This window comes from Oncorhynchus masou, chromosome 12 (assembly GCF_036934945.1).
Source record: "Oncorhynchus masou masou isolate Uvic2021 chromosome 12, UVic_Omas_1.1, whole genome shotgun sequence".
Taxonomy (NCBI): Eukaryota; Metazoa; Chordata; class Actinopteri; order Salmoniformes; family Salmonidae; genus Oncorhynchus; species Oncorhynchus masou.
Window position 1 is genome coordinate 64,811,001 of NC_088223.1, and position 72,089 is coordinate 64,883,089.

General features: G+C 42.9%; 1 protein-coding gene and 1 long non-coding RNA gene across 3 annotated transcripts; one reads left to right on the forward strand and one right to left on the reverse strand.

The window, feature by feature from the left end:
* Positions 1–3,468: 3,468 nt before the first annotated feature.
* On the forward strand, positions 3,469–37,371 carry LOC135550662 (uncharacterized). 2 transcript variants are annotated; one of them, XR_010457130.1, is made up of 3 exons: positions 3,469–3,927; positions 4,684–4,737; positions 36,689–37,371. It is a non-coding gene; the product is annotated as an uncharacterized LOC135550662 (long non-coding RNA). The 2 variants fall into 2 exon arrangements; XR_010457131.1 differs by lacking the exon at positions 36,689–37,371 and adding an exon at positions 15,606–15,948.
* A 15,571-nt stretch (positions 37,372–52,942) lies between these two features.
* Positions 52,943–61,827, reverse strand: LOC135550663 (sialate:O-sulfotransferase 1-like). Its single transcript, XM_064981679.1, has 9 exons — positions 61,495–61,827; positions 59,265–59,981; positions 58,917–59,031; positions 57,396–57,589; positions 56,915–57,036; positions 55,969–56,155; positions 55,597–55,761; positions 55,117–55,317; positions 52,943–54,834 (listed from the first exon to the last, which is right to left on the reverse strand). The coding sequence occupies exons 2-9, from the start codon at positions 59,671–59,673 to the stop codon at positions 54,479–54,481; spliced, it is 1,749 nt and encodes a 582-aa protein (XP_064837751.1). The 5' UTR covers positions 59,674–59,981; positions 61,495–61,827; the 3' UTR covers positions 52,943–54,478.
* Positions 61,828–72,089: the final 10,262 nt, after the last annotated feature.

Genomic DNA, 72,089 nt, shown 5'->3' on the forward strand with positions numbered 1-72,089 from the left:
CTCGGAGATCCCGGCATGAAAGGTGCCATAGAAATCCAATCCATTTTAATTGTCTTTTGAATTCATTTGAAATGGCTCGGGTCAATTAAGACAATGCATTTATCCAGCTTTGTGTAATGCCATATCCATCGATCCATAGAGATTACTTTATACATTCATTCATGTGTAAGATATGTTTATGTTTTCCAAACTCCTGCCGTTTGGAATTCATTAGGTATTGATCCTTTTTAGCGACGCCGGTATAAAAGCTATGGTCTGATAGCGGTCTTATCTGAAGACTCACCCAGCCCAGACCAGGTAATCAATTCAGTGCTATTCAGAGATTGATGCCCTTTCATTTTGTTATTGTTTGGCTGACTTCAACATTTGCTAGCTTTGCAAAAGCATCCACTGTCTTTACATCTGTGTAATGACTTTAACTCAAAGCTACTACTGTATCTTAATTAGAGACGGACCCTTCTCCAAAGACTGTGTTTCAGTTCATTGTCTTTTTAGAGGGACTATCCATGGACATTTACCACTGGAGAGAGACCCTGTGGCTCCGTACCAATTTATTGTTTGACAGCCTGCCCTGAATTATCAGTTTTTCACTTGAAAAAGACTTGATGGCAGGAAACAAAGTGATTTTGTCCAGATTCAATGTTGTTCCTGTGGTGTGATATTTCCTTGTTTTGAGGCAGTACCTGATTTGGTTGGTTGGGTTTTTGGTGTGTCTGTTCTCTGTTCTCTGCTCAACTCTCTTCTTAGCCACACCGCTTAGAACCCTGGTCTGCGTACTTTATCCTTCCCCTCCCTGCTGATTGGCCCCAGAGAGGGCAGCTGCAGCCAATGAGGTTTGCCAAAAGTATTAGTGTTTAGTCTGGCGCTAGGCAGCAGAATCGACTGACAAGCGGGTCAGGCAAAGTCATCGTCTTGGCTGGCTGCCTGTCAAACCTCTGGTACCATTTAAGAAGAGGGGCCAGAACAAGGCAAGGAAAGGCCTCTGCAGGGGAAGCAACCTCAATCCCCTTTCTCTGTCCCTCTCGCTCTCTCTCACTCTTCCTGAAAAGCTCACTCTCTGAAAAGGCTGAAGAGAAAGGCTGAAGATTTGTTTTTCAGTTCTTAAACTGGTTTGATTGCTTAGTTTTTTAACTTGTAACCTCCCTTGCTTCAAAGGCAAGGGAGCACAAAACAGCCCTGTTGCCTGATCTGTAGCCTATGTTAATCACACGTAAACAAACGTGGATCTCTACAGCAGATGCAGATGCGGTACAGTCCTCTTATTAACCTGACCCAGTCAGAGGACAGGACAGTGTGAACCTTCATCTGGATTAACCTGTGGGCTGTATATTTCCTGTCATGGCTGGAGGCAACATCAAATGAGTGGTGATAAGGGTGGACTCTTGGTTTGAGACATAAATAACACTGTCCCGTGTGAGCCTTTGGAGAATAAAACGGCTGATATTATCTTCCACCAAAGTTTAGGCTGCCTGTAGCGCAGGCTTGTTGTGAAGATTAACAAACCGTGTAAAAAAAATTAAAAAAAATAAATTCACTCACAGCAAATGGCATGCCTCAGAAATTTGTGAAAACTGCTGATAAGTATGCTCATGTTATGGGTAAATCAGTCTTTCACCAGAGAGGCATTTTGTAATGACTATCTCACTCACATCATGCATTAGGTTCTATCAACATAGTCATCTTTAAACCGTCTTGGGATATTGTTTTTGTGGTTCAGATCAGATTAATTACATTTAGATAAATGCATTAAATGTCCAAGTCTAATGGTTTCCTATCCCCTACGTTTCACCCATTTTTCCCTCACTGATTCTCAACTATTTCAAATTACTGTGTGACTGTCAGATTTTTCACCCCTGTCTGGTCTATGATGGTATATTCCATCCCAGGGGAAACTATTTTTTCTTCCCTGGTCTCATTTGAACTTTGACCCTGGCCTCCTGCCTCTCAGGATATGAGATGACCCCTTAGTAGGGGTGAGGGAGGGGTGAGGTGAGTGAGGGGGATGTTTTGGACCAGAGACTGTGTGGTTAATGGCGCTGGGAGCAGATGAGGCCCTGGCTGGGCCCTGCATGGCCCTTTGTTTGAGCTTCTTATTAATACTGAGGTTATTATTAAAGTCTGGCCCAGCCCCAGCGTCAACACTGACTTACCCATTAGCTGACGGACTGACTCGAGTCATTAGAAATGATAGAGACTAAACCAAATGTAATTAACGTTTGTAATACATTGGTTGAAGTTGTATGCTTGACTTGTCGGTGTCATACTGAGCTTTAACGGCAGCACTGACAATGATGACAGCATTATGTGTTGTGTTGTACTTCTCATCCATTTGTGTTGCCCCTATTTGACATAAACTTTTATCATCGTTACCATGTTACTAGATGTTACTAGACAGGCTGGGAGATATGAAGTCAATATAAATTTACCTCCTTAAAGATAACAAATAATTTGGCTTGGTAACCTCTCCCCTTCCTCCATCTATTCCTCCCACCACAGACAGTCAGTCAATCCCAGACACTCTCAGGCTCTCAGCGTATGTGTTTTTTAATCCTTACCATAGGTAAGGAAGCATGGCAGATTCTCAGCACTTTTGATTGAAGGCTATATTATGTGGGGGAAACATGTAAAAGAGGCTTTTGGGCATAAATTAGAGCTCCTCCATGGTGTATTGCTGGCTCTTTGTGAGCCAGAGGGCCATGTTATATGTGTGAGTTATTGCCTTGGACCGCGTGACTCCTGTGGTTTTGTGTACTTCTACTGTGCGTAAGAGGGTCTCGTGGCCAAAGTGTGTGTGTGTGTGTGTGTGTGTGTGTGTGTGTTTTCCTACTGTACCAGGGCCTCACTGTGAATTTGTGAGAGAGCAGAAGAGAGGAGAAACATTGCACACTGTTTTTGATTCATGGTATGTTTCCAGGAGAGATCCAGCAACATAGGATAGTTTGACTTTATCTGTACCTTTCCTGTATGTTCCCAGCCACAGCAGCAGGCTTGCTGTTTGTCGTCATGATAGCTGGGACTAGAAATGTCATTTTACAACCTAGAGGATGAGGAGAAGAGCTGTATGAACGACCAATGCCCAGTTACACAGACCAGCAGAGAAGACTGAGTATTATAGATGAATGTGAATGCTGGTAGATACTGTATATTCCAAGCAGTGTGTGTTTACGCGTGCTCAATGGGCAGAAGATGTAATCTGTAGAGCCCTTTTCATTTATTCTATTAAAAAGGGAACTGGTATATGAGGCGAATTGAAAGCTCCCACCATGAACATCAAATTGACTTTGGAAGGCTCCAGGCATTCCTGTTCGACAGCACATTAGCCGCGGCTACTCTCCACCTTGAGATGATGGGCAGCCTGCCAGGTAGGGGTTGCCATGACTCCTAACGCCACCCCTTCCCTCTGCACTCCCTGCCCCCTTGAATGTGCCAAATATTCGGGCAGGCTGGGCTGGCTAAGGTTTTGATTTAGACAAAAGATGTCTTAACAATGTCAGTAGAATGCTTTATGGGAATGCTGTGGCTTTCTGGTAGGAAATCATGTGACCTCCTCGGCCAAGGTTTTGTTATGGTGCCAGGAGGGAGAGAACGAGAGAGGGAGTGAAGGGGGAAACTTGGAATGCGATGCCAGCAAAGGGTTTTTATTCTTTCTTTTTGGGGCTTTCTTTCATTCTTGTGTTTGCTGAGAAAATGGCGGACGGTGTGGAGCTGAAATGAACCCGACTTGCCAATGGAGCTGGGCACAATAACACAACTCAACTTTAGTATTTTTAAATACATTTTTTAGCATGGCACCCATGTCACATAGCTTTTTGATTCCTGATAAATCCTGCTTCCTATCTGTCTGTCTCCGGCTGGGTACAAAAGAGAGGTCTGAACAATCCAAATCAAGTAGAGATGATGAATGTCAAATGGTTAGTAGAAATCTGGGTAAGTGGCACTGGTGCTGGCACATTTGCACTGTTCCATTCCATACCTGGCTTTGTCGCACTGCGGCCATGCAACCACAGCCAGGAATATTCTGATGTGTTGGGGAACGATGTAGTTGGCACCGTTAATGCTAGCTGACCGTGGCATGCTCCATTACACTGGCATCCCATTTGCCATGGCATCCTGTTCACCCGGGCAGATTTATACAGCTCCTTGCCACGATTTTCTAAATTGCTGTTGCTGTCTGTGATAAGTTGGGCTAACCTATCTTCTCCTCTCGCCACAGCCTCAGTGCTGCATGCTGGCCAGGAGGAGAGGAGGACTGCCCCTGCATGTGTCTCTGTGGGAAGAGAATAGACGGAGAGAGATCTTCTCCACAACATTTTTATTCTGACTGAAAAATGGACTTCCATGCACATTTCCTATCTAGAGGGAACTGCTGAAGCATGTGATGCTTATGAGCGGCTGCAACTGTAAATGGAATCTGCTTTAGAATGGACAGAATACTATTGCAATACAATTGCCGGTACTATCAGTGTTTTTGTGAAGCCGTTCTCTCTTCGTCTTTTTCTTTCTTTGCTTTATTATTCACCAACACATTTATTTTCAGTCTGAAATATTGTGTGTTTAAAGATAATAATTTGTTTATATTGTACTATTGCTATTGATTTAGGAACCATGAAAGTGTGCAGTAGGGTGTGGAACTGCTGGTTTTGAACAAGCCAATTAATGTTGTTACTTTCTTTGTGTTTTCAGAGTGAGAAATGACCATGGGTGACTCCTTACCCTGAAAGGCACACGATCAACAAGGTAAGTTACCTTCAGAAATAAGTTACCCTCTACAGTACATTGTGCTGTTGTTTGTATCCTGAATTACCAAAAGCCAATGGCTGTTTCTTGAATTGTGGACCTTGGATTTGGCACAGACATTGTGTTGTATTCCTCTCCTCAGCTTGCCCTTTTGGTGCCATGTCTATAGGCCAGACAAAAATCTATGGAGACATTCTTTGCCTTTGCAGTCTCACCTGTACATTCAAGCAATACATCTGTAGTTATTTGGGTTTTGTAGCTGTATTTGGTTTGATCTGACTTAGTTTGACAGGTACGGTATATTTTCAGATCATATGTGGGAGATTCTGCCCTGCAGTTTTCGTCTGGCTCTTTCTATTGTGCTGTTCTTTTTCAATTCCTATTTTGTAGCCAACATCCCGTTGCTCAGCTCAAAACACTTCAGATCCTTATACGATTCAACACATGTAGCAGAATTGATCCGCTCTGAGATTTAGATGGAACAGGGTTTTATTGTGTGGTTTATTGTCCTCACTGTTGATTAGGATAGTGTAAGGATGACATTATGGATGTATTTGTGGACATAAACCTATGACTGACATTATTTTTGATTTGACAGCCTGTTGCATGCATGGTACAATTGACTTCTCCACTTAAAGTGACATATTAACAGAGTTGGGCCCCAGGTTTGTGGCATAGTGTAACATATTGTTCAGTGTAATTTGACATGTTTATTTTGATACTTTCCAACTAACCACTTGGCACAAACCCGTAGATCCGATCTTGTGGCGAATCTGACTTCACAAGCTCCTCTCTGTGGGTCTCTGTCATTGTGGTGTGAACAACATCGTTTTTTAAAATGGCAACTTTGATGCCCTTTATTTGTAAAATGACTAGTAATAGATATTTCCTGTCCTGTGGTGTTTAGGAGCTCCAATACATTGTTTGTGAGGCAGAATAGAACATTCTGATTATTATAACAAAGCCTGAACCATAATGTTTCAGTGTTGTTTGATTTGATAGCTTATTCCAACCTTTTGATGGTAATGGAAGCAACCTACAGTACAAATCAGAAGATTCTAGTGTTCTTGGCTTGCAAATAGTGGACAAGACAAGAAGAAGGCCTACTGAAAATGTGTGCATCCGGGTTGAGGTAGTAGGTTGTATGGTTTAGAATGACACCCTGGGAGTTAACGGTACAACCTTCTAGCTTTCCTTGGAGTACACTCATGACATCAAGCAAAAAGATGACCCTCATCATGTCTTTCAAAGCATAGCTTGGCTTGGTTTACATTAGCCAACTATTTTTGAGGGCCATGATGTCAAAATCTCACCGTCAATGTTTTTTTCTCTGTGCACTATTGTAATTTAAGTGTGCATCTGTTTACACTCTGTAAGAACGTTTGTTGATCCTGTCGCTATGACTACAACAGGCTAGCTTGACTGAAGCTAACTATAGCCGACGTTAGCTTCTATGCTAACACACTTTTATAAATGAAACTATGAAAACCCCATAAAAAAATAACAACAGTTATATTATTACACTCAGTTTAACTTGATGATAACGTTTAAAATATTTTGTTTATCTGGTGCTTTTCTCTTCAGTTTTCAGTTTGCTCTCATTTTCCTGACACTGACTGGTCAGGCTAGCGCGAGACCCACTGTAGAGTGAGAGGGTGTGAAGCCAACCACTAGAGCGAGCGGCTCCCTCTGTGGTCCGAAACAGGCACAACACCCATTGACTATAAATACTGTAAATTATTACATGACAAAGATTAGGCTACCATATACACTACCGTTCAAAAGAAATGTCACTTAGAAATATCCTTGTTTTTTAAGGGAAAAAAAATTGTCCATTAAAATAACATTAAAATAACATCATGATCAGAAATACAGTGTAGACATTTTTTTATGTTATAAATGACTATTGTAGATTGAGGCGTACGGAGGCGTACAGAGGCCCATTATCAGCAACCATCACTCCTGTGTTCCAATGGCACGTTGTGTTAGCTAATCCAAGTTTAGCATTTTAAAAGGCTAATTGGTCATTAGAAAACCCTTTTGCAATTATGTTAGCACAGCTGAAAACTGTTGTTCTGATTGACGAAGCAATAAAACTGGCCTTCTTTAGACTAGTTGAGTATCTGGAGCATCAGCATTTGTGGGTTCGAGTACAGATTCAAAATAGCCAGAAACAAAGCACTTTCTTCTGAAACTCATATATTACATTACATTTAAGTCATTTAGCAGACGCTCTTATCCAGAGCGACTTACAAATTGGTGAATTCACCTTCTGACATCCAGTGGAACAGCCACTTTACAATAGTGCATCTAAATCATTAAGGGGGGGGGTGGTGAGAAGGATTACTTATCCTATCCTAGGTATTCCTTGAAGAGGTGGGGTTTCAGGTGTCTCCGGAAGGTGGTGATTGACTCCGCTGTCCTGGCGTCGTGAGGGAGTTTGTTCCACCATTGGGGGCCAGAGCAGCGAACAGTTTTGACTGGGCTGAGCGGGAACTGTACTTCCTCAATGGTAGGGAGGCGAGCAGGCCAGAGGTGGATGAACGCAGTGCCCTTGCTTGGGTGTAGGGCCTGATCAGAGCCTGGAGGTACTGCGGTGCCGTTCCCCTCACAGCTCCGTAGGCAAGCACCATGGTCTTGTAGCGGATGCGAGCTTCAACTGGAAGCCAGTGGAGAGAGCGGAGGAGCGGGGTGACGTGAGAGAAACTTGGGAAGGTTGAACACCAGACGGGCTGCGGCGTTCTGGATGAGTTGTAGGGGTTTAATGGCACAGGCAGGGAGCCCAGCCAACAGCGAGTTGCAGTAATCCAGACGGGAGATGACAAGTGCCTGGATTAGGACCTGCGCCGCTTCCTGTGTGAGGCAGGGTCGTAATGTTGTAGAGCATGAACCTACAGGAACGGGTCACCGCCATGATGTTGGTTGAGAACGACAGGGTGTTGTCCAGGATCACGCCAAGGTTCTTAGCGCTCTGGGAGGAGGACACAATGGAGTTGTCAACCGTGATGGCGAGATCATGGAACGGGCAGTCCTTCCCCGGGAGGAAGAGCAGCTCCGTCTTGCCGAGGTTCAGCTTGAGGTGGTGATCCGTCATCCACACTGATATGTCTGCCAGACATGCAGAGATGCGATCGCCACCTGGTCATCAGAAGGGGAAAGGAGAAGATTAATTGTGTGTCGTCTGCATAGCAATGATAGGAGAGACCATGTGAGGTTATGACAGAGCCAAGTGACTTGGTGTATAGCGAGAATAGGAGAGGGCCTAGAACAGAGCCCTGGGGGACACCAGTGGTGAGAGCGCGTGGCGAGGAGACAGATTCTCGCCACGCCACCTGGTACGAGCGACCTGTCAGGTAGGACGCAATCCAAGCGTGGGCCGCGCCGGAGATGCCCAACTCGGAGAGGGTGGAGAGGAGGATCTGATGGTTCACAGTATCGAAGGCAGCCGATAGGTCTAGAAGGATGAGAGCAGAGGAGAGAGAGTTAGCTTTAGCAGTGCGGAGCGCCTCCGTGATACAGAGAAGAGCAGTCTCAGTTGAATGACTAGTCTTGAAACCTGACTGATTTGGATCAAGAAGGTCATTCTGAGAGAGATAGCGGGAGAGCTGGCCAAGGACGGCACGTTCAAGAGTTTTGGAGAGAAAAGAAAGAAGGGATACTGGTCTGTAGTTGTTGACATCGGAGGGATCGAGTGTAGGTTTTTTCAGAAGGGGTGCAACTCTCGCTCTCTTGAAGACGGAAGGGACGTAGCCAGCGGTCAGGGATGAGTTGATGATCGAGGTGAGGTAAGGGAGAAGGTCCCCGGAAATGGTCTGGAGAAGAGAGGAGGGGATAGGGTCAAGCGGGCAGGTTGTTGGGCGGCCGGCCGTCACAAGAAGCGAGATTTCATCTGGAGAGAGAGGGGAGAAAGAGGTCAGAGCACAGGGTAGGGCAGTGTGAGCAGAACCAGCGGTGTCGTTTGACTTAGCAAACGAGGATCGGATGTCGTCGACCTTCTTTTCAAAATGGTTGACGAAGTCATCTGCAGAGAGGGAGGAGGGGGAGGGGGAGGAGGATTCAGGAGGGAGGAGAAGGTGGCAAAGAGCTTCCTAGGGTTAGAGGCAGATGCTTGGAATTTAGAGTGGTAGAAAGTGGCTTTAGCAGCAGAGACAGAGGAGGAAAATGTAGAGAGGAGGGAGTGAAAGGATGCCAGGTCCGCAGGGAGGCGAGTTTTCCTCCATTTCCGCTCAGCTGCCCGGAGCTCTGTTCTGTGAGCTCGCAATGAGTCATCGAGCCACGGAGCGGGAGGGGAGGACCGAGCCGGCCTGGAGGATAGGGGACATAGAGAGTCAAAGGATGCAGAAAGGGAAGAGAGGAGGGTTGAGGAGGCAGAATCAGGAGAAAGGTTGGAGAAGGTATGAGCAGAGGGAAGAGATGATAGGATGGAAGAGGAGAGAGTAGCGGGGGAGAGAGAGCGAAGGTTGGGACGGCGCGATACCATCCGAGTAGGGGCAGTGTGGGAAGTGTTGGATGAGAGCGAGAGGGAAAAGGATACAAGGTAGTGGTCGGAGACTTGGAGGGGAGTTGCAATGAGGTTAGTGGAAGAACAGCATCTAGTAAACTCGTCAGTCTATTCTTGTTCTGAGAAATGTGATCTATTCCATGAGAGAAATTTCCAAGAAACCTTAGATCTAGTTCAAAGCTGTGTTCTACTCCTTTCACAGAACACAGCAAACTGGCTCTAAACCAGAATAGAAACAGGAGTGGGAGGCCCCGGTGCACAACTGAGCAAGAGGACAAGTACATTAGTGTCTAGTTTGAGAAACAGACACCTCACAAGTCCTCAACTGGCAGCTTCATTAAATAGTACCCGAAAACACCAGTCTCAACATCAAACGGTGAAGAGGCGACTCTGGGATGTTGGCCTTCAAGTTGCTTCTGAATTTATCAGAAACTTGCCCATACTGGTATGTCAATTAATCTATATAATACCAACCAACCTCTTTTGACCTTGGGGGAGTTTATATATTTAATGCATTGTACTGCCATTGTACTATGGTAATGCACAATTAATAGAGATGGTACCATATGATAATTTTTGAGGTAATACCATGGTATTTTTTAGGTGTACCATCATACTTCAAAGCTAAAACCATGGTACATTTCCATGATTCAAACGATACCATGGTATAAGAGAAAGTACCATAGTTGTACCTTGGTACATTTTGTAATTGCCAAACAACACTACTGCCACCTTCTGGTTTGGAGTATTTTAACAGGGTTTGTGGCTGACGACTACAAGGTCTTTGCTGTGAAAACACAAAAAAAGATTGACTGACGACACTGTTCAGAGGTGCTAATTACTCTCGGCTTGCAAACAGTAGATAATTCTACACTACATGACCAAAAGTATGTGGACACCTGCTCGTCGAACATTTCTTTCCAAAATCATGGGCATTAATTAATATGGAGTTGGTCCCCCCCTTTGCTGCTATAACAGCCTTCACTCGTCTGGGAAGGCTTTCCACTAGATGATGAAACATGGCTGCGGGGACTTGCTTCCATTTAGCCACAAGAGTATTTGTGAGGTTGGGCACTGATGTTGGACGATTAAGCCTGGCTCGCAGTTGGCGTTCCAATTCATCCCAAAGGTGTTCCATGGAGTTAAGGTCAGGGCTTTGTGCAGGCCAGTCACATTCTTCCACACCGATCTCAACAAGCCATTTCTGTATTGACCTTGCTTTGTGCACTGGGGCATTGTCATGTTGAAACAGCAAAGGGCCTTCCCCCTAACTGTTACCACAAAGTTGGAAGCAGCAAATTGTCTAGAACGTCATTGTATGCTGTAATGTTAAGATTTCCCTTCACCGGAACTAAGGGGCCTAGCCCTAATCAAGAAAAATAGCCCCAGACAATTATTCCTCCTCCACCAAACTTTACATTTAGCGCTATACATTAGGGCAGGTAGTCTTCTTCTGGCATCCGCCAAACCCAGATTCTTCCGTCGGACTGACTCACAGATGAGGAGCATGATTCATCACTCCAGAGAATGCAATGGCAGCAAGCTTTACACCACTCCAGCCAACGCTTGGCATTGCGCATGGTGATCTTGGGCTTGTGTGTGGATGCTTGACCATGGAAACCCATTTCATGAAGCTACCGATGAACAGTTCTTGTGCTGACGTTGCTTCCAGAGGCAGTTTGGAACTCGGTAGTGAGTGTTGCAACCGAGGACAGATAAGGACAGCACTAGAAAGTCCTGTTCTGTGAGCTTGTGTGGCCTACCACTTTGCGGCTGAGCCGTTGTTGCTCCTAGACGTTTCCACTTCACAATAACAGCACTTACAGTTGACCGGGGCAGCTCTAGCAGGGCAGAATTTTAACAAACTGACTTGTTGGAAAGGTGGCATCCTATGACGGTTCCATATTGAAAGTCACTGAGCTCTTCAGTAAGGCCATTCTACTGCCAATGTTTGTATGGCTGTGTGCTCTTTTTTATACACCAACGGGTGTGGCTGAAATCGCCGAATCCACTAATTAGAAGTGGTGTCCACATACTTTTGTATATGTAGTGTATGTGTGTGTCCCTGCTCTTATAGCCTTTCCTTTCTCTACACAGGCTCCTAATGGACCTTTCCTGCCAGTAGACCCAAGGTCAATCTGCCTTTAGAAGCACAAAACCTTCAATTAGTATTAGGTTGAAAGTGGTGTATTTTTAGATGGTTGTCATCCACTCTGGTAAGGAGGGAGGAATGACCAAACTGCATCAATCACACAGGGGATCTGTAATGTTAGACATCCACTGTATAGTATCACTCCAACCACAAAAAAGAACATGACAAACAAAGGCTTTTTCCCTTGTTCTTTCACTACCCATGAGAATATAGTATATTACATGTATAACTGATTTATCTGCAGAAAGAATACAGTGAATGCACATTTTTTATACTTTTTTAAAATCCATGATATGTTTTGCTATCGTGAATAGATCTAATTTAATTATTATTTTGTTAGAACACCCATTCACCATTTACTGCAGGTGCTGGATCTCACACCAAGTGAATCTGCAATATGTCTTTCATAGCCTAATTCTGTCAAGCCATTCTGCTATTGCTGTTCAATTTTCTTACCAAGACAATTGTGTGGTGGAACTTATTTCACACAATACCAGTTTCCCCTGGTTTCACATTGCTCCCTGAGCCATTTCTGTTTTCGTAGCCTCCATTAGTCAACCCAGGCAACACTCACTCTAGTGCAACCCAGGCAACACTCACTCTAGTGCAACCCAGGCAACACTCACTCCAGTGCAACTCCAAGCTACACTCACTCCAGTGCAACCCAGGCAACACTCTCTCCAGTGCAGGCCAGGCAACACTCTCTCCAGTGCAGGCCAGGCAACACTCTCTCCAGTGCAGGCCAGGCAACACTCTCTCCAGTGCAGGCCAGGCAAGACTCTCCAGTGCAGGCCAGGCAACACTCTCTCCAGTGCAGGCCAGGCAACACTCTCTCCAGTGCAGGCCAGGCAACACTCTCTCCAGTGCAGGCCAGGCAACACTCTCCAGTGCAGGGCAGGCAACATTCTCTCTGGTGCAGGCAAGGGACTTGTCAACCATTCTCCTGTGAGTTGAGCACTGAATCACAGCCACATTTTATGATGCCCAGATGGTTGGATGTAAACATCAAGTGTGAAATGTAATAATCATCATAAATCTGAGATTCTCTGTTTAGCTGATTCTTTTGTTTCAGAAAACGTCAGACATCACCCTCAGCTTTTACTATGTATCCATTTGTGCTGTGGAATATAGTTCCCAGGTTCAGCCAGGTTTAGTGCCTTTCTTAAGGGGTTTAGTGGCTTGATTATCTCACCTACCTACCTACTGTACCTGCTGGAAGCAAGGCCGTTCCCCAAATTGCTTCAGCAGACATACAGACTGCTGTAATGTTAAAACTGTCCAGCATTGGAACAGTTTGTTTCCATGCACCAAGCCTTAGTTATGATCTATGGGCACTTATGCGACGGGGTGCAGTAGTGATGTCTGGTCTGGTCTGGGGTTTAAACCTGCTTCAGCCCAGCTTGTAAGAGTTGGATCAACACAAAGGAGAACAAAATGCATATGTGGATCAGTTTTATCAGTCTACAGATTATTACAAATTCAAACTGAATTTGAAATATACTGAAAGCGAGAGGGTGTTGCTGTAATTCCTCTCTTCGTCAGAGCACCATGTCAGTTTTTTCGGACTTTGTTGATGGCTGATACTGTAATGTAAACCTCTCATATAGGGTCTTGAGTAAATACACCACTGTTATGATACTATTGTCTATTTCACTTTACACTGTCAGTGGTTGGAAAGCAGTCTTTTCAGTCTAGAGTGGATATGGGCGTCAGATTGTCCCTCCAATTCAACCTTAGTTCTCAAACCTGCAATGGCAGCTTTGTTCATACTTTTGGTTGCTATTCACGGCTATATTCCAATACCTGATATCACTACAACGAGACAAAGATGTTTTGACCAAGATGTCTTGGAAAAGACCAGAAGCCTTTCAAACACACTACTAAACCCATAGGGCCATAGCTTGACAGACTTTGCCAGTTGCTAGGAGCGCCCTGCTCCACCCACCACCACAACTCTGCAGCATTACCTCAGAGAGCACAGCCTCTCTCAGCTGGTGGAGTCTCTCATCAACACGGGCCGCCCAGTGAAAGGGACTTAGCACCTGTTAATTAGGGGCCAAACGAACTCAGAGTGTTATTAATGGGTGTTTAATGGCAGAGCGTGAGAGGCCTATAGGAAGACAGGCTCATTGTAATGGCTGAAATGGAATTAATGGAACGGAATCAAACGTATGGAAACCACATTTAACTCCGTTACATTGATTTAATTCCACCCTTTCCAATGAGCCCTTCCTTCTATAACTCTTCACACCAGTCTCCTCTGCTCTCCATGTAGGCTCAACAACCAGCCTCAGATGGCTCACAATTCCAACAGGTTGGCAAAACATATATGTTTAGCCTGATCCTGCTAAAACCCTGGAAACCCCAGAAGGTATGGCATTTTATCTGTATGGGGCCTCTTAGCTGACTTTCCTGCTGGCGTGGGGTGGGATCTCTGTGGTGACTGCTCTGCTCTGTCAAAACAATAACTATAGTGGTACACCTCAGTCACTCAGTATGTCTGGCCCTCTGGGGCTCTGGGGTCAGACTGAGTGAAAGGATATTGGTTAAGGTTCTGAATGATGTTAAGAACATTCAATTAACCATGTCTAAATTTCTGGAGGAGTACCAATATGAAATATATACTCTTAATTCCAGTGTAAATTTCTAGATCACTTTTTGGTGATACATCTCTTGAGTTTTTAAGAAACAAATTAAATTATGTTGTAGTATGTATTATATAAATATATGTTTTGCCATTTACAGCCAGGTATGCAAATAGCCTTGGTTGGGTTCATCCTGTTCCTTCTCAGCCCTCCATAGTTATTGAACAGACTAGAGGAGCCAAGCTGCGTTGTGCCGGAGCACAGAGTTTATTTTAAGAGCTCTATTTTCCCCCTCTTTCCTCACCTCTGAACTGAATGGTCATCCAGATGTAGCTAGCAAGCGAGGCTGAGGCAAAGGGGACCTGCTGCCTCAGCACTCCCTGCTCCAACTGGCCCAGTAGCCAGGCAGGGCTAGGAGTCATTGGTTCCAGCTGTGCTTCCATTTATGGGATGGTTGGACAAATAAATGATGGGATTATATAGGAGAGGGGAGGTGAGACAGTGGGGGAGGTGAGACGGTGGGGGAGGAGAGACTGGGGGAGGAGAGACTGGGGGAGGAGAGACTGGGGGAGGTGAGACGGTGGGGGAGGAGAGACGGTGGGGAGGTGAGACGGTGGGGAGGTGAGACGGTGGGGGAGGAGAGACTGGGGGAGGTGAGAAGGTGGGGGAGGTGAGACGGTGGGGGAGGAGAGACTGGGGGAGGTGAGATGGTGGGGGAGGAGAGACTGGGGGAGGTGAGACGGTGGGGAAGGAGAGACTGGGGGGGTGAGAGGTGGGGAGGTGAGACGGTGGGGGAGGAGGGACTGGGGGAGGTGAGGGTGGGAGAGGTGAGACGGTGGGGGAGGAGGGACTGGGGGAGGTGAGATGGTGGGGGAGGAGAGACTGGGGGAGGAGAGACGGTGGGGAGGTGAGGTGGGACGGTGGGGAGGTGAGACGGTGGGGGAGGAGAGACTGGGGGAGGAGAGACTGGGGGAGGTGAGACAGTGGGGAAGGAGAGACTGGGGGAGGTGAGACGGTGGGGGAGGAGAGACTGGGGGAGGTGAGACGTGGGGGAGGTGATACGGTGGGGAAGGAGAGACTGGGGGAGGTGAGAGGGTGGGGGAGGTGAGACAGTGGGGGAGGTGAGACAGTGGGGGAGGTGAGACGGTGGGGGAGGTGAGACAGTGGGGGAGGTGAGACAGTGGGGGAGGTGAGACAGTGGGGGAGGTGAGACGGTGGGGGAGGTGAGACAGTGGGGGAGGTGAGACAGTGGGGGAGGTGAGACAGTGGGGGAGGTGAGACGGTGGGGGAGGAGAGACGGTGGGGGAGGAGAGGTTCTATTTTCACTGCACAAACCAATCAAAGCCTGCTGAACAGTAAAGCACACTGACAGAGAGCTCTAAAATAGTTAATTTAAATTATTTTACTGAAGTTTTACTTCAGGATATATCCTGCATTCCAGGTCATGCTAGGTAGCATTTATTTACATAAATGTCATGCCAGGTGAAATTGTGTCATGGCAGGTTAAATTGTAACAATGGAATGTTTTCAAACCAAATTATATGGGGGATTAGGCATGTAATTGTCTGATTATGAAATGCAACTAATCATTACATACAATTTTACATAATTGTTTTTCTTCTGTACACAGGAAGGAAATAGATGAATATCACAATCTCTCCAGGACCAGCTGCATTAGCAAAAGCATTGTTGACCTCTTGATGTCATAGTTGTAGAATAGTTGACTATTTAAACATTTTTAAAGTGTTTTTATAGCCTCTACGTGTGCACAAAAAAATAAACCCTATTGTAATAAGTATATTGAGAGTATTTTCAGTTAGTTATTGTTGGACATAATCCCCATACACATATACTGAATAAAAATGGAAATGCAGTATGCAGCAATTTCAAAGACTTTACTGAGTTACAGTTCATATAAGGAAATCAGCAGTTGTACTTAAGTAAAAATACTTTAAAGTACTACTTAAGTCGTTTTTTAAGTATCTGTACTCTACTTTACTATTTATATTTTTGACAACTTGTACTTTTACTTCACTACATTCCTAAATAATATAATGTACTTTTTACTCCATACATTTTCCCTGACACCCAAAAGTACTCATTACTTTTGGAATGCTTAGCAGGACAGGAAAATGGTCCAATTCACGTACTTATCAAGAGAACATCCCTGGTCATCCCTACTGCCTCTGATCTGGCAGACTCACTAAACACAAATGCTTCCTTTGTATTTATTAAGGATCCTTATTAGCTGCTGCCCCTGGGGTCCAGCAACATTAAAGCAATTATACAATTTAAAATATGACATGACAAACCCCATAACACCTAACACCTGTTCCCACAAGCCACTACTCTACTATCACATATCTACAATACGAAATCCATGTGCAAGTGTGTGTGGACTGTGCGTCTTATCATGTGTATGTGTGTCTTTTTATCTGGTTTTAAAATCTGATTCTACTGCTTGCATCAGTTACCTAATGTGGAATAGAGTTCCATGTACTGTAGCCATGGCGCTATGTAATACACTGCGCCTCCCATAGTCTGTTCTTGATTTGGGGATTGTGAAGAGCCCTCTGTTGTCTTGTCTTGTGGGGTATGCATGGGTGTCCGAGCTGTGTGTTAGTAGTTTAAATAGTGGTGTAAAGTAAAAAATACTTGAAAGTACTACTTAAGTCATTTTTTGGGGGTATCTGTACTATATTTTTTACAACTTTTACTTCACTACATTCCTAAAGACAATAATGTACTTTTTACTCCATACATTTTCCCTGACACCCAAAAGTACTCGTTACATTTTGAATGCATAGCAGGACAGGAAATGGTCTAATTCATGCATCAAGAGAACATCATCCTCACTGCCTCTGATCTGGAAGACTCACTAAACACATGCTTCATTTGTAAATTATGTCTGAGTGTTGGAGTGTGCCCCTGGCTATCCGTATTTTTTGTTGTTGTTGATATAAATAATAATATGCTTAATGTAAGGAATTTGAAATGATTTATACTTTTACTTTTGACACTTAAGTATATTTTAGCAATTACATTTACTTTTGATACTTAATTATATTAAAAGCAAATACTTTGACTTTTACTCAAGTATTTTACTGGATGACTTTCACTTTTACTTGAGTCATTTTCTATTAAAGTACCTTTATTTTGTATGAACAATTGGGTACTTTTTTTACACCAGTTGAAACCGACACCTCGGTGCATTCAGCATGTCAACACTTCTTACAAAAACAAGTAGTGATGAAGTCAATCTCTCCTCCACTTTGAGCCATGAGAGATTTACATGCATATTTTTAATGTTAGCTCTCCGTGTACATTTAAGAGCCAGCCCTGCTGCCCTGTTTTGAGCCAATCATAATTTTCTGAGGTCCATCGGTGGCACCTGACCACATGACTGAATAGTTGTCCTGGTGCAACAAAATTAGGTCCTGTAGGTCGTGCCTTGATAGTGTTAAAAAGGCAGAGTAGCGCTTTATTATAGACAGACTGCTCCCCATCTTAGCTACCTTTGTATCAACATGACAGTTTACAATCCAGGGTTACTCCAAGCAGTTTAGTCAGCTCAACATGCTCAATTTCCACATTATTTATAACACAATTTAGTTTAGGTTTAGGGTTTAGTGAATGATGTGTCCCAAATACAACTAATTTAGTTTTTGAAATATTTAGGACTAATTTATTCCTTGCCACCGATTCTGAAAATAACTGCTGCTTTTTGTTAAGTGTTGCAGTGATTTCACTTGCTGTAGTGGCTGATGTGTGTAGTGTTGAGTCATCTGCATACATAGACAAGCTGGCTTTACTCAAAGCCAGTGTCATGTCATTAGTAAAGATTGAAAAAGTAAGGGACCTCGACAGCTGCCCTGGGGAATTCCTGATTCTACCTGGATTATGTTGGAGAGGCTTCCATTAAAGAACACCCTCTATGTTATGTTAGACAGGTAACTCTTTATCCATAATATAGTAGGGGTATCCATAATATAGTAGGGGGTGTAAAGCCGTAACACATTTTTCCATCAGTAGACTATGATCGATAATGTCAAAAGCCGCACTGAAGTCTAACGAAACAGCTTCCACAATCTTTTTCTCATTCATTTCTCTCAGCCAATCATCAGTCATTTGTGTCAGTGCTGTGCTTGTTGAATGTCCTTTCTATAAGCGTGCTGAAAGTCTGTTGTCAATTTGTTTACAGTAAAAATAGGATTGTATCTGGTCAAACACAACTTTTACCAAAAGTTTGCTAAGGCTTGGTAAAGGGCTGATTGATCGGCTATTTGAGCCAGTAAATGGGGTTTTACTGTTCTTGGGTAGAGGAATTAATTTTGCTTCCCTCCAGGCCTGAGGTATACTTTTTAATAGGCTTAAATTAAAGATGTGGCAAATAGGAGTGGAAATATCATCAGGTATTATCCTCAGTAATTTTCCATCCAAGTTGTCAGACCCCGGTGGCTTGTCATTGTTGATAGACAACAATAATTGTTTCACCTCTTCCACTCATTCACCACTCACTTTACGGATTTCAAAATTACAATGCTTGTCTTTCATAATTTGACCAGTTGGATGTGTAGTGTCAGCGTTTGTTGCTGGCATGTCATGCCTAAATTTGCTAATCTTGCCAATGAAAAAATCATTAAAGTAATTGGCAAAATCAGTGGTTTTGTGATGAATGAGCTCTCTGATTCAATGAATGATGCAGCTGAGTTTATCTTTTTGCTCAAAATTTAATTTAAGGTAATTCTGAGTGTTGCAGTGTGCCCCCGACTATCAGTACATTTTTTTTAACTAGAAAATGGTGTCGTCTGGTTTGCTTAATATAAGGAATTAGAAATTATTTATACTTTTACTATTGATGCTTAAGTATATTTTAGCAATTACATTTATTTTTGATACGTAAGTATATTTAAAGCCAAATACTTTAAAAAAATATATTAAATTCATTTTTTACTTATTTTTCTCCCCAATTGGTAGCTACAATCTTGTCCCATCTCTGCAACTCCCGTAGGGACTCAGGAGAGGCAAAGGTCGAGAGCCATGTGTCCTCTGAAACACTGTACAGCTGGCGATGAAGTCATTGTGCATGCGCCCAGTCGCCACAAGGTTGCTAGAGCGAGATGGGACAAGGACATCTCAGTCGTTCAAACCCTCCCCTAATCCAGGCGACGCCGGGCCAATTGTGCGCCTCCTGATGGGCCTCCTGGTCGCGGCCGGCTGCGACACAGCCCGGGATCAAACCTGCATCTGTATCGACGCCTCTAACACTGTGATGCAGTACCTTAGTCCGCTGTGCCACTCGGGAGGCCCCCTACTTTTAGACTTTTACTCAAGTAGTATTTTACTGGGTGACTTTCACTTTTACGTGAGTCATTTTCTATTAAGGTATCTTTACTTTTACTCAAGTATGACAATTGGGTACTTTTTTTCACCACTGGAAATCATTCAATTGAAATAAATAAATTAGGCCCCATCTATGAATTTCACATGACTAGAAATACAGATATGCATCTGTTGGTCACAGCTACCTTTAAAAAAAAAGTAGGAACGTCGATCAGAAAACCAGTCAGTATCTGGTGTGACCACCATTTGTCTAATGCAGCACGACACATCTCTTTCGTATAGAGTTGATCAGGCTGTTGATTGTGGCCTGTGGAATGTTGTCCCACTCCTCTTCAATGGCTGTGGGAAGTTGCTGAATATTGGCAGGAACTGGAACACGCTGTCGATCCAGAGTATCCCAAACATGCTCAATGGGTGACATGTCTGGTGAGTATGCAGGCCAAGGAAGAACTGGGACATTTTCAGCGTCCATGAATTGTGTACAGATCCTTGCAATATGGGATCGTGCATTATCATGCTGAAACATGAGGTGATGGCACGGATGAATGGCATGACAATGGGCCTCAGGATCTCGTCATGGTATCTCTGTGAATTCAAATGGCCATCGATAAAATCCAATTGTGTTCATTGACAGTAGCTTATACCTGCCCATACCATAACCCCACCGCCACCTTGGGGCACTCGATGCCATATGCGTGGTCTGTGTCTGTGAGGACGGTTGGACGTACAGCCAAATTCTCTAAAATAACATTGGAGGCGGCTTATGGTAGATAAATGAGAATGATATTATCTGGCAACAGCTCTTGTGGACATTGCTGCAGTTAGCATGCCAATTGCACACTCCCTCAAAACTTGAGACATCTGTGGCATTGTGTTGTTTGACAAAACTGCACATTTTAGAGTGTCCGTTTATTGTCCCCAGCACAAGGTGCACCTGTGTAAGACCATGCTGTTTAATCAGCTTCTTGATATGCCACACATTTCAGGTGGATGGATTATCTTAGCAAAGGAGAAAGGCTCACTATACATTTTTTGGGGTGTGGACAATTTCTGGGATTTTTTATTTCAGCTCATGAACCATGGGACCAACACTTTACATGTTGCATTTATATTTTTGTTCAGTGTACACACATGTAAATAGAAATTCAGTTGATTCATGCTTTTGACTGAGTGAGAGCCCTTTTAACAAGGTCATTTGTCTGCTGGTCCTGCCCTCAGTAAACACTATAGAGACCTTGATAAAATGAAAACATGAAGGATTGTAGCCTGACACTGTTGTTACTAGGCAGGCAGGCAGCTACTAGCCAGCTAGAAATCCCCCCCGTTCATACAGCAGCAGCTTGTGATTTGGTGAAGTCTCTGCAATGCTGCTAGTATTTTTCCCCAAGGCGAGATATCCCCTTAATGTGATCCGTTTAGTGGCAAATGAATAACCATAACACATCCATGGCAGACGGGTGTCCCATTGATCTGTCTGGAATCAGTCAGCCCCCCCTCCCCCTTTCCTCTCGGTCTACTGCTGCATCAGCCACTCTCCCCTATCGATACGCTCTTGCCCCTTGACCCCTGGGACAGATCAATGGTATTGATCGAGAAGGGCAAGGGCAGGGTCCACTGACTGGCCCCACCAATCCCCCCGTCCGTCAGCTAGTGTGACAAGACATGATCGTCATTAATGTCCCGCTGGCTGGTTGGGCCCCCCTTCCCCCACACACGCATCCCTGTCCCCCTAGTTACTTGCTCGCCACTAATGGTGCTGTCTGTCTGCCTGCATGTCTGCCTGTATGTCTGCCTGCCTGTATGTCTGCCTGTATGTCTGCCTGTATGTCTGTCTGTATGTCTGTCTGTATGCTAGGCGTCCTTTGTTTGGATACTTGTCTGATTGACACCCGCCTGCCGCTTTGCAAGACACTGTTATCTGAATTCAGGCTTATCGTTAAATGGGTGGACGTGGTGTAATAGCGTTTTGATAGTTTATATTGGTTCTCAAGTCATTGTGTGCACTGCCTTCCTGTTAGTTTTTTTGTGTTCTTTGAGACTACAGTATTTCTGAGGTGTAAATCATAATACTTCTGTCTTGACAACGTTCTGTTTTATGTTAGTAGTGCATCATAGAGGTTTGAGGAGATGTACTTACTCTCTACCTTTCTGATACCTTTCTGATACTTATATTCCTTCTTCCTTTAGATTTTTCTGGAGACAAGGATCATTAATGTTTATGACATTGTACACATGTTTCCACGAATACCACGACCAACTGTGGTATTCCAAGATTTGCTACACAGTCTAGCCTAGAGAAATGGAGAGGGTGGGAGTATAGAGGAGGAGAAGTGGGGGGAGGAGAGGAGGGTCAATGCGTGTCGTCTAGTCGTGTGCGTGTGTTGGGGGGGTAGCTCTGCACTGATGGGAGTGGGAGTGTCTCAGGGATTGTGTGTGTGTGTGTGTGTGTGTGTGTGTGTGTGTGTGTGTGTGTGTGTGTGTGTGTGTGTGTGTGTGTGTGTGTGTGTGTGTGTGTGTGTGTGTGTGTGTGTGTGTGTGTGTGTGTGTGTGTGTGTGTTTGTGATGGGGTGTGTGTGTGTGTGTGTGTGTGTGTGTGTGTGTGTGTGTGTGTGTGTGTGTGTGTGTGTGTGTGTGTGTGTGTGTGTGATGGGGTGTGTGTGTGTGGCGGGGCGGTGGTAGCTCCAGACATTGCAGTGACACTGCTGTAATGGAGCTGATTGATCACCAGTCCTGTTGTACAGACTGCCGCCTCCTCTCCCTTTCCTCTCTCCCACCTCCCCTCTCTCATACAAAATAACTAGGGATGGGGGTTTGAAATAATTTTACTATTCGGAATAGTATCATGAAATTTGGTAGGATATTCAGATATTAGAAATACATGTGTTTATTATTTTTTTTACTTACATTTTTAACCTGAGCACTGCTGCACGATGTACAGACTGGCACTTTATTGTTACAGCTGCAGAACGGGCCGAGAGAGATGGGAGCGAGCAGACTATAGCTAGCTAGGCTAATTGACGCCACATGCTGCGCATACCCCCCAACCCAATTCAGATAAAACTACAGCCTACCTGTTTGTTTCTCTTTGTTGCCTACTCCTTCAAATTTCAAGAGGAAGATAATGTAATAATACAATATTTAAAAAAAAATGTTGGCGTTCTCGGTCTTGATGTTGTTTTGAGCTAAAATACAAATTTCTGTGTGTGGACCGCCAGAGTGATTTATCTGAAGGATCTCTGCATTGCAGCAAAGCCGAGACTTGGGGGTTTCGCAGTGTGAATTCAGGGCTCCAGGCATAAGTTACATAAGCGGTCGCCGACAAAAATATATCAATACAATTTGAAACTCTTACTGTTGAGAGTTATAATAGTATAATACACAAGGTGCAATTTCAAAATTTGGTAGTTTTCAGCAGTTTTTATATTGTTATATGTCACTCACTGACAGTCACTTAATTAGCCATGTCAGCAAACAATGTTTAGATTGGTAAGTTAGTCTAGCCAGTTATCTTGTCATCATCCTTATCTCACCTCATTTGCTCACATCGTATATAGACTTATTTATACTGTATTATTGACTGTATGTTTGTTTTACTCCATGTGTAACTCTGTGTCGTTGTATGTGTAAAACTGCTTTGCTTTATCTTGGCCAGGTCGCAATTGTAAATGAGAACTTGTTCTCAACTTGCCTACCTGGTTAAATAAAGGTGAAATAAATAAATAAAATCATGGCCAAATACCGACAAGGCACATAGGGCACGTGCCCAGTGGCCCTGACCTCCAGTGGGCCCACATTGATTTTGTTAGTCACTCTCACTCAGGTATCATCAACATGGCATAAGTCATAGCAAAATGTGTAGAATTGTAAGGTGCAGGGAGCTTTAAAACTGAAAAAAAATCTCTCCACCCCATGGCAAAATGAATAGAATTTCAGGAAATTTGCTTTAAAACAGCTAAAATGTATCTCTGCCCCATGCTAAAATAAGTAGAATTGTATTTTTGTGTTATAAAATTGCAACATATTCTTTCTTCCCCATGGCAAAATGTGTGGAATTGCAGGATAAAACGTTTACATTTTAATTTCTCTCCAAGAGGGGGGCCACTAAAAATGTTTGCCCTCTTGGTGGGGAGGCCCCCCATCCAAATCTCGCTTAGGGCCCCTAAAAAGGCTAGCACATAATCAATCAATGATAAAATTTGCAGTCCCCCTTCTCTGTCGCACGGGGTCGCGACCCTAATCCATCTGGGGTGTTGAGGGTGATAGGTCAGGGGCTCTGAGATAAGGACAAGCCGTCAAGGTCAGATCTCACTCAGATAGAGAAAAAATAACACATCGTCTGTTTTCTTTCTTTTTGTTCTTATGACTTCGTTCCATTTGCTGTGCCTCATAACAACACTTTAGTGTTCATTGTATTCTACCCAGCGATGACAGACTGTATTTAAATAACCTCAACTTAAATAAAGGTCATTTCATTCATCATCTTATCCTCAAACGTGTAAGCTGAGTAAGGTCTGTGGTATTTATTCTACCTTGGGATGAGGAGGACAGTGAATCTCGAAGGCTGTGTATAGCAGGAGCTGGACATAAAGAAGTAGTCAGCCTATGTGAGACTATACAGTATGTATGGGATGGTTTTGCTAAAGGTCCTGCTTTGTTAACTGCAGTGCTGTAGTGTGGATGTTGTATGAAATCTTAAGGGGATAGATAGACGTGCTGCTAGAAAGAGAGAAACTAGATAGAATACTTCAGGTTAGGTTTAGCCACTTCACTCCGAAACCTGTCCAAGCAGAAAATCTCACAAACAGCCATGCCCTGTGATTTCTGTGTCATTTAGCACTTTTAAGCTGTTATGCTATTCTTTGTCTGGTCTGACTGGTGAAATACAGTGCTGTTGGACTGCGTTGTCTGTCTATGTGCACGCTTCAATGCTTCGGTCACAATATTGTGAAAGTGTCAGTGTTTTTGATTGTGTCTGTGTTCAGTGTTGGTGTCTGTGTCATTCTGTTTGTACTGTCTTCCTGTGCTTATATGTTGTGTGTAGGGGGACTGTGACAGTGTCTGTCTCTGGTATGTTATTTGTGTCAGTTTGCTTGTTGTTTATGTTTTGTCTACGACTGTGTCTGTGTTGTGTGTCAACATCTCTGTATTGCATATGTACACTGAGTTGTGTCAACATGTCTGTGTTGGATATGTACTCTGAGTTGTGTGTCAACATCTCTGTGTTGCATATGTACACTGAGTTGTGTCAACATGTCTGTGTTGGATATGTACTCTGAGTTGTGTGTCAACATCTCTGTGTTGGATATGTACTCTGAGTTGTGTGTCAGTATGTTTGTGTCTCTGGTGTAACAGCATGAGCCACGACAGGGCGTCCTCCTCCTTGGCCAACCAACCAGGCGGCTGGCGGGTTGCAGTGTGTTCGTGCTCCTTAGGAAAGAGAAGGAATTGATCAGCAGAATGGGTGGACGTGTGCGTCGGCAGAGGCTGTATGGAGGGAGTGAGATAGAGGGAGGGCTGTCGCTGCAGACTCCCATTGCCGTAGTGTAGTACCACACTCTAGGCGAGTGAACAGCCACAGACAGGAGTCACAGACAGCCAGATGAGAAGACAGGTAGAGACCTGGGGATGGGGAGAAGAGGAGGGGTGATGGGAATAGGAGTTGGCCAGTGTTTTGGGAGACAAAATGTTTTGGCATCACCATTTTCTCCCGTTGGCCCTGTTGTCACCGTGGTGTTAGTCTTGGACCTGCGTGGAAAAAAACAGGATAGATGACAGTGTCACGATGCGGCTGAGATCCTGGAGCCTAAGGCGGAGGTGGGGGGTGATGAGATGGAGCTGATGATGCAAGCGGTGATGGAGGGGGAGGAGAGGCGTCCCACCTCACTGACCTGCGTCTGGCTCAGCCACCGTGGTCTCAGCGTCTCCCTTTCTGCTTTTCCTTTGCTTTTCTTATGCCTGCTGTTTTTTTTATTCTTTTCTTCCTCATCCTCCACTCAAAGATGGATGACAAAGGCAGTCGGCACAGAGACGGAGGATTGTGCGAGGCAACAAAGACAGCACTTGCATTTCCGGAAGCTTCCGCTTTGCTCTGTGTTCCCCTGAGTGAGGCATCTATTGATCTAATTATTAGTGGGAGGAGTTATGGGGTATAGTGTACAAATTACATTTGGTTGCAATGTGGTGCGTTTTTAAGATTCATGACAGGGCAGTTTGCTTTCTTTCATGAAAATGATGATTGTGTGTCTCTGGTTACCACAGCCTGTGACTACTCTGTGTGTGTCTGAACTCTGTCTGTGATGAGAGGACTGAAGATGACTGAATGTGGCTTCTCTCGCTTGGCACTGTGGCGGTGACAACTTATTTCTGTACCTTGCAGAGCTCGCCGCCATGGCAGTGGGTGCAAGGGGGGGACGGTTAACATTAGAGAAAGCAGTTTGGGGGGGGGGGGGTATGCGTTGCTGTCTGTAGCAGGGAGTGGGGGAAGCACTGTGAGAGCTCTGCACGAAACAACTTTATTTCTTCTGTTTTTTACCTGCCACTTCCACAAAGCGGGTCAGCCAAGAGTGGCGGTGTTGTGTAAAGATATATTTTCTTATTATTTAATTTCTGACTGAGGTTATCCACAGAGTGTGGGGGGGGGTCTCTGGTACCCCCAGTGGTGGAACACCTCAGACTTGGGTTGTCAGGCAGCTCTCCTCCCTGGCGGCGGTGTGGTGGTTTGCAGCGGTTAGTGCATGCAAGGTTTCGGAAGTGCAGTGGCCAGCACTGGGTCCAGCCATCCCGAGAGGGAGATGTAGACTGATGATCTGCCTGTATGTCGACACTCAGAGGACAAAGAGGCGAGATGGCTGCCTGGCTAGGGGGGCTTTCCTCTGCCAGCACAAAGGCTAGTTAGCACAGAGCACAGCATAGCAGGGAATGCTGGCTCGCCTGTCTATGGCTAGCTCTGGCTTCTGCACCGCGACAGGGGAAATTAAGGTCTGACCATCTCCAGCAAGCTCCATTCCTCTTTTTGCCCTCTTCGTTTTCCCTCATGTCATTCATCTTTGTCTCTGCCATTATTGTCTTGTTGTGCTGTGGTGTTACCGTTTACTGTGTTTGTGGCGTGTATTCTGGTAGGACCATGTCTATGCCCATCTTTGTGTGCTGAGCCATCAGCTCATCTCTAACTCCAGCTCTCTGAAACGAAGGGATAACTAATCTGCAGTGAATGAGGGGAAAAGGGGGACATTTTTTCTCCTGCTTCGTCCACAGAGGACGACTGTTGTTTGACAGCCAGTCGGCACATTACCCAAGCGGTCAGACTGGACCGGACACTGGGCAGACAGACACGCGGAGGTGGTTTTGGGTCAGGATGGAGAGGGAGGCACCTAGGGGTGGTGGTAGTGAGAGATAGAGTACGACCGAGAGGGGTGCCATGCTGCTCACCCCCACGTCCGGCCGACTGGTTGACTGACTGAATGTGTGCGGCTCCTCAGTGCTGGGACCCTGTTGTACTTCTCCTGCTCCCTGAGACCCTAACTTGTGAGCTCTCTCGATGAAAAATCACGGGTTAGGCTCTTGGGACGCGGGCGGAGGGCACAAGCGACTACAGAGGCAAACCCAATGTGCCTGCCAAGGGTGGAGTCGGGACGGAACAGATGCTGACATCAATGTTACACGCATCAGGATGTATAGGGAAAGGGAGGAATGGGAAGACAGGGAGAGGTAGAGGGGATGAGGAAGGGGGACCGAAAGAGAACATTGTTGGTAGTGGTATGAAAACGTGTAGTTGTTTTTTGATGGACTTTACTTTTGAGTTATCCCTCACTCACATCCCTGTGTTCAATGTATGATCATCCATACATGGCAAAGAATAGAGGTAGATATTATACTATGCATACCTGTGTGGCTTAGCAAATGTGAAGACAATGGTTGATAACAAACGTGTGTTTTGTCCATAGCGTCGAGGAATCATCAAGGCCAACATATGTCACCACAGTAATGTAATTCAACACAATGCCCGTCGGTCGATCCATTCTATCACGGTACTCGGCCAAGATGTCGCATTGAACTGGTTTTCTCCATCTTGCTACTGTGAATAACAGTCAAACTACTATGGACAAACATGTACCTCCATGAAGCGCACGTTTGGGATTTGCTTTTCCATGTATGTTTCCATATGAAATTGTTGGCGTAAATGTAAGATCGAAAATTTCTTCAAGCCACCACACCCCATACTCGACTAGCAAACCAACTAGATGGTATGACAAAGTCAATATTTTTTGATCAGCATCAAATCAGATACACATTGCATCTACAGTACCTACTTTATTTATTCACACCAATGTTGCTTGGGCCAGTTTGAAACTTGGTATTTTACCGTTACACTATCCTGCTTCAAATATGGTGGCATCATACAGCAGGCACACATATCAAGTCATTCAATACAGCAGGCACACCTCATATCAAATCATTCAATACAGCAGGCACACCTCATATCAAATCATTCAATACAGCAGGCACAGCCTCATATCAAATCATTCAATACAGTAGGCACACCTCATATCAAATCATTCAAAATAGCAGGCACACCTCATATCAAATCATTCAAAATAGCAGGCACACCTCATATCAAATCATTCAATACTGCAGGCACACCTCATATCAAATCATTCAATACAGCAGGCACACCTCATATCAAATCATTCAATACTGCAGGCACACCTCATATCAAATCATTCAATACTGCAGGCACACCTCATATAATTCAATAGTCAATAATTTCTCAATCTTTTTACTACATTTTATTGATTTAATCTTATTCATGGATACTTATGAATATTACATTTTCCCAGAAAAATGCCAAACTTTCATTTTATCAGTTAAGCAGTGATAGCACTAAATGCACTTAAGCATTAATTCCGTATCTTAATACGTGTGTGTGTGTGTGTGTGTGTGTGTGTGTGTGTGTGTGTGTGTGTGTGTGTGTGTGTGTGTGTGTGTGTGTGTGTGTGTGTGTGTGTGTGTGTGTGTGTGTGTGTGTGTGTGTGTGTGTGTGTGTGTGTGTGTGTGTATGTTTATATCTTAAAGTCAATATTTCAATTATGTATGAAGGAATCTGAAAGCATACTTTAATTTCAGCATTCCTATAACTGCTTTATGATTTAAATCTAAATGGATGCAAAAAACGTCCCCTGGAGACACAATTATATTTTAATGACCTCAACCCAGCAAATCTGAAGTTAGGAATAAGAATTACTCTTCTATTGCAAACATTTGTTTTCATTAATTACTCTACTATATTTGCACTGTAAATGATACACTATATGGAATTATAGTACATATTTGTTCGGCACAGAAACATTTTTTACCTATGTAAATAGTTTACCATATGGTTTTCCAAATTGGTTATATTTATTTCCATACATTTTACATAGAGATCTACAAGATGTGTGGAAACTAGGTGATGTTCAAGCAGTTTAATATGTGGTGCTTAAATATTTGTCATGTTTCAAACATGTGTAAATGCTCCTTATATAATCTCAAATTATCGACTTCAATATAATAAAGTCCAGGCCCCAAGTTTCTCTGAAATCCATCCTAATTCGGGGAGACTGAGAAGATTTCAGATAGGATGTAAAATGGGAACACATGATTTGTTGTTATACAAAATCAATCTGAACTTTTGACCAAGACAATACCATTACAAACCCATATAAATTCACCATGATCTGACTGTTAGAAATTCACAATCACAGCCTCATTTTTAAACTTTCTGCTTTTCCCAAGGCAGCTAGCTTTTTTGTAAAAAAACTAATTTCTGCTCAATGACCCACATTAGAAATGCAGTTTCAAAACAATAGATTTTCTCTCTATGCCCCCCCCCCCCCCCCCTCTCTGTCTTTCTCTTTTCTCTCTCTCTCTTACTAATGATGTTTTTTCCTATCTATTCCCCATTTGGTGTTCATAGTGAACAATGCCGATGCCAACTAATCAGTCTCTGTCTGTGCCACAGAGCCCCCAGCACTAGCTGAAAGACTCAGTGCCATGCCCCAATGAATACCAAGCAGCCAGGCACGGTGCGGAGAGCTCCTAGCAGTCAGACACGGCGCAGCGAGTGTAGAGCTGGTGCCCACAAAACAGCCAGACAGTTTTATTAGGATGTGTCTGACACGCAGCAAAGTCTGGCAGTCAGGGAGGCAGCTAGCGCTCGCAGGAAGCCCACTGATAAAATGGTCAATGCATCAATGCATTTCGCTACACTCGCAATAACATCTGCTAACCATGTGTATGTGACCAATAAAATTTGATTTGATTTGATGCAGTGCTAGACTGCTAGCTCCCCTAAAACGAACAAAGCAGGCTGGCTGCTCTGCTCAGCCCATATCGTCATCTGAAGGAAGCAATAAATATTACATTCACATCATCTCAGCAACCCTCGGGGCTTTAGCCTCTAACACTGTTCAATACGGAATAGCCTAGACAAACTATTTTACAATGAGAAACTGGTCCAAATTATATGGATTTATTTTGCATTGAAATGCAGTGAAGTAGCCTACGTGGCTGAGTCTGAAGGGAAAATACTACAATATGGAGAGAATCCCGAAATAGTGTAAAAGAGAATTCTGGATATTACTTTTGTGAATTATAACTTTGGTTCTCTTCTTCCTGTGTTGAGTGGATTCTACAACATGAGAGGAGGAATAGACAGACACATTGCAATAAATGAATAGCTCAAACATGTCCGGTTTCGGAGATGTAGTGTAAAATCCATGTAAATTGAGAGACAATTCACAATTCAAACAATTAACTCTCCCTCCCTCTTCTAAAGGGTGTGTTGATATGGTAAAGGTTGATGAACTCTGATAGAAAACTGTTTGTATAGTCTGCAGAAAGAAAATGAACAAAGATAACAAGACATTGAAAATAAGCAAGGAAAAACAGTGCCTACCAATAAAAAAACAAAGACTAATCTTGTGGAACTTTGTGTATTATTACACATCGGCAACGAATCATCCAATTGTTTTCTCATATTTATTTCAATAATTTATGCCAAAAAATGCAATATCCTAATTCATTAATTTCAAACAAAGACCGACAAGGTACAGTAGGACAGATGCTATTACTATGATCTGCCTCTTGTCTGAAGCTGGTTTTGACTTCATATCATGAGATTATATCTTGAACCACTGTGGAGGTGGGTCCTCAGGTTAAAGACGTAGTAAGAGATAAACATACTGTCTTGTCATTTCCCCCATTGATCATCAGCAACAGTAGTTCTATATTTCATTATGACGTCATGTATCAAAATCCCCTCTTGCCATTTTGCCATATAGAGTAATTAAACCATATTACATGTTGGCTATATGGATTGGAATTGGATGTATTAGGAGAAAAATATTTGTGCGTTCAGTGTGACATTTTATACAGCATTCAGACTCTGTGGCTCAGACAAAAATGTGCTTGATTGATACTGCAACCAGCCGTGGATTAACCCAGGCTCCAGATGATTCTAGATTAAAGTCCATTCGCCAACGGACCCGGGGTGTGTAAAGATTGCATTCAATTCTAAAAGAGGTGTGTGTGCGTGCATCCGCACACCCGCCAGATGGGCCGGACCATCGTTTAATGGTGGCGGGCTGGTTGAAATTGACAAAATCATAAAAATATATGCAATGCCTTGAGAAAGTATTCACACCCCTTGACTTATTCCACATTTTGTTGTGTTAAAGCCTGAATTCAACATTTATGAAAAAAACTACACACAATTCCCCAAAATGACAAAGTGAAAACATGTTTTTAGAAACATGTGAGCTGTGAGTCTTTCTGCGTACGTCTCTAAGAGCTTTGCAAACATGGATTGTACATTTTCAAAATTCTTCAAGCTTTGTCAAATTGGTTGTTGATCATTGCTAGACAACCATTTTCAAGTTATGCTATATATTTTCAAAGCAGATTTATGTCAAAACTGTAACTCGGCCACTCAGGAACATTCACTGTCTTCTTGGCAAGCAACCCCAATGTAGATTTTGCCTTGTGTTTTAGGTTATTGTCCTGCTGAAAGGTGAATTCACCTCCCAGTGTTTGGTGGAAAGCAGACTGAACCAGATTTTCCTCTAGGATTTTGCCTGTGCTTAGCTCCATTCAGTTTATTTTTTATCCTGAAAAACTCCCCAGTCCTTAATGACTACAAGCATACCCATAACATGATGCAGCCACAACTATGCTTGACAATATGGAGAGGGGTACTCAGTAGTGTGTTGTATTGGATTTGCCCCAAACATAACACTTTGTATTCACAATAAAAAGTTAATTTCTTTGCCACATTTTTTGCAGCATTACTTTAGTGCCTTGTTGCAAACAGGATGCATGTTGTAGAATATGTTTTATTCTGTACAGGCTTCCTTCTTTTCACTCAGTTAGGTGGGTATTGTGGAGTAACTACAAAGTTATTGATCCATCCTCAGTTTTCTCCTATCACAGCCATTCAACTCTGTTTTAAAGTCACAATTGGCATGGTGAAATTCTTGAATGGTTTCCTTCCTCTCTGGCAACTGAGTTAGGAAGGACTCCTGTTTCTTTGTAGGGACTGGATGTATTGATACATCAGCCAAAGTGTAATTAATAACTTCACCATGCACAAAGAGATATTAAAATTTATTTTTACCCATCTACCTATAGGTGACCTTCTTTGCGAGGCAGTAGAAAACCTCCCTGGTCTTTGTGGTTGAATCTGTGTTTGAAATTCACTGCTCAACTGAGGGACCTTACAGATAATGTGTTGGGTACAGAGATGTTAAACAAAAATCATGTTCAACACTTATTGCACACAAAGTGAGTCCATGCAACTTGTTAAACACATTCTTTACTCCTGAACTTATTTAAGATCACCATAACAAAGGGGTTGAATACTTATTGACTCAACACATTTCAGCTTTTATTTTTCTATTATTTTGTTTTAAAAAATAAATTAAAAAAACATTCCACTATGACATTATGGGGTATTGTGTGTCTGCCAATGACAAAAATATAAATGTACCCATTTTAAATTCAGGCTGTAAGACAAAATGTGGGGAAAAAGTCAAGGGGTGTGAATACTTTCTGAAGGCACTGTTTTTTTAATGACTTTTGCGCTCTTTATATGTTTTTCTAATGATCTATTTTGATGCATTTGGCTGACCAGTGGGCAACAGCCAGCCCGGTTTTCTGATTGGCTCAGTTGAGGTGGCGCAAATTCACATTCAAAGTCAAACACTCATCATTAATGAGTGAGACCCGCTCTGACTCTGTCAGAGAAAGGCACACTGACACAGATCATGCCTACTACTGAGATGGTTTGAGATGAGTTGGACCGAGGAGTGAAGGAATAGCAGCCAACAAGTGCTCAGCTTATGTTTGTGTGGGTTTTAATGTCATCACTATTATTCTACAATGTAGAAAATAGTAAAAATAAAGAAAAACCCTTGAATGAGTCGGTGTGTCCAAACATTTGACTGGTACTGTATACATGTAATTTTATTTATCATTTCTACTAATTCTTAAAAAAAAAAGATCTGCGTTGTTGGGAAAGGCCCTTAAGTAAGCATTTCACTGTTAGTCTGCAGCGTTTGTTTATGAAATGACAAATACATTTGTTGAGATTTTCAAATTGTATAGGCAGGACTTTCCAGCCTTCAGTGGTTATCTCCCGCTTATTATATTCTCTGAAAGGCCTGTCACTTCTTGACGTAAATGTATTCGCAGCCACTTAAACTTGTCCCGGCATCATTCTTTGAAAAAACACGGAAGGTTGTATTTTAAATTCATTAGAAGAAAACAGAGGGCGACAGAGATTGCCAGTTCCTTAACTTAAGTTCCTTAACCTCGATCTAAGTAGCATAATAAAAAATCCCCATCAAACCTCATTCATTTAAGCCAGGGATTATCAGGGCTGTGTCTCAATCCACCGCATTCGCTTATGGCAGCTTTCCGCATCTGCGGTGGAAGGCGGCCCGAGCTACAGTTGTATTGGTCAGACCTTGAGACGTCCCGAAAATCGGTATTTTCACGAAAATGTCTGTAGCATCCGAATGGTTAAGCCTACAAACTATTATGACCACTCTATGGAACGCGATGGTGTTCTCCGTTTTCCTGTACGAACCCCACAAGTGTCAGGTAACTTGTCTGAAGGAAACCCATACAAACAAATTGAAAAATGGAGGTAGTTTTGTGTAATCTAAAATAAGGGGTTAAATATGTGTCAAAAAATATATATATATCAAAACCTTATTCCTTATTATTTATTTTATGACTCTCTTTTTTCAATTTATGAATGTGTTATTCAGTGTGTTTCTATGGGCTATTGTAGTAAAGGCCAAATTCAACATTTAATCAAATAATATATATTTTTTTATAGCTAAATGGGTCCTAAATTCTAAATCAAATAGCTAGATGATCCATGGTATGACCATCTTAAAACAATTCCGTATGTTAGCTTTGTATTTTATGAATGTTTTGAGTGACCAGTGTAATTTCTCACAAAAAGATGAGCATGCCATTGGACATTCCTGATGCACCTGGTAAAAAGAACAAGCACACAACATAAGATGTTTCTGGAAATATATATACATGTTTGAATAACTAACTTACTTATATTTACCAACGTGGTAGTAAAGATTAATAAATGGTGAGCAAATGGTTTGTAAATGCCTTAGAAAAACCTTATAAATGAGTTTATTATGGACACTTAAAATAGAGTGTTAACCTAGGATATTGCTGTGCCCAGCACAGGCAGTGTGATCCCCGGGTCTTCTGGTCCCAGTGATGCTCGTCTTAGAACATTGTATTTGTCTTAAACATGAGCTGGTTAAAAAAGGAGGAACATGTTTCATGGATCACTGGTACAGTAAAAGTTGAGATGCTGTACTATAGTTAGCTATGTTATGTGTCAGTAGCATAACTGCCTTTGTGTGTAAGTCACGGTGATGTGGGCTGGTGTGGCTGAAATGCCAGGGCAGATTTGTCCATGTGTGTGTGTGTGTGTGTGTGATGCTCAGCGCTTCCCATTTGTGTGTGATAAAATGTAATAAGGGCAGATTAAAGGCCGGCTCGCACATTTCAAATGGACAGAGATGACACAGAAATTTGATGGATTTAAAGGGATTTTTTTGTTTTGTTTTCTGCCATTGATTGTCAGGCATTGTTGTGCCTTGTGCGTTGCAGCTCAGCAGATCTCTTACCTCAGGTAGATGGGGGAGCAGCAGGTGTGTGAGAGATCGTGGGGGGGGGGGGGGGGGGGTCTGACTATGTCTGTGTTTCCAGACACTGCGGCAGGAGGCCAGACAGTCACCTGAAAACACACAAATGGCAACTTTCGTTTCCCGAAAAAGCCATCCAAATTCAAATGTCATTTTCTATTTTAATCTAATTTAGGGGAATGTAGAGCTTTAGACCAGGGCTTCCCAACCCTCTCCTGCCTCCCAGACATTTCACATTTTGGTTTTAACACTTAACTGGCACAACGTGATTCATTTATTCAACTAATCATTAATCCTTTGACTAATTGAATCAGGTGTGCCAGTTTAGGGTTAAAACAAAAAAATAAGGAGATGGTTCGGAAACCCTGATTTAGACAATATACGTGCAGCACTTTACACCAATGTTTCCCGTACTCATACCTCGGACCTCCAAGAGGTGCACATATTGGGATTTTCCCTAGCACTACACAGATTATTCAAATAACTCATTATCAAGCTTAGTGCCGGGGCAAAAAACAAAATGTTGCACCCAGGGGGAGGGGGGGGGGGGGGGCAGGACCGAGTTTAGAAAACTCTGCTTTAGACAATACAACCACGGCACCAAAATATACAGGGCCAAGTTTTCCCGTTTATGCTCAGGGCAGCAATGCCCAGGGATACACTTCACTGCAGTAAGTTGAACAGTGGAAGGACAGTATCTACCTCTTCCTGACCTGAGACATCGTTTCAACCATAGGTATGAGGATGGAGTATAGAGACACTGATGTCTTGACAGTGCATGACCATTAGCATGTCCACTGGTATGCACTTTGTGTGTAGTGCCTAAGTATGTGTGTGTGTTTTGTATGTGTACTGCATGTGTGAGTGCATGTCTATGTGCGTGTCATGTGCATTCTATCTGTGTACGTGCATTCTAACGGCCCATGATGGTGTTCTAGCTGAGTACTACTCCCTCCCTCTTCCACCCCTCTCCATTCCCCCGTTCCTCCCTCCCTCCTCCCCACATCCACGGTTACCTCCCGTCTCACTCTGATCTGCAAATCACTTATTCGTAGTCGTTGCCACGGAAACGTGGTATCTTGCTGCCAGCTTGCTGGAGTTATTGAACCGCAACTGCCTGGGATAATTAGGATCTGTCTTGCAGGTTGGGTTTCAACTGGCTGGGACTTGAATGTGACCTACAGCTGGCCTGGCTGTGTCGCCACAGGCAAATGCTTTTAACCCATTGGTTGGTTGGCCAACAGCTACTTGGACCAATTAATGAATGTATCTTTTACCTGGCAAGGACATGCCCAGTCAGAGACTGTAGACCTAGTCACAGAGACTGCACACAGACCTGCACAAACACATTTACACACACACTCAAATACTGCATACTGGCTCCCTTGTGTCACTGCTGAAAGCGATCATGACAGAGGAAATTCTTTGTGTGTCCTCGAGTGCACTGCACTGCCCAACCAATGCATAGGTGGTCACATGGACCCAATCTGTGTAGTCATATTTCACACTGAGTGGTTATGATGTGAATTACTATGCCTGGATGTTGTGACTCAGATATATGCATTCCCAGAATGGTCCTGTAATGTTTCTCCTCTAATCATTGTTAACATGATTAACATCCTTTTTCCCTTGTAATTTTATGCTCTCACTAATTACCCCCCCCCTTCTCTCTATGTGTCTGCTCACACACAGGTAAGACCAAATCACAGTCACTGTACCACTGGGGTCTGCCATTTGCCATCTCCAAATCTGTTACATTTGGAGAAATGAATCTCTGTGTTTTTATTTAAGTTTTTCCTGTTTTGGTACACATGGTGAATTGGCTCGCCATGAGTCAGTAGAAATGTCAGGCGTGCTGGCTGCTTCTCTAACTGACAGACAGATAGCCTGGAGCTGGGTAATTAGCCAGAGTCGTTTGGGGCTAGCTGGTAGCACTGCTCTGCAGATCTAGATTCCCACTGTGCAGAGGGAGACACCATACAACCTTTCAGTCTGTCCTGTCCCACTGTAGTCACTTAAAACACTGGTGTATGTCCCTCCCCCTTTTTGTCTCTCTCCCTCTTTCTATTTTTTCTCATTTCTCTTTCTCCATCTGCCTCTATTTCCCTCTCACTCTCTTTTTCTCTCTCTGCCTCCCTCTCTCTTTCCCCAGACCGAAGAGGAGGAGGAGGTAGCGGAGGTGTAGGGGAGGGGGTGGCAGAAGGGAGGCTGTTCCTCAGACGGCGCAGAGCGCTCTCTTCTCGTCTCCCCTCATCATTGGTATGCAGTGACTGTTCCCCAGGCGACAGGGCCACTGGGTTGGGGCTAAACTGACTGCAGGAGAGTCAGGTCTACAAAGTAAATGAGAGGAGAGCAAGACAGCAGGTAAGGGTAATGAGAACAGGCAGAGAGAGGGAGGGAGGAGGACAAGAGAAAGGCGGAAGGGAAGCTAGATGTCCCAAGGGGCTTTTGGGGTGAGGCACCGCCTGACCCCTCACACTCCGTACACTGTCCAGGCCCACACACATACACACACACATATTAATGCTTAAACTCCTGACCAGATACATTATGTTCAAGTGCACATCATGTATCCAAAAAACAATAACATATCAGTTAGGCTAATGTTTTTTTTGTAAGAGCTTTTATGACTATATAGTGATAATGTAATGTTTCTTGAGATGCGTGCATATGATTTCCTCAAATATTTGTATTTTATTATGTTATTCCATAAAACATGAATCTATAAAAATATATTTGAATATATTTGTAATGAAAGCAAATGATGGAATGCAAATAGTGTAAAATGTCATTACAAATTTAAAGAAGTGTGAAAATAAACTGATGAATATTACACGTCTGTCTTTTATTTCTAAGGATCCCTACAGCCTACAAGATAAGTTAAACCCAGGTGATATATAAGAAACCCCACATAGTGTTGTAACAATTTGATTTCCACTTCTCTAGTAAAGTTTTTATTCCCTGCTCATGTATTGGTTGAGTAGGCATTGGTTGGTGGAGGTGAATTAGCAACAAATATACTAGGTTCACTGTGTGTATATGTATATATATATATATATATATATATATATATATATATATATATATATATATATATATATATATATCATAGCCAGACTGTGCTTGGGGAGCACTGGGGCCATACTGCATATATCATCCATCATTGGTCCAGGGGCTGCTGGTAAGGCAGCAGACAGCTCCTCGGCATTGACGACGGGAGCTGCATCCTAATTCTCCAACTCGGATCGCTCGGAACACTCACTCTCTACGCTCCTCCCCCGCCACCCAGGACGGAAAATCGTTAACCCTGCAATCTGGGAACAAAGCACAGAGCTTAGCCAGTCCACCAGAGCCTGCTGCTAGCGTCATCTCTATTACTCCTCATATTTAACAATGTCTTACAGATCACACACTCAATGAGAATTGTGTTGTTACTGAGGTGAAAGATAAGCATTTTAAAATCAGTAATAATGTGAAGCCATGGTCATAAACGTTCTTTAGATGGATTATTATTATTATACTGTATTGCAGAAGTCATAAACTTCCAATTGTTAATAACATGCATATAGTCCAGATGTTCAAAGATGTTCAACTGATTTCCCAGCGATAGAAAAACAGCCTGCAGAAGTGCTCTGTTAACTCTCTCTCACCCACCAGACGCTATTCAGCAATTTAGGGCCCTCTTTATACAAAGTTGTACAGTTCATTTGCCTTGGTATAGTATTCCTATACATGCAAGACAAGGGCCTTCTATGTATTACAAGACAAAAAAGGCAAACCTATGTTTACATTTATAGGCTACACACTTCAATGTGTCATGAACATGTCACATCGTGAGATTAATCAAAATCATTCATGAATACCATGAAATCTCAAAAATGTATCATACTGTAAAAGTTCTGAAGCAGTTTGTTATAATTCATCTACCTCACAAAGTATGCGTGTAACATTAATGACATTATACAGTTCTTCTTCTTCAGGCTGTTTATACCTTTTTATGAATAATTGTTTAATTTCTTTGTTAAACAATTTCCATTTGAATTCTCCTCCCTGGCTCTCCACTGAGGATGGTGGACTCTTTAATTCCTTTGCTCGTGGTGGGTGAGAGAGAGTTAACAGAGCACTTCTGCAGGCTGTTTTTCTATCGCTGGAAAATCAGTTGAACCACAGCTCTGAAATGTTGTTCTGAACTCAAAAGACCCTCCTGAACTAGCAGGCTGGGGAATAAAATCCTGCTCCACACAAAGGCCACTTTGATTTCTGATGAGTAAAACAAACACCCTGCTTGTACATGTTATCAGAATCTGCTGACTGTTCTCTTATAGTTTTGCCCCCAAGGGATCTCACATAAAAAAACAAGACATCAACCGCATATGGCCAAACACAATCTTCTCACTGTTAGGAAAGGGGGATGCCTAGCCAGTTGTACAACTGAATGCCTTCAACTGAAATGTGTCTTCCGCATTTAACCCGACCCCTCTGAATCAGAGAGGTGCGGGGGGCAAATTACACTTGAAAAATAAATTTTACTCAACCAAAGCAAACAACTGTCAGAGGGATAAGTGTGTGTGTGCGTGAGTGCTCACAAGCAAACACATTCAAAGTACGTTAACAGTACCAACACCTGGTCTATTCATAGACTTCAACTGCAATGTTGTATGAACATTTTACCTTTGACTTTGCATATCATAATTCAATGGAGTTCATGTTGACAATTCATATTGAAACTATATTTTAAACCCCCAGGACTACTGCACCCCACATATTTGGTCCCTGGGATCATCAACTAAAGACAATTACTATTTAAAGAGCTATAAACACACAGAATTGGAGAAATAGGCTTTATCAAACAAAGACCTTCATGTGCCTCATTTGCACCAAAGCCATAGACACAGAGCCTTTAGATTCATTGTTATTTTGCAGAAGAAAAGAAACTGCAACTCAGCTCACATAACAATGATGGTGGACAAGGCTTGCCGCGCACCACAGCCAGGCTTGTATATGTGTGAGTGTATTTGATGTACTCTTGCCATGCACTGTGAGCAGCAGCTTGTAGGAGCAGAATAGTTGGATATACAGATGTCTCTGTCCTTCACAGGCTCACAAGTTCTACTGTACACCCAATCTGTGCTACTGGAGACAAGACACAACAGCAGTACTGTACACACAATATCAGACAGAGACATACTGTAAGGTTCAGAGCAGATACTTACTGTAGGCTATAGCAGTGTTTTGTTATACCAAGCGCTTGTGCTGGAGAGACTGGATGTAGATTGATATATATGACGATGCATTGAAGTGCTTTTTAGTGATGCCTTGACACATCATGGTTCATGTTCTGAACAAAAGGCCTAAGCCTAATTCCCTAAAAGACAACCTATGGTGATAGATGCATTAGTGGATAAGGGGGTATAAATGGCAGGGAAATGGGTTAGTGGACAGAGGGTTAATTCACTGTTGAAAATATATCAGGCTAATAACTTCGGAAATGAGAAAGTTGGGATCTTCCAAATTTGTAGTGATCAATACAGTAGGGTTTTGGTGCAGTGCGCTATGTAGAATGTTCCCTCTTAAAAAGAGCTCTGGCGCCATCTTCTACAAGTTAAGTACACTGCACTCTGTTTTGACCAACTATTGGCATTTGAATACCACACAATGGACACAATTACCTGATCAATGTTCTTTTTTAAATATTTTTTTAATATTTTTTTTACAAAATTGTATATAACCCCAAATATATAAGATGAGCATTCATTAATTTAACCTTTATTTATACAGGCTAATCTCATTGAGAAGTATATGGGGGAAATGGTGTTAGGAAAGGGCAGTTTGGATTATTTTGTTTAGACATTGTTCAATTCTTTTAGAGGAGTTTTGCTATTTCATGATACATTTGTGTCACAGATAGAGGATCTTAGGTCTTTGCACCTGGTCCATTATGGAGTCTGTGACAGTAGTACATTTTCTTCTTAGTTTGTGTTTAAAAAAGCATAATATTCAAGTCAAGTCATATTGGTGATGTACCTCCAACTGCAGTGCTGGAGTCCTGAAATAAATAGATGTTTATTTATTGTGGCCACTAGATGACAGTGACTTAAAGCCATTTACTAACCAAAGGCAACCAAATTTGAATAAGAAGACAATGGTCTGATAATAAGCTGATCGCCCCCGACCCGTAGGAATCCCAACCCAGTTAACTACTTTAAATGGTGGAAGCCCTCAATGTCGATGCTAAAACGGTTTATATCCACCTACAGTTCTCTATCTAACTCTATAGTTTATGCACATCTCTACCATGGAATCTTTTGTTATTTACCTGGTAACTAATTATATAATTATATCTGATTGGCCAGCACTTTAATTGTATGGTACAATTCCCGACTACTTCGTGGATTAACCCTGCATTCATAACCAAGTGGGAATGTGGTTTTTACCACATATGTTTGTGAAAAATTCACTTGAACGCCCCTCGAACTGGTAATTAATAGTGGGGAAACTCGTCTATCATCCTTGGGCTCCGAATTCTCCCACACGGTGACCTCTGACATTAACTGCCATTGAAATTACATCAATAACAGCATTTTCAGCAGTTAAATGCAACAATAAAACATTTATACAAAGCAATCTATTAATATGTTTATTGAACACTATAATTTGTTTGCAAGCATGATTGCAATAGTTTTAGTTTATGGTTGATGAAGCTTGTTTGGCAATAGCAATTCAACGTTTCTCAAAAGCATGTGAATACATCCAACTCATATATACTACTTCACAACTGGAAATTATACCTTTCCACATGGATATGAATGCAGCATAATTTAAAGAAAACGCAATCAAATACCTTATTTACATAAGTATTCAGACCCTTTGCTATTGAGCTCAGGTGCATCCTGTTTCCTTTGATTATCCTTGAGATGTTTCTATATCTTGATTTGAGTCCACCTGTGGTAAATTCAAATGATTGGACATGATTTGGAAAGGCACACGCCTATCTATATAAGGTCCTGCAGTTGACAGTGCATGTCAGAGGAAAAACCAAGGCATGAGGTCTAAGGAATTGTCTGTAGAGCTCCGAGACTGGATTGTGTTGAGGGACAGATCTGGGGAAGGGTACCAAAACATTTCTTCACCATTGACGGTCCCCAAGAACACAGTGGCCTCGAGCATTCTTTTACAGGTAGGCCATCAGTGTAAATAAGAATTTGTTCTTAACTGACTTGCCTTGTGAAATAAAAGTTACATGTAAAATAAAATCTTTGGAACCACCAAGACTTCCTAGAGCTGGCCGCCCGGACAAACTAAGCAAACAGGGGAGAAGGGCCTCGGTCAGGGAGGTGACCAAGAACCCAATGGTCTCTCTGACAGAGCTCTAGATTTCCTCTGTGGAGATGGGAGTTCCTCTGTGAGAGTTTCCCATGTCTGGAATACACTGCCATCAGACACACAACTGCACCACATATCACACTTTCACAAAATGCTTGAAGACATGGCTAAAGGTCAATCAGATTTGTGAACATGGTCCCTAGCTGTGAGTTGCCGCTTTCCATGTCTGGTGTCTGTAGCTTGTGAGGTGTGGAAACACTTTGTTGCTTTAATGAATTTTGTCTTGCTGCTTTTTGTTCTATGTTGCTATGTCTGTATGCTACGTCTTGCTTGTCCTATGTTGCTCTGTCTGTATGCTATGTCTTGCTTGTCCTATGTTGCTAATGTCTATATTGTAATTGTTTTTAATAACCTGCCCAGGGACTGCAGTTGAAAATTAGCCGGCTGGCTAAAACCGGCACGTTTACTGAAACGTTGAATAATGTGCACTGTCCCTGTAAAAATAAAATCCACTCAAACCTTCCAGAAGGACAACCATCTCTGCAGCACTCCACCAATTAGGCCTCTATGGTAGTGGCCAGACTGAAGCCACACCTCAGTAAAAGGCACATGACAGCCCACTAGGAGTGTGCCAAAAGGCACCTAAAGACTCTCAGACCATGAGAAACAAGATTCTCTGGTTTGATGGCCTGAATGACAAGAGTCACGTCTGGGGAAAACCTGGCACCATTCCTACGGTGAAGCATGGTTGTGGCCGCATCATGTTGTGGGGATGTTTTCAGCAGCAGGGACTGGGAGACTAGTCAGGATCGAGGCAAAGTACAGAGAGATCCTTGATGAAACCTGCACCAGAGCGCTCAGGACCTCAGACTGGGGCAAAGGTTTACCTCCCAACAAGACAACAACAATAAGCACACTGCCAAGACAACGCAGGAGTGTCTTCGGGACAAGTCTCTGAATGTCCTTGTTTGCCTCAGCCAGAGCCCGGACTTGAACCCGATAAAACATCTCTGGAGAGACCCTAAAATAGCGGTGCAGAAACGCTCCCCGTCCAACCTGACAGAGCTTGAGAGGATCTGCAGAGAAGAATGGGAGAAACTCCCCCAATACAGTTGTGCCAAGCTTGTAGCGTCATAACCAAGAAGACTTGAGGCTGTAATCGCTGCCAAAGTTGCTTCAACAAAGTACCAAGTAAATACTTAATACTTATGTAAATGTAATATTTCAGAATACTGTGAGAATGGCCCATGTTCTGAAATCTGTCACTGTACATTTCAGAAGTGCTGAACAAATAGTTATATTGACTACATCCGTCCTAGCTCGCCCATTAATGTCTTAATCTAAATTACGGATCGCCTCTTATCCGCTCGTCGTCCCCTTATGCTATAGTTTGTACATCTCAATTGTCCGTAGAAATCACATTTGTTTAAGCAAGTCAGCCATGTCAGCTAGGTTTTTTTTTAAAGGCAGTAAATGAAGCTGAATGAACTGTTTCGCTGCCAGACAAGGCTCCGCTGATAACCAGGTGTAGCAGTGGTAAGGATTCACTCCGTGGTGCTGAAAAGAAAGCTAGGCTGTTGGGACAGCTTAATGTAGACCCTAACAGTTTTTGGGCACCGATTGTCACCGTTATAGTGCAATTAATGTATTGTTTAGTGTTGTGTAGAGGCTTTGGTGGCATGCATCTAAAAAAAAAATGTTTTAGTTTGCCCCACCAAGATTTACATGCCTAAATCACCACTGGGTAGAAATAAATTAATCCACAAATATAATTTCACATATTATAAATGACTTTTCATTCATTTGATTATATAATATTGAAGGCCATTCAAAAACAGTGTGAGACATGATCCAGGAAGTAAGCAGGACTTTCATACCGTGTTGATACAGGACGTTTGTCTAATTGTATTCTATGTGGTTTGACCATTTAAGGCGTAAAATAAGTAGTTACATACTAATAGATATCCTTGTCCAGTCAGTTCTTGCCCCTTCTAGAAAGTAATCAATCCACCTGTACAAGGACCCTCATGGATGGTAGCTACACTTTCAAGGCTACTCCTTTTGGCTAGCCCACCCTCTGGTTCGGATCTTCCAGATGACACGTGTTGGAGAAAGAGATGGACGTTTGGACTGTATGGACTGATCTGGGACACAAGTCCCTTTGATATACCTTTTAAAGTATTGCATGTAATGGTATCACAAGAACTGAACGACCGAACGCTGGAGCTGGCCGACCCAAAGTCATGTCAGAGGTAAGCAGCTGAAGAAGGTAAACGGTCTTGTACCCAAATTTGTAAGTCGCTCTGGATAAGAGCGTCTGCCAAATGACTTAAATGTAAATGTAAATGTAAATTTGACTTAGCCTAGCTGTAAAAATAGATGTAGAACTTCATTAACCAGGTGGTTCGAGGCCTGAATGCTGATGGGCTGAAAGTCGTGGTATTTCAGACCATTTACCATGGGTATGACACAAAAATACTATGTACTCGTCTAATTATGTTGTTAACCAGTTTATAATAGCAACATTGGTGGTTTGTGGTATATGGCCAATATACCACGGCTAAGGGCTGTATCCAGGCACCCTGCGTTTTGTCATATATAAGAACAGCCCTTAGCGTGGCAATATTTTTATTTAGACTTTATTTAACTAGGTAAGTCAGATAAGAACAAAATCTTATTTACAATGACAGCCTAACAGTGGTTTAACTGCCTTGTTCAAGTGCAGAACAATAGATTTTTACCTTGTCAGCTCGGGGATTCAATCCAACAATCTTTCAGTTACTGGCCCAATGCTCTAACCACAAGGCCACCTGCTGCCCCTAACCACACCTCCTCGGGCCTTATTGCTTAATTATACCAGCAGGTGGTAGCAATGCAGCACCCTCTTCAACCCATAGACCACAGTGCTCATCAACTGTTCATAAATAAAACCTATGGTCCATAAATGACAAGCAACTTTTACAAGATGTAATTTGAAGTTTGGGTCCTGGATGCTGATCGGCTGAAACGTGTGGTTTGTATATCTAGCCTGGTCATCTGTTACTGGGCTTTGTGGATCTCCATTATCATCTGGGTTTAAGGTGGCAACCCATCATTCAAGGCAGGTGGGGCACCTGTTTAGCAAAAATAATTAGATATATCTAAAAAAAAAATGCGATGCCTGTTTTGCATGTTATTTTGGTATTATTATGTGTCACATCAGTTTGCAATAAATCCACAAACAAACATGGTCTCTTTTTTGCTTTTGGGGGTAAGGCAGCTCCAAAATGCAGGTGTTTCAGCCTATGAAGCCGAACCATCATTAGAAGTGCCAAGTGGCCTTGCTAAATAGTGAAACTCAGCACAAATGCAAGAACGACATTATAATGAATATGGTGATATAATAGCAATCAAAAATAGTCAATTATTGTCAGCTTCTGTTTGAGTCTTCAGGCAATGGCATCAGCTAGATTTCATTTAGCTGTTCTCTTGTCCTAACAGTTGACACAATTTTCATAACTTTCACTTGCTTAACACACTTTGACATACCTTTGTTTGGTTGTAAAATGTAATAGCCTCTGATTTTCTCCTTGTGTTCTGTTGGTATTCTCTTTATTTTGTCCCATTGTCTTATCATTCTTCAGTACCGTTGTGGAATAGCTGTGCAGGTGCCTTATTTTGCGCAAAGGGAGTGAGCTCCTGTCTCACTTTGTTCATGGTGCCTGCCAGACTTGTTTTTGTTGCAAGCAACTTGTTCACCAAGGACTGTGAATTGAAGAAATTGTCCATGGTGACATTTCTACCCTTGCCAACGTAAGGGGAGACTCAAATGATGTCAGTTAGCCTATCAGAAGCTTCTAAAGCCATGACATCATTTTCTGGAATTTTCCAAGCTGTCCCACTGGAATTGTGATACAGTGACATAATCTGTGACAATCAGTTACATAAAAATGACGTGTCATGCAGAAAGTAGATGTCCTAACTGACTTGCCAAAACTATAGTTTGTTAACAAGAAATTTGTGGAGTGGTTGAAAAACTAGTTTTAATGATTCCAATCTAAGTGTGTGTAAATTTCCAACTTCAGCTGTAGAACGCTTGTTGATTTCTGAGCATTCTTATATCTCCTAGATATAGGACAGACACCTCAGCCTTATTCCTTATCATTGTTTTTTTTTTTTGAAGATCTGTTTTGCCATTTTTTGTGTGTATTCAATGCATTTCTATGGACTATAGCAGGCCAAATTCAATATTTTATCAAATAATTTGTAAATAATTTTTATATATACCTACAGGGGTCCTCAAATTATTTAATCAAATAGCTAAATGATCCATGGTAAGCCCATCTTAAAACAATTCCATATGTTAGCTTTGTAGAAATATACAGTGCATTCAGAAAGTATTCAGACCTCTTGACCTTTTCCACATTTTGTTACGTTAACGCCTTACTGACAAAGCAAATACATGTTTGTAGAAATTTTATCAAATGTGTAAAATAAACAAAAACAGATGTCACAAATACATAAGTATTCAGACCCTTTACTCAGTACTTTGTTGAAGCAGCGATTACAGCCTTGAGTCTTCTTTGGTATGACGCTACAAGCTTGGCACACCTGTATTTGTGGAGTTTCTCCCATTCTTCTCTGCAGATCCTCTCAAGCTCTGTCAGGTTGGATGGGGAGAGTTGTTCCAAAGCCACTCCTGTGTTGTCTTGGCTCTGTGTTTAGAGTCGTTGTCCTGTTGGAAGGTGAACCTTCGCCCCAGTCTGAGATCCTGAGTGCTCTTGAGCAAATTTCATCAAGGATCTCTCTGTACTTTGCTCCGTTCATCTTTTCCTCGACCCTGACTAGCTTCCCAGTCCCTGCCGTTGAAAAGCATCCCCACAGCATGATGCGGCTACCACTATGCTTCACCGTAGGGATGTTGCCAAGGTTCCTCCAGATTCAGGCCAAAGAAATCTTGGTTTCATCAGACCAGAGAATCTTGTTTCTCATGGTCTGAGAGTCCTTTAAGTCCCTTTTTGGCAAACTCCAAGCAGACTGTCTTGTGCCTTTTACTGAGGAGTGGCTTCCGTCTGGCCACTCTACCATATAGGCCTGATTGGCGGAGTGCTGCAGAGATGGTCGTCCTTCTGGGAGGTTCTCCCATCTCCAGGGAGGTACTCTGGAGCTCTGTCAGAGTGAACATCGGTTCTTGGTTACCTTCCTGACCAAGGCCCTTCTCCCCCGATTGCTTAGTTTGTCTGGGCGGCCAGCTCTAGGAAGTCTTGGTGCTTCCAAAGATTTTATTTTATTTTACATTTAACTTTTATTTCACTAGGCAAGTCAGTTAAGAACAAATTATTATTTACAATGACGGCCTACCTGCAAAAGAATGATGGAGGCCACTGTGTTCTTGGGGACCGTCAATGGTGAAGACACAATCCAGTCTCTGAGCTCTACGGACAATTCCTTTGACCTCATGACTTGGTTTTTCCTCTGACATGCATTGTCAACTGTGGGACCTTATATAGACAGATGTGTGCCTTTCCAAATCATGTCCAATCAATTGAATTTACCACAGGTGGACTCAAATCAAGATATAGAAACATCTCAAGGATGATCAAAGGAAACAGGATGCACCTGAGCTCAATAGCAAAGGGTTTGAAAACTTATGTAAATAAGGTATTTCTGTTTTTTGGTTTCATAAATTTGGAAAAATATATATAAACCTGTTTTCGCTTTGTCATTATGAGGTATTGTGTGAAGATCGATGATGAAAAAAAGTCATTTAATACATTTTAATATAAGGTTGTAACGTAACAAAATGTGGAAAAGGTGAAGGGGTCTGAATACTTTCCAGATCCTCCTTAAACCGTATACAGTAGGTGTGACAATAGTAGACAGTGAAAAGTGGATATGGATATCTTCCAATGGAGCAACTCATGGGTCAGACAGCCTGTTCCATCAGCCAAGTACATCCCCTAATAAAGAGTCTGAAGGATCCATTCTGGAGAGCAGAGGCCCATTGTGTTTGAGCCAAAATGTTCTGTTACTTTCCCTGGTAGGCTACAGAGCCAGTCTCAGTTCATTTAGATTAAACATCTCAGATGCCTCACAGTGCACACAGAGGGAAAAAAAGGTCTACTGGGTTCAGCACACACAATTACTCTGCCTGGGATGGATGTCATCCACTCCACTGTCTAGTTGTGCTCGTCAAGCTTGATTGCCTATTCTCATGTTTTCTGGCCGCTTATACTTTTTCATGGCCAATAAAGCATTAGGGAAAAGGGATTTGAATGGGAATTGTAGTTTCCATCGCTATGGTTTACAAATGCCATGCTCATTTTATTTTGTTGTCAAAGTGATACATTTTGTTGTCATCCATCTGTCTATTGAGATGAGAATTTAAATGAAGTAATTAACAGTCAGTGCATTCTATTCCAATTAGGATGTCTGATACCCTCTTGCTTTCCACTGTAGTCCACGGCGCCACTGGTTTTCCCCTCTGGCTAGGACCTTTTCAAGGTTGTCATGTAATGGAATGATTGGCTGGTTCAATCGAATGAAACACCTTTTCATAGCCACAGAATGTGGTGACTAAACAGAATGGTTGCCAATGTGTTCTGGAAAGGTCAAGGTCACTATTAGTTAGGATTCAACTCTTTACTCTTTCTTTCATGCACTTTGTTTCCTTTTTCAATCTACCAACCACTTTGTAAAAAATATTCAGTAGATTCGGGGTGTTCATCAGGATGTTAAAGGCAAACTAGAAGGCAGCAAGTTTGAGTTTGAAGAGCCTTTTATCTTGACATTTCTAAAGAAAATGTTAAAATGCAGACATGCAATCAAAACGGCAAAATGTTTCGGCACAGCTCATTTTAGCACAGGGCCTTCATCTGTTAACTTTTCCTTTCTACATAAAGGGGCTTGAATAAAGAGAGGCTATAATTCAGAAGGATTCATATACAGCTTTGAGAGAACACAAAGTCTGAATATCTTACAGGAAGCACTCTGGCTGTCGTTAATGGCTGGAGATGGTGGAGTAGATCAAAATTCTGTTTTGATTCTATGGTGATGTTCATGTTAAATGACTATTAGAAGGCAGGTGTAATTCTAACTTTGGTTTGAATGCTCTCATAACTCACTCCATTTCAGACGTCACAGAAAAACCTCACCTCTGGTTGATCTTTACCAGACATGGGCAGTAAAACAGGAACATTCGTTCACTCATGCCCCATTAGCAGATGAAGTCAATTTAGCGGAGGTACTAAAGGCAAGGAAAAGCATGGTGGCAATATACATTTATAGGAGTAATAACAACTGTGACGGGTGTGATGAGAGGCTTTCAGTGAAGCTCACCTCTGAGGAAAAAAAATATTCTCTTACTTCTGCCTGGTCCTGTTGTCATCATTGGGATTTCAGTTTTTGTTCATATCAGGAAAATAATTGTTTCTTACCAATAGAGGTCTGGCTTGAATGTTCTTAGACAAGTGTGACTTGTACTGATACCTCATTAACAGAGAAATATGTTTGGGTTGGGCAATTGCAACATAACAGAATGATGCTGAGACGCCTATTTTTCACTTTAAAAGGTCTGTCAAACAAACAACGCTGATTGAAAAGTTAAACAAACCATACAACTCTATGCACAAGGACGACTTTTAACAATTTCCACTGAAAGTTTTACAAAAGCACATTTACCTGAAGAACATTTCAGATGCAAAGTTTGGTAACAGAATGACGGCAAAAACAGCATTCTGTTTGTCATTCTGTTACCAAACTTTGCATCTCCACTGCTCTTCAAGTAAACGTGTTTTTGTAGTGTTCAGTAGAATTTGTTAACAGTAGTTCTTCCTTGTACATAGTTCTATGGTTTGTTTGAATTTGCAATTATTGGTGTTTGTTTGACATACATTTTTAAAGTGAAAAATCTGAATCTCAACATCATTCTGTTACCGTATTGACCGGTTCTTTTGCATAGTGTCAGGTCCAGAACAAAGAGTTGAGCTCTAATATCCATAGAATGGAGCCTAAATGTTGGTGATGAGGTTGTGATTATTGATCAATCCTCCCTCTCTCCTCTTATGACATGTGTGGAGAGTACTATAAGCGTTATTGGACACCTTGTCCTGAGATTTAAACTTTGAGTGATTAATGACAGTCATAATAGATGTTGAGCCTGTCACCATCAGGGCCCCCATGGCAGCAACGATTGCACTTTTCGATAAGCACTGTAAAATGACAGCCCCCCCCCCCCACCCCATTCAAAGATGACAAATGTCCTATACAGCCAACCTGCTTTCAGCATGAGTTGCTTATGCAGTAAGTAAGCATTTCAAATGTTTTCATTTGAATAGCGAAAGATTGTTTGAATGCACTGTGCTGTATTCTCTCAGTGAAAGCTGCTCATCCAGATGTGTTATCATGAAAGTAGTTGATCAACGATCTACTGTATCTGGATGGTGATACTCAGTCTGTGTGTCCTGAAAGTAGTTGATCAACGATCTACTGTATCTGGATGGTGATACTCAGTCTGTGTGTCCTGAAAGTAGTTGATCAACGATCTACTGTATCTGGATGGTGATACTCAGTCTGTGTGTCCTGAAAGTAGTTGATCAACGATCTACTGTATCTGGATGGTGATACTCAGTCTGTGTGTCCTGAAAGTAGTTGATCAACGATCTACTGTATCTGGATGGTGATACTCAGTCTGTGTGTCCTGAAAGTAGTTGATCAACGATCTACTGTATCTGGATGGTGATACTCAGTCTGTGTGTCCTGAAAGTAGTTGATCAACAATCTACTGTATCTGGATGGTGATACTCAGTCTGTGTGTCCTGAAAGTAGTTGATCAACGATCTACTGTATCTGGATGGTGATACTCAGTCTGTGTGTCCTGAAAGTAGTTGATCAACGATCTACTGTATCTGGATGGTGATACTCAGTCTGTGTGTCCTTTATCGTCTATCTCCTCTCCCTCTTCGCAGAAAGATAAATCAGTATGTTTGCAGCACAAAGATAACCCACAAATAGAGACTAAATAATACAACTGTCTCACGTGTTCTGAAGCAACAAAGATTCAGAACACGTTAGACAGTTGTATTATTTTGTCCATATCTTGTCCAGACATCTTTGTGCTGCAAACATACTGATTTATCTTTCTGGGGAGAGGAAGAGGTAGAGGAGATAGACGATAAAGGACAAAGGTGGGATTCCACTGGAATATTGGCAATCCATAGACAACACAACAGTCTGTGTCTCATTTGCCTCAGGACAGTTGTAACCAACCTATTGTAACTTTGCTGCTCTGCATTTCATCCAGGAGAATGTTTATGATTTGAAAAAGGGCCTGTTGAGCCAAAAGAGGGTTGTATGACTACATGATGAGAATTAGCCTTGTCTGAGTTACTGTGTGTGAACGCATACCGCTGAGTTAGAATTGATACCAACTGGCTGCTAACGTTTTTTGTTGGCTGAGTGGGCTGACACTTAGTAGGTTCCCCCAAGCTCAGTTTTCTTATTTTTCTACCTTGGTGCTGAAATAATGTGCATTGTGGAAGTGAATGTAAATGCTGTACTGTAGACCCACTGAGTTACTAATGATGAATGGAGTGTGCATACTGATACAACTAGTACACCAGATTCACTGGCAACTCCAGCTCGCTGTGTAAGTAAAGATATCAGAATGAATACTGAGTGAGACTGAACACTTTAATGGAAAACCATGTATTGTGAAAAGCTGTGGAGAGAGGTCAAGAAGCAGAATAAAACAACATCAATTTGCCATCAAAAGTAAACTTCTTTATCCTCACTGTGGGAAACAGAAGGAAATGCTCTCTCTGGCTGTGGAGAAAGGGATTGGGAAGCATTGTCACCATGCTGACTGTTTCTGTGGATTTTACTGTCACATGTTATTTGGCAGATGGAGTCGCCTGTTTGGTGCGTCAATTCAACACAGACACCCTGTCAGTACAAAAAAAACTATTTGGCAGGCTACCACACAGGGGTCCCATATGCCTCTGCTTCACTCTTTCAGCTTTCGTTTGAACCCTAGTATTCACACTGTAAAGTGTTGCTGAGAGAACATATTGAGAGAGAGAGAACAGTGAGATGACAGACCTGTTCTAGTAGCTAAGGCAATCAACATGATGGGCCGACTTCACACTTGTCACTCTGGACGCAGCAATTAAGAGCCGTCAGAGTTTTATCAGGAAAAGACCGTTTGGATATCATTCATTACAGTTCTTCACTCTGCACCTCTAATGAACATCCCCCTGAGAAATGCTTCTCATACTTTGCTCTTTTCAAAAGATGCATCATTTATTAGACTTACCCTGAGCAACTTTCCTTCAAATGCTTTTCTGAAAGTTTTACTTAACCGTTGACTTTCTAGTCGGCAGTGCTCTTACAACTTAACCGTTGACTTTCTAGTCGGCAGTGCTCTTACAACTTAACCGTTGACTTTCTAGTCGGCAGTGCTCTTACAACTTAACCGTTGACTTTCTAGTCGGCAGTGCTCTTACAACTTAACCGTTGACTTTCTAGTCGGCAGTGCTCTTACAACTTAACCGTTGACTTTCTAGTCGGCAGTGCTCTTACAACTTAACTGTTGACTTTCTAGTCGGCAGTGCTCTTACAACTTAACCGTTGACTTTCTAGTCGGCAGTGCTCTTACAACTTAACCGTTGACTTTCTAGTCGGCAGTGCTCTTACAACTTAACCGTTGACTTTCTAGTCGGCAGTGCTCTTACAACTTAACCGTTGACTTTCTAGTCGGCAGTGCTCTTAAACTTAACTGTTGACTTTCTAGTCGGCAGTGCTCTTACAACTTAACTGTTGACTTTCTAGTCGGCAGTGCTCTTACAACTTAACCGTTGACTTTCTAGTCGGCAGTGCTCTTACAACTTAACCGTTGACTTTCTAGTCGGCAGTGCTCTTACAACTTAACTGTTGACTTTCTAGTCGGCAGTGCTCTTACAACTTAACTGTTGACTCTTCTAGTCGGCAGTTCTAGTCGGCAGTGCTCTTACAACTTAACCGTTGACTTTCTAGTCGGCAGTGCTCTTACAACTTAACTGTTGACTTTCTAGTCGGCAGTGCTCTTACAACTTAACTGTTGACTTGATTTTATAGTCCAAAGGTTATTTATTTATTTTGGATGAAACAAATAAACTACACCTCTGAAAAATAAATTTGAAAAAACATTGAGAGCAATGCATTGACTATATTTCAATGAGCTAGTTACACTATAGTCGTCACCCTTGTGCCAGGGTAAGAGACGATGAATAATGACAATGAGTTACAGACTCAGCCTTTTGACAGATGAGTTAATGGTATTATTGAGGGTTTTGATAGGGAGTGGCTCTTCTCAGTGGCTTAGGACCCACATCACTATGTAAATAGTTAATCATCTCATTTAAACTATAGGGTCCAATGATTTTATTTGTTATGTTGTCTTTGTGTGAAATTCAATGGCAGACAGCCAGAGAGAGTCACACCTTATTTATTTTCTAATGAATCTGTGTTTGTTTTGTTCCACCACTATGCCACTGCTGTCGTTTGTCTGTGCATGGATCCAGCTTTTAGATTTATTAATATGACACATTTTTTGTTAGGCATTTTTTAAGATAAACAGACAACCTGGACATTATCTTTACAATGTGTTGACTTGTTGTTTGCCGTCAGACTGAACAATAGGCATGCAATTAAAATTATAATTTGGGAAACTTCATTCAAGTGTAAGTATTCTATTCTCACGAGGTAGCCTACACTCTCCCTGATAAACATTAGAAACCTATTTGACCAAGATTCACAGCCACAATTTGAACAAGATATGGTACAGAACGTGATGCAAAAGGCCTGTTCACAATGTCATGTCACTTTAGGTCTCTCAGAGAGATGGAATGCACTTACAAACATACAAACCACCAGGAATACATTTGTAGAATTGCCTGTATATGACCGAACACCAGCAGTAATGAAAAAGCTGACAATAGAGCTAAACATATGGAGATTTAATTGGCATAAGTCCATTACAACGATCCGATTGACATTGTTGAATGGCACATTTTCTGTTTAACCGCCCTCTACCAGTAAAACTGATATTAAACATTACAAAAATCCCAAACAAATAGAAATAACCTAAAGATTCCATTTAAAGCTAAAAGCCTCAGAGCCTACAATCCTTGATTGAATTGTTTTTGCAGACAGGCACTTGCTCCAAACTCCCAACGCCTGCAGTGGAAAGGGGGATGTTTCCATTTTCTTCCAATAGAGAGAGTTTGGCTCTTGCCCTGAGACCTTTCAGCAGGAGCTGTAATGTTCAGCCATGTTTTCATCCCAGTGACACTGACAGTTTACACTGACGTTTAACTCCATGTTACTACACTCTCGGCAGCCACTCACAGTGGGTTGGACATGTCAAGTGTGTCAAACAATTACCCATTGGTGTGTTCATAGTCACTTTCCCTCTGAGTCACTCTTCTGAAAATGTTCTGTAGCTGACAGAATTCTCCAACACATCTAAAAACCTTTCACCCAACCATGCTAATGACTAGACTGGACTACTACCTTTGGAGTGGTGGCAGAGATGACACCTTCCCCCTCCCCTTTATTTGTTGACGTGTCCTTTTGGACTCCAGTTTGGATCAGCTGAGGAGGATCAACTGGGTATGTAGTCGTGCGGCAGGCCGCTGTAGTTCCTGTCCCTCAGGGCCTGGTCCACTGTGTGGATGTAGGAATCAATGGTGCTCCTCAACTCTGCTGTGAAGGGGTCGAAGGAGGGCCGCTGGGCCCTACCAGAGCGTTTGAAGTGACCGTCCTGGTTGCTCTGGGCACACATCAGCCTCTCCTCCGTTATGGTGGCGTTGAGGAAGGAGGTGAGGAGGCGGAGCTGGGGAAAGAGCGCCCTCTGCAGGTCCTCGTAGTGCACCACCAACAGGCGACGGCCAAACTGTAGCCAGCTCAGAGCGTGGGACGCCCACCAGGGGGCATAGCTGTCAACAAACTCTGGCCACTCTGAGGTAAACAGAGGAGAGAAGAAACCGAGGTATCTGATCAGTGTGTGCTGTGCACAGACATGGCTGACATCTCCCATTCAGTTTATGCAGCGATATGGCAGCTGAATATTTGTCACCATTTATGAATATCTGTTTGAAACAGACTTTTGACCAATAGTGGACCAAAATCTCTATGTGTTGGTTTATGTGTTTTGCATGCCTTAATGGATTGTGCATGCCTTAGTTGGCACATCACCCCCAGTCCATTTCCCAAACCACTGAGCTGTGATTGTTGTGTTACCTTTGCTCCTCCACTGTTTGTCTGTGGCATAGCCAAGGTGTCCGGCACACTTCCTGTTGAACTCTGCCATGAGGGAACGGTAGGGGTTACGGATCAGTAAGATGGCAGAGTCAAACATCTCGATCTCTCTCTGCCCACTCTCATGGGTCTTCACACAGATGCTACGCCCACTCTTCCAGTAGTCCTTCTCCCCTTTGAAACCTGGTAGAAAACCCCAGATACACAAGAAGATCAAACCTCCGCAAGGCCATGTGTCACAAAGCACTAAAGGTCCAGATCAAGTTACTGTCATAGATATTTGTAAGTACTGTACAAGTACATACATTAGAGAAATTCTATGAGAGCCCACGGTTTAGAAAATGGTAGCGTGTGCTTGAAAATGATACAATGATATATTCCAGGAGAGAAACATCAATCATTCCTGGTATATGTTATTATTATCCATCACAACACCTGAGCTGTGTTCACATTCAGCCTCACCTCTGTTGTAAAGTGTGCCATCAAAGTAGAAGCTGCCAGTGTAGTAGCCCGTCACGAGCTCGATCAGGTGGCGTACCCAGGTGTTGCCAGCTCCGGGGAAGCTGGAGAGAGCCACCAGGGAGGTGGACCTCTCAGGTAGAAACATCCTCTCTTTACACCTGGAGTCTGAATGAGCCAGAAACATCAGTGTTGAACATCGCCATAGACACAGGCCATTGATCTATCTTTGAGCTACTGTATTGAAGCATGCTGTTGCTAAGAGTTTAAATTACAGTAAAGTATAAAGCCTGAATATTTGGCAGTATGTTATTTTTATGGATTAAATCTTGGACTGTAGTATAAGTGAAAGTGAAGGTTATTCAAGACTCTCACCAAGCACAGGTGTCTGGTAGACCTGGTAGTAGTATGGGTCCGCCCAGGATGTGGAGGCAACAGTGTGTGCTGTGCCGTTGGTCTCCAGACATGGCTGGTCTGGTGGCAGACGTTGGTTCAGTCTAAACAGAGATGAGGCCCAGGCACAGTAACAGTGTGGGTTCCTCAACACAGCCAGTGGGAGCTCCTGCAATACCGAACCAGGACCATTAAAAACATCAGAGGCATAACTTCAAGCAGTAATTTACAGTTCAAGGAATATGACTGGGCACTCATTCCCCCTCTGGTGGATTGGATGTGATTTCACCCTTGGGTAACGTTATGGGTGGGTTATATAAGATGTCTGAACCACCCCTGTCCTATTTCCTTTGATTCCTTTTTTTCCCCAAGTTCAGATATTTTTTGCACAAGTTGTCCTAGTTTTTCTATTCAACATAGTATAGCCCCCACCACCCCACACTATATGGAGTTACAATTTCTATGGAGGCTGACTCTGACAGTGCTCTTTGTTTATTGACACTGGGAGTTACACAAATGTGAAAACACACAAAGCACAAAAGTGTACACACACACACACACACACAGTGAATAGGCTAAATCAAATTCAATATTATCTCCCAGCCAATTGTGTGTAGAGCAGAGCAGAGTAAAGTAGAGCAGAGGACCCTACTGATGCACCCAGACTGTGTGAAGGCCTGATTACAGCGCCCATCTATTTCTCATTAGAGGGACATTTAACCTTAAACAGTCAAATGGTGTTCCAGTAGCTTCATCACACAGAGCCATGCCATTCTAATCTACCATCTGAGGAGAGCAGAGACAGCGCATGATCCATGATACCTCACCCCTGGGTCTGTGTGAGGAAGACTATGGTCTGGGCTGGTGGTGAAGATGAAATAAATGCTTCAGTGGTTTTCAGGGTTTCTTGCTGGGAACAGAATCAAACCTTATCTGTGCAGGTCTCGATGCAGGACTGTGACGTGGAGTTTGACTGGAGGGAGTAGACAGGGAAGACGATGGTGATGTTTTTGGGCAACTTGAAGCAGCCACTGTAGCGGACGTTTCTGACTGTAGAACAGAGGTATGCAGACATCAGGCCACAGCGTATAAACATAACTAAATATATTCTATGTATTTTCTCTTTATGAGCTGCAATGTTGATCAATGCAAACATATTAGTCTTACACTGCCAAGCTAATATCATATGTTGCCCATAGAAATCAACCTATTATTTACTTACCCTAGATGGGAAATGACTAAACTGCATAGTGGCTACGGCTCATATAGTGTATGCATTAGTATAGCACTGGTCTCTCGTGACACTTTTGGCCAGGACACATGTGAATTGCTTCTGGGTTCAGAGATTAGTCAAGCACATTACAGCCGCTCAGTCAGCCAGTGCTCTATACCAGGTTCCGTGTACTCACATTTCCTCTGTCCTGGGAGCTGTTCCTCCACCTTGTAGATGGAGAGGCGCCCCACGCCCCCACAGGGTGCTCCCCTCTCCCCCCTCTCCCCTCTGCAGCCCAGGCTACAGTCCTCCTCCTGGGCCTGCGGGCTGCTGATGCGGTTACCACAGTGACACTCTGCTCCGTACTCCAGACCTGCGAACTGGTAACCACTGCAGAGAGAGGGAGACATAAACCACTGGCTCACCTCAGTGCCTTAGCCCAGGGCTATCTTTAATCCAGGTCATTATTAGCCCAGGGCTATCTTTAGTCACAGGCTGTCATTAGAACAGGGCTATCTTTAATCCCATGCTATCCTTATGTAACGGATGTGAAACGGCTAGCTTAGTTAGCGTTGCGCGCTTGTGGAGCGATGGGTAACGATGCTTCGAGGGCGACTGTTGTTGGTGTGTGCAGAGGGTCCCTGGTTCGCGCCCGGGTATGGGCGAGGGAACGGTCTAAAGTTATACTGTCACATTGATGCTGTTGACATGGCTCACTGGTTGCTGCGGAAAAGGAGGAAGGTCAAAAGGGGGGTGAGTGAAACGGCTAGCTTAGTTAGCGTTGCGCGCTAATTAGCGTTTCAATCGGTGACGTCACTTGCTCTGAGACCTTGAAGTAGTAGTTCCCTTGCTCTGCAAGGGCCGTGGAGCGATGGATAACGATGCTTCGTGGGTGACTGTTGGTGATGTGTGCGCCCGGGTATGGGCGAGGGGACCGTCCAAAGCTACACTTAGAACAAGGCTATCATTTCCCCAGGGCTATCTTTAATCACAGGCTATCATTAGCCCAGGGCTATCTTTAATCACATGCTATCATTAGAACAACAATGTTCCATAGGACACCAGATTGCATAACCCCAGGCCAGCGTGTCAATAAATACTAGACATTTTAATTGAATCAATCAGGGCAGGCAGCAGTGAAGCCCAGCGTTAATTTCTCTGTGGTGCTGGCTGGTAACAGTTTTCACTGTTGACATGATCACAGTAATAGTTCTGGGTGGATGATGGGGGTCCTTTATCCCAAGGCCTATATGAGTCATCCTACTTTAAGTCTCTTTATCCTCTCTCTTTGGAAAGAGAGGAGATATCCAAAATGACCTTTTAGCATTTGCTTTGAGCCCCACCATAAACAGGCTTATGATTCTGGCTGAAAATCCTCCCAGCAGTCCAAATGGTCTGATTATATTTGCATTGGATATTTGTTTTCGTGGCAATCATTTCCTGCTTCTAGACTTCCTGTGAAATAAGGCCCTGTTAAATGTTTTGTCATAAATTGATTTATTCAGTTTTGTAATGAATTTGAATGATTACGAACACCCCCTAATACCCACTATATCTCATTCTGCATCTCTAACACAGATCTGGCCCTCCACTACACACCACCACCATCCTGCCACCTGGCTCCCCATTGAAACACAGGACCTATTCATCCCAGTGACTGAGACAGAATAATTAACCAAATAGCAGCAGTTCACCATGGTTCCTCTAGACTCATTACCTTTCTGAGCAGGTGTCTTGACACAAAGAGCTGGTCATTTTGCGCAGATCATACAGCATGGTTCCCCCCAGGGCTTGTTCATTGGCATCATGCATGAAGCAGCCCATGTAGGTCCCTTGCCATGTAAAAATAAAACAGTAAATGAAAAGCCATATTACAAATCCATTCGTACAACAATATACAATATGAATTGTTTAGTACAACACACTAGAGAGATTTGAGCCTGTCAGTCCTGTCATTAAGCCTGGAACAAATACAATTTCAACCCAGATCTGGTATGCAGTCAGCAGTTAAACAACAGACATGTTAGCATTCAAAGTAAATTATGTTGCATTAGGTAGGTGGTACCTTTGTGCCTTTTATTGCGTTGTAGAGGACCTCTCTGCTCCTGCGTGTCTGGCATGAGACCGTGGAACCAGCGGTGGTGCAGGTGTTGGACCCCCAGGTGTCTGGACGTGGGCCAGTGTCTCCCCGTCTTGATGCCCCCTCCACCACCCAACACACCCTGGGTGGCTGCCCATCTGGAGCGCGCCCTCAGGCCCAGGCCGGGGGAGGCCCTCACGGCTGTGGGAGGTGCTGGCAGTGCCATGAGAGAAGGGAGACTGGCGTCGCCTGGTGGCTGAGCGGTCTTTAGGGTCAGGCTGGAGCGCTGCAGCAGCAGGATGCTCCCCGCCATCAGGTAGGCGATCCCCAGGAAGAGGAGGAGCATCTGAGCTCGCCGCAGGAAGCAACGCAGCCTGTAGAGGGCCGTGGCCATCCCCACTGTTCAGCTGGTGGCTCTTTGATCCCTAGTGAGCCACCATTCCAGAGAGAAGGGTGAGGGTTAAAACCTCATTATAACCTTCCCAAGGCCCCATCAGTCCAGTCACACAGTAGGTAGGCTACCTGGCTGCAGCCTTAGATGGTTAATGACTCTTTGTGGTTCATAGCCATGCCTTTGGACTGGCAACCAAAAGGACCACTGTGTAATCAGGTCCCTCAGATGTGTCACAGCAGCGCCAGACTTTACAGTAATCTCCAAGGGAACAGAACAAGCCCTGGAAGCAAGTAGTTTCTTGGAAAAACCTAGGGCAACAAAATAGAAGCAACCAAGTCAGATGTAAATTGGCAGAACATATTTCTCTGTGTATATAATCTCTGTAGAATATAGGAGGGAAACGTATATAGCTCGGGGGATTAGATCCATAGTTCATGTTGACATATTTTTGTTTCTGTTCTAGAGCACTGAGCATAAAGTAATTTCAGTTGATGTTGACATACACTGTAGGATTGTGTTTCTGTTCTAGAGCACTGAACATTAAGTTATTTCAGCTCATGTTGACATATTGGATTGTGTTTCTGTTCTAGAACAATGAGAATTAAGTCATTTCCCTTGCTCTTCGTTGTTTGTCTTTCCTCTGAACCTGGTGTGATACTATATCTGGTGTTAATGGGTGTGTGGGAAGAGGTTATCTTCCAGTTAGCTACAGCACATCCTTAGTTTCTCTGTGTTTCGCTTGTCTTTGCTTCGGAAATCTCCACCATTCTGCCTCAATTACACTGGCAGCATGACAGCATCACAGCACCATCTGTATTATGTTGTTGTTTCCCTAACTTTAATCAGTGTGTTGGTACGTTTGTAAAGCTCCACACTGACTTTAATTTGTGATTGGGCTTTGTGAACCATCTTTTGATGATCTGTACCATAACAAACCAATTACGTTCAAGCGGCAACTCAGATCCAGACATGGAAATTAGTGCTCTTCAATTGGACAAGTTCTCTCTCTAATTCTGGAGTAGTATTCTAGTGGAGAAATGCCAGGTAGTGCATGACAGGCAAGAGATGAAAGCCACTAACAGTCCCACTGGGCACAGATATCAGTTTAAAGTCTAGTTTTGATTTACATTAGGCTGTATTCACTAACGTGAATTCAACGTGAAATCAACAAAAAAGTTCATCATGTAATTGCATTTAAGTTGGATGAAACAATCTAATCAGTTTTCCACGTTGATTCAAAGAGTCACATGCTTTTTTTTTACTTTAACAACGTGGAAACAATGTCGATTCAACCAGTTTTACCCAGTGGGATGCAATCATCACTAAACCCTCTGCACAAAGACAGCAGCCAGACCATAATCTAATATTACAGAATTATGGCCATGACGCTTCCTTTTAGGACTTTTTTTTGCCATTAATTCCAATAGTATAACTTTTCTACTGTTTCGACCTTATCATGCTACCTCTTCTTGGGGATCTTGTTCATAATATTAGGCTACCAACCAAGAGAAGCAACAGTTTGCAAATACACTATGCTCCCACCACATAGCACATCATTTGTTTCTAGTGTTTCATGAACCGCCAACTTCTCTAACTGATCAACATTTCTAATGATTTCTAGAAGTAGTCTATAGATTAGCAACATTTTCGAAAATAATGCCGGCTGTCAAATAATAAACTACGATTTTTGTCAGAGTTAATCTAACTGTGTAATGTATAAGGCATAATAACATATCACCCAATGGAGGATAAAAACAAGTTGCAAAGCGCACATTTACTCAATAATGCATAATCAGTGTTATAAAATAAAAATCTGAATACCGTTTCGCCTGCCTTGGATGTCGACGCTTCGAGACTGCGTGTTATCATACAGAACGCTCTCAGATTCAGGGTCGAATTTCTCTCCCACGTATTCTGAAATATAAAATATTCGCTCCTATTTTATATCCAAAACCAGTGAAGCCACGTTTGTATTGTTACGTTTAAGAATCGTCTCCCCGCTCCTCGTCTTTCTCCACTCTCTTTCCCTCTCCATGGAAGAGCAGATCGTTACAAAACTAGATGGCAGGGAGTGAGGGAGCATACACATTTGCATTGGCGATCCCCGACGCGTCACGAGTCCGCTGTCCTTGTTTATGGGAGACGCGTCCCCCAGTGGCGGTGAACCACTATGGTATGCTATGATCCCTTGGCTAACAGTTACTGTAGAAAGCTGCGTGCATGTTGCCTGCGTCAACACGTATGAAGTTCTAACAATTTAAGGGTTACTGTGCTGCCCACCTGCTGTCCATTCTGACATTGACAATTGTCCATTCAGACCTTGTGTTCATTCATTAGAAGCCTCTCCGTCATCCGTGCAGAGAACGTAGCCTGCATCAAATGAGGAGAGGTGACAGTCTAAACCTGAAGGAGTTTAAACAAGATATCAGCACCACGGACAGCGCCAATTCTGACCGTTACTTCCAGTGTTTGATTTTCTTTCTTTCAGGCCAAAACTATTTTACTGATTGTAGCCCTTAATTATTTACATACAATTGCTGAGTAGGTATCTGGTCATTTAATGTATGGTAAAATGTAACAATATAGCTCATAATAATAATAAAAAGTGTTTGTTAGGAATGATTAAAATAAACACTAGAAGTAAGCCTAGTTAGCGGTTGTGTTGTCCATGATGTATTGTAATCTATTAGGATTAACATGAACCTATTCATATTAATTAATCATAATTAATAATTAAGTACATTTCTATAGCACTTTTCATAGAATCAAAACGTTCAAAAGCAAAAAAACAAAAAGTAATATATCATGACAGGTCAACCAATAATAGAGGCCAAGTACTTGCAAGCTGCATCCTCTGAAGATGGAGAGGGTCCGTTCATGGCTTGAGTGGAAAGAGCTGGTCAGAGGATGGTAGATGATAGTGATGGAGTCTGCTGATGATCTTGTCGAGGGCAAGTCTGGGAACCAGCCTGACTCTTAGAGCCATTGGACGTATCCTCTTCCACTCTGTGTAGCACCCACGTGATGCATCAGCAGCTTCTGCTGGGCACCAGAATGCAGAAAGCTCACCACACAAAGTTCAGAATAGTTAGCAGGTTGTTCTCACCCCCCCCCCCCCATTCCTCTCATGCTTCAGACGACTCTTCAAATGATTTAGATCAGGAATTGGCATCCAGGTGAAACGAGAAAGCTGGTACTATGTCTTCCACATGCATTTCTCAAGCAAAAACATCAGCCAACCTGATAGCTAGCCAGTCAAGCCAAAAAATGTTCACCTGTCAGTTAGTATATGCAAATCCGTGGCTCAAAAACACCAGATATATGCAATAAAAACCATGTTATCAAAAACAAAAGAGCTGATTGAAAATCAACAATTTAAAAACAACAACAAAAATAACTAAATATATACACATTTACAGGAGCTCTGTGCTTAGGCTGCTACTAGGGTCACATGGCAACTGTATATATTGTAACACATACTAGACTTGTTCTGATCTTTTTTTTATGACCAACGTGTAATTGCTGACCAGGAATTTGAGCTGTTAGATCAAGTGGTGGGATAGCGGGGTGTCTGCAACTCACAACACTTTGTAGTTAGCCTCACATTGATTAAGTCTTCTTCAACTGATTAAAACATCCAACAGACTATTACAGTAAGACATGTTTAATTTTACACTAATATTCATGGTATTAATATATGGAATATGAGGAAATTACATATGCATCTGGGGCAGCAATGCAGAAGGTCTTCTCTTCCTGGCAGATGTCTGAACTGTGTGAATCAAGCGGCCAGTGAACCTTGCCTGTCTAGACTCAAACATAATTCTCTATGAGGATGTGAGCCAACATTCAAGGCCCCATTACATGTAATAAACATACAACCCTTCAATGATTCTGCCATCTCTATTTCTACCCTTCCCTGGCCTATATGTTTTGCAATTAGCCCCCATTTACAATCCTCTTCCAGCTTGCAATCTATTCCTTTCATTCTGCGGCAGGGAAGTGCCCCCTGGTGAACCTGACTACCTGAGATGAGATGAAAGGGGGTAATTGTTGCAAGGTTATTAAAATAAACTGATGATTAGTCAGAAAGAATCTAGCTTCCAGGTCTGAGTCTGTGGGTCTGTTTCTCTGGCATGGTTTGCATGCAGGTGAGGTGACATGTTTTAAAAAATGTCTATTGAGAGCAGAGAACATTGCATGTAATTGCCTTGAAAAGGAAAAGCATTTTAGGACATACAACATTTAATTGTAAAAAAAAAAACTTTGACTAAGGGTGCCGATCCCCCAAATTAAAAGCATGCCCACGCATACATGCTGGCATGTACACACACACACACACACACACACACACACACACACACACACACACACACACACACACACACACACACACACACACACACACACACACACACACACACAAATGTACACAAATCTCTGTTTTTCACACAAATGTACACAAATCTCTGTTTTTCTTCTTCTCGTGGGTGGTTAATTGGGCTCTGACAATTAAAAGAAACATCTGGGACTAAAGATTTGTTATCACCTCTGTGTGCTGTGTTCTATACCCTACCCTTGGAAAGAAAATGGCTCTATTTTTTATTCGTCTTACAAATCTTCGTGGAGACATCCGCCTTATTTCTCTGTTTTACCACTAATCCTGCCAAGCTTTTCTACCCTATTAAACTGGGATCTGTCCAACTACAAAGGGAACAAGCAGCTTGTCCACGCACAAGGGAATGGGATTCTAATAGTGTCTCTCTACACCACTTTGGATCCACTGGTTCATAGCCGGATACAGGCAATATTATAATACAGCTTTGTATGCTCACAGCCAAATGTCCACAATTCAGTACATGGTGCCCTGTCCATTTAATATCTTGGCTACACCACATCAACAGTCACCATTGTTGGACACTCTGTGTTGACCTTGGCTGTAAACTTTCATTCTAATAAAAGCAGACAGTGAATGAGGGACCTTTTTACTGACCTGATGTCCAGAACATCAACCAAGCCTCCCATACACTGTAAATCAAGCAGTGCTATTCACTAAGGCTTCAATAGAAACTTCTTTGTTTAGATAGATTGCAAGCTCCCGATGACGCTGCTGGCTTAGACTGGACTGTTGTGTTGTGTCAGTAGTTGATCACTGAATTTGTCACATTGCCACAAGTGTTTGCAATGAGACATGATCAACTGTAAACAGTAGAAAACCATTCATGATTTTGCTTTACAGCTCAAATGAAAGCCACAGGTTGGCCACATGAAAGCCAGCAGTGGGTGCCACAGTGTCTGTAGGCTATTTCCCTCTACAGATCCATCTCTAACCCTGATCTGAAGTCTCCAACTAAACTGGCCTGGAATCAAAACCCTGATCAGTTAAACGAGATGAGTTTACTTTAATTCTCTTTGTGAGGATCGATCAGCACAGGGGGCATTGTTGTCTCGTGTGGATCTCATGGGTAGACAGTGGTAGAGTGCCAATTCCCAACCTGGTGGATCTCGGAACTCGTCGTTCTGAGTAATCTTATTGGTTTGCCCAAGGTCACAGAACAATCAAGAGATTGATTATGAGCAATCCTCCATCTCTCCATCTCTGCCTTTGGGGGATAAACTGGATTAAAGCACTCAGATGACTGTGGAGTTAAGGCTTTAGGGATAGCAGCAAACACAATCAGTATGTCTCTACATGCCTTTTCTGCTTCAATCATCCACAAGTAATCACTGGAAGAAATGGAACTCCCCTGCATTCCAAAGCTGATAGAAAACAGCTAGCGAGAGATGCAATCCTCATATTCTGTGTGACAAAAAGTTGCCGCATAGGCCTACTCACATGTTCCTTCACCTTCATGTTTCTATTGCGTGTCACTATTGGTGTTTATAATGGATGACTATTCAGTCCATACTCAGGCATATGAACATTAATTTCTTTCCTCTTCTCTATCAATTTCTCTCTCTCTCTCTCTCTCTCTCTCTCTCTCTCTCCTCTTTCCCTTGGTCTCTCTCTCTCTCGCCCTCCCTCCTATCCCTCTGTCCCTCTATTTTTCATCCATCCTTCTCTCTCCCTCTTTCAGCTCTTCAGAGCAGGAACAATAGCCCCGAGTGTTTACGCTTCACACTGCATTACTTATACATGAAGAAGATCCTCTTCGTTCGTCTCTGGGACTCCCGCAGCGCGTGGCACTCTCAGTTGTCTGTATCACTCTCATTCTATGTCTTCTCTCTTCACTTTTCATCTTCTCTTCATGGACTGAGTCAGAGACGATGCCTGGCTTTTACTCAGGGCTGAGTCCAAGAGCCGCTGGGAAAATAGCCAGGGCTGAGTGGAATTGAAATAGACAGATGATAGACCTGGCCCTCATATTTGGCCACTTTATTATTTCCTGGTGTGTGCGTGGAAGATCTTTCAAGCAGGCCATTAGATTCTCTGTCCATCTGAGCCTTAACATGTCCATTGAAACAGGTTTGTCTCATTATACCCTGTGCTTTCAGTTGTTAATCTAATTGGTATCCCACTGGGCACACACTGGTTGAATCAACAGTGTTTACATGTCATTTCAATGGTATTACGTTGAACCAACATGGAATAGACGTTGAATTGACGTCTGTGCCCAGTGGGATGTTGATGGTGTGTCCTGAAAGACCTTTGTAGATTATTGTAGATTTGATTCATTTGAGCGGCAGAAACTAGTATTTGAGTTCCATTCTTCTTAAACAGTAGATTAATTAAGTGTGTTTATAAACTATATATATTTTCATGGCATTTCCTTTAAAAAAAACTGTCAATGAGAGACATTTGTAAGGTGAGGTGAGGACATCTTAACGTCTGCCTTGCTGAGCTAATGAGGAAGAAGAATGTAAAATCTGGCATCCCATAACGTCCATGGTGGCTAATTAGAGATCTTGGCTGGTTTATGATCACAGAGCAGAGGGTAAACTGTAACTCCCCCGGCCACACACGTGCACACACTCCCCACACCACACACACACACACACACACACACACACACACACACACATTTTCACAGCTGTAATAGGCTTAGTTCAATAATGAATGGGCATGTAAGGTACTCAAGGGTTGAATGTGTTTCATATTCTAATTAAGATGTTTTTGTCAACAGGGAGAGAGTAGCTGTCTGCATACATGGGGAGGAAACACTTTGCGAACATTAGCCAAATCAGATGGCAGAGAGGCTAAACCATGAGGGACGGTATGCCAATTACAGTCAATGGGAAGGATTAGATCACATTGAGCTCTATCTGAATCCCTGGCTTGAAAATATATTTGATTAGAATTAGGGGTAAAAGGTAACTTTGGTTACACTTCATGAATGTAACATTTCTCCTCTTCATCTGTGGAGGAGTAGGAAGTATCGGACCAATATGCAACCTGGTAAGTGTCCATGTTAATTTATTAGAACTGAACACACAAAACAAAATAACAAAGTGAATGAAAGAAATGAAACAGTCCTGTCTGGTGAAACAACACACTAACCAGAAAATAACTACCCACAAGGCATAGTGGGAAAACAGGCTACCTAAGTATGGTTCTCAATCAGAGGCAACTCTCGACAGCTGCCTCTGATTGGGAACCATACCAGGCCAAACACAGAAATACAAAACCTAGAACAAAAACATAGAATGCCCACCTCAACTCACGCCCTGACCAAACTAAAACAGAGACATTAGAAAGGAACTAAGGTCCGGACGTGACAATGAAGGCCAGTACATACTGTATGAGGCTAGCTATGTACATGTAATTGAAGTTCATTGTAGTTCATCCTTAATGTTTTAGGCACAGATGGGATAATGTACATAGTCTGCACTGTAACAGCCCATCTGAACCTGGCTGTTGTTCAGGAGAATATTTGATCCTTTTAAATCAGTTTTCCATTTCCTGTTATTAAACCAAGGTTATTGCTGGGAACATTGCTGCATTGAACATCTATGAGCCTCTTTTATATTCCTTTCCTAACATGTTTGTTGTTACCCCACTATATTAAATTAAATCAAAGTGTATTGGTTGCTTACACAATTTAGCAGATGTTATTGCAAGTGCAGCAAAATGCTCATGTCACTAGCTCCTAATGCAGTAAAATCTCAAACAAGTACACCAAAAAAATATATATACAGTATACAGTTGAAGTCGGAAGTTTACATACACTTAGGTTGGAGTCATTAACTTGTTTTTCAACCACTCCACAAATTTCTTGTTAACAAACTATAGTTTTGGCAAGTCGATTTAGGACATCTACTTTGTGCATGACACAAGTAATTTTTCCAACAATTGTTTACAGACAGATTATTTCACTTATAATTCACTGCATCACAATTCCAGTCAGCTTGGAAACAGCTTGGAAAATTCCAGAAAATTATGTCATGGCTTTAGAAGCTTCTGATAGGCTAGTTGACATCATTTGAGTCAATTGGAGGTGTACCTGTGCATGTATTTCAAGGCCTACCTTTAAACTCAGTGCATCTTTGCTTGACATCATGGGAAAATCAAAAGAAATCAGCCAAGACTTCAGAAAAAAATTGTAGACCTCCATAAGTCTGGTTCATCCTTGGGAGCAATTTCCAAACGCCTGAAGGTACCACATTCATCTGTACGAACAATAGTATGCAAGTATAAACACCATGGGACCACGTAGCCATCATACCACTCAGGAAGGAGAAGCGTTCTGTCTCCTAGAGACTAATGTACTTTGGTGCGAAAAGTGCAAATCAATCCTAGAACAACAGCAAAGGACTTTGTGAAGATGCTGGAGGAAACATGTACAAAAGTATCTATATCCATAGTAAAAACAAGTCCTATATCGACATAACCTGAAAGGCCACTCAGCAAGGAAGAAGCGACTGCTCCAAACCACCATAAAAAAGCCAGACTACGGTTTGCAACTGCACATGGGGACAAAGATTGTACTTTTTGGAGAACTGTCCTATGGTCTGATGAAACAAAAATAGAACTGTTTGGCCTTAATGACCATTGTTATAATTGGAGGAAAAAGGGGGAGGCTTGCAAGCCGAAGAACACTGTCCCAACAGTGAAGCACAGGGGTGGCAGCATCATGTTGTGGAGGTGCTTCGCTGCAGGAGGGACTGGTGCACTTCACAAAATAGATGGCATCATGAGGAGGAAAAATATGTGGCTATATTGAAGCAACATCTCAGGACATCAGTCAGAAAGTTAAAGCTTGGTCGCAAATGGGTCTCCAAATGGACAATTACTTTGCTACCTAACAATTTTACATTTTTACTTTTTAATTACCATTTATATTTTTAGTTTTTCCCTCGCTCTACTTTTTTAGTTCAACTTTTTCACCCCTGACCTTTTATCTGGACACGGTTCGTCAGGACCTCCAACAGCCGAAGCTAAGTAGTAACATTAACACGATGCCTTCTAATTACAGTCGCTGTACTCATAATATACAGGAGAACGATCGCCTTACAGCGAGGATAGCTGTGCTGCAAGCCCAGCTTCAGACGCAATCGTTAGGCAAGGGTCATTTCAGTGTAGGAAAGGATGAAACAGCGTCTGTACCACCAGTAAGTACAGATAGTAGTATAAATCCCCTCGCACAGTCCTCGCAGCCGGACAATTTTCTCATGGCTTTTGGAAGGAAATGCTGTAGGAATGCTCAACCGGTGTTGCTCATTCAGCCGACAAACTTTCAACCGGTTCTCCCCATTAAGCAATGGGTCGGAGTCAGAGGCCGAGCCTTCTCTGGGCTCTACTTCTCTCGTTACGGGTTGTGAGACGCCGAAGCTTCCCACCATCAGCTCTGACAAATTGAAAACCCTAGTCATTGGCGACTCCATTACCCACAGTATTAGACTTAAAACGAATCATCCAGTGACCATACACTGTTTACCAGGGGTCAGGGCTACCGACGTTAAGACTAATCTTAAGATGGTGCTGGGTAAAGCTAAAACTGGCGAGTATAGGGATATTGTTATCCACGTTGGAAACAACGATGTTAGGATGAAACAGTCAGAGGTCACCAAGCGCAACATGGCTTCAGCGTGTAAATCAGCTAGAAAGATGTGTCGGCATCGAGTAATTGTCCCTTGCCTTCTCCCAGTTAGGGGGAGTGATGAGCTCTACAGCAGAATCTCACAACTCAATAGCTTGTTGAAAGCTGTTTTCTGCCTCTCCCAAAAGATAGAATTTGTAGATAATTGGCCCTCTTTCCGGGACTCACCCACAAACAGGACCAAGCCTGGCCTGTTGAGGAGTGACGGACTCCGTCCTAGCTGGAAGGGTGCTCTCATCTTATCTACGAATATAGACAGGGCTCTAACTCCTCTAGCTCCACAATGAGATAGGGTGCAGGCCAGGCAGCCTGCCAGCTTAGCGGAGCCTGCCATTAGCACAGTCAGTGTAGTCAGCTCAGCTATCCCCATTGAGACCGTTTCTGTGCCTCGATCTAGGTTGGGCAAAACTAAACATTTTGGTGTTCGCCTTAGCAATCTCACTGGAATAAAGACCTCCTCCATTCCTGCCATTATTGAAAGAGATCATGATATCTTACATCTCAAAATAGGGCTACTTAATGCTAGATCCCTCACTTCCAAGGCAGTTAGAGTCAATGAACTAATCACTGATCATAATCGAAATGTAATTGGCCTGACTGAAACATGGTTTAAGCCTGATCAATTTACTGTGTTAAATGAGGCCTCACCTCCTGGTTACACTAGTGACCATATCCCCTGAACATCCTGCAAAAGGCGGGGGTGTTGCTAACATTTACGATAGCAAATTTCAATTACAAAGAAAAATTACATTTTTGTCTTTTGAGCTAGTCATGAAATCTAGGCCTACTATGCAGCTTACTCAATCACTTTTTATAGCTACTGTTTACAGGCCTCCTGGGCCATATACAGCGTTCCTCACCGAGTTACCTTGAATTCCTATCTGCCTTGTAGTCATAGCAGATATTCAAATTTTTGGTGACTTTAATATTCACATGGAAAAGTCCACAGATCCACTCCAAAAGGCTTTCGGAGCCATCATCGACTCATTGGGTTTTGTCCAACATGTCTCTGGACCTACTCACTGCCACAGTCATACTCTGGACCTAGTTTTGTACCATGGAACAAATCTTGTGGATCTTAATGTTTTTCCTCATAATCCTGGACTATCGGACCACCATATTATTACGTGTGCAATCATAACAAATAATCTGCTCAGACCCCAACCAAGGATCATCAAAAGCTGTGCTTTAAATTCTCGGACAACCTAACGATTGCTAGATGCACTTCCAGATTTCCTCCACCTATCCAAGGACGTCAAAGTACAAAAATCAGTTAACCACCTTACTGAGGAACTCAATTTAACCTTGCGCAATACCCTAGATGCAGTCGCACCCCTAAAAACAAAAAACATTTGTCATAAGAAACTAGCTCCTTGGTATACAGAAAATACCAGAGCCCTGAAGCAAACTTTCAGAAAATTGGAAAGGAAATGTCACCACACCAAACTGGAAGTCTTCCGACTAGCTTGGAAAGGCAATACAGTGCAGTATCGAAGAGCCCTCACTGCTGCTCAATCATCCTATTTTTCCAACTTAATTGAGGAAAATAAGAACAATCCCACATTTCTTTTTGATACTGTCACAAAGCTAACTAAAAAGCAGCATTCCCCAAGAGAGGATGGCTTTCACTTCAGCAGTGATACATTCATGAACTTCTAGGAGGAAAAGATGAGCATTAGAAAGCAAATTACGGACTCCTCTTTAAATCTGCATATTCCTCCAAAGCTCAGTTGTCCTGAGTCTGCACAACTCTGCCAGGACCTAAGATCAAGGGAGACACTCAAGTTTTTTAATACTATATCTCTTGACACATTGATGAGAATAATCATGGCCTATAAACCTTCAAGCTGCATACTGGACCCTATTCCAACTAAACTACTGAAAGAGCTGCGTCCTGTGCTTGGCCCTCCTATGTTGAACGTAATAAACTGATGACTCTGGCAGATCCTGGCTGAATAGCGACTCTGGCGGATCCTGGCTGAATGGCGGCTCTGGCGGATCCTGGCTGAATGGCGGCTCTGGCGGATCCTGGCTGAATGGCGGCTCTGGCGGATCCTGGCTGAATGGCGGCTCTGGCGGATCTTGGCTGAATGGCGGCTCTGGCGGAACTGGCGGATCCTGGCAGACTGGCGGATCCTGGCTGAATGGCGGCTCTGGCGGACTCTGGCAGACTGGCGGCACCTGGCAGACTGGCGGCACTGGCGGATCCTGGCGGCACTGGCGGCTCCTTGCAGACTGGCGGCACTGGCGGCTCCTTGCAGACTGGCGGCACTGGCGGCTCCTTGCAGACTGGCGGCACTGGCGGCTCCTTGCAGACTGGAGACTCCGGCAGCGCTGGAGAGGAGGAAGGCTCCGGCAGCGCTGGACTGAGGAACTCTG

What these genes read in the sequence shown, in the direction of transcription:
- LOC135550663 (XM_064981679.1), bottom strand. Translation starts at nt 59,673, where the DNA reads ATGGCCACGGCCCTCTACAGGCTGCGTTGCTTCCTGCGGCGAGCTCAG. An exon ending in CAAGACACCTGCTCAGAAAG is followed by an intron (nt 57,590 to 58,916) that starts GTAATGAGTCTA and finishes CTCTCTCTGCAG; the next exon opens with TGGTTACCAGTTCGCAGGTC. An exon ending in CTACCAGACACCTGTGCTTG is followed by an intron (nt 55,762 to 55,968) that starts GTGAGAGTCTTG and finishes TGGCTCATTCAG; the next exon opens with ACTCCAGGTGTAAAGAGAGG.